Source organism: Pelophylax lessonae (genome assembly GCF_965119305.1).
Source record: "Pelophylax lessonae genome assembly, chromosome: 7".
Lineage (NCBI taxonomy): Eukaryota > Metazoa > Chordata > Amphibia > Anura > Ranidae > Pelophylax > Pelophylax lessonae.
In genome coordinates, this window is record NC_138774.1 from 91,809,134 (window position 1) to 91,881,222 (window position 72,089).

Sequence of the window (72,089 nt, forward strand, 5' to 3'; positions counted from 1 at the left end):
CTTACCTTCTGATCACAGAGGCAACACACTTCTGTGCTCTCTCTCCTGGCCCGTTGGCCCAAGCTTCCCTGAAACGTATCTCTTGAATTGTTCCAGTAGTTGAGCCTGGCCGTTGGCTGAAAGGATCTTGTTAGAACATTTAGTAAAGAAAACTTCCGATAGCAACTGAAACATAACACCAAGTGACTACTGAAGTCCTCTGAACAGAAAGTCTGTTATGTGTTATAGGGTCAGCCCTCTTTGGATGATACTACACAGTGGTAGCAGTTCTGCTGGTTTCCCGATCCATTTGCAAGGATAGAAGGGAAAGGGGAATATGGGAATAGGGCTTTAGCCCTAGCAACAACTAGCTGAACTTGTGCTACAACTTGCACTTGAACTTCGGGCTCACCAGCCCCTTTGCTTCTCAAAGAGCTCTTAGGCTAGTGAGCCTTATAGCAACAGTACCTCTGCAAGGGTGGTATCCTACATCCTTAGTAGTAATGGTCAGGATGAGGGATCCAGACAGACTTCCCCTCAGAGTCCTGGACACAGACAGACCAAGCCTGGCCAGTTCCGTTTGGGCGGCAACCCCCATATGGTCTATGTAGATGGCCCTCCCTAGGTTCCAGTTTGTCTTTGTAGAGCAGAAGGTGTCCCATAGCTTAGGCCTTTCTTTGTTCCGATACATCTTGGGGATGTAAAGGAACTCCCAAATTGCATCATTGCACCACTCTTCTCTTCTGGCCTCAATCTCCAACATAGTCTCCCAAAGAGTGTAGGGGTAGTTGTACTCATACTCCAGGGTCACCTTCCTCTGTATGAGACGTTGACATCTGGAGAACCTGGGAAGGGTCTGTTGATTTACTCTTCCAGGTGGGGGATATAGGGTCTCTGTTCTCCTGATGAGCTTAGAGTAGGCCTCCTCCTGATCCCGAGCCCAGATGTAGGTATGAGGTGGGGACAAATCTGGGACCCTCGTATCAAAGGACTAAAAGAACCCCAGAATCGTAGCACACTGAATGCGTACCGCAGAATCCCTTGTCTCCTCATCAGGCAAACTGGGGCTTGCAGAGCTGCTCCTTTCATCAGCTCCCCAGTCCCACTCTGTCTCTTCCTCTGACTTCCACACATCTATTCCTTCTTCCAAGGCCCCGAACCGATGCCCGAAGCTGGGTGACCCTACATCAATGGTTCCAACCTCCTCTCCACCAGACACACTGGAGGCCTCTCACCCGGGAGGCCATTGATTCCCCTCTGCCCTGATTGAAGCCGTGGATTCTTCCTGTGCAGGTATAGCTGGCCCTCTTCCTGGCCTCGACTCGGCCTGTATCACCTGGGTACATTTCACATCCGAGGTGTGAGTCTCCCTGGACTGGCATATGGCAGTGAAAGTCTGCCCTACTGGCCCCGGCTCTCAGCACTCCCCTTCCTCTGCTTAAAGGGATCCTCATGGGCACCAGCTCACACACAGCTTCCTGAATCCGGTATCCCAGCTCACACACAGCTTCCTGGGCCGACAATCACTCTGCAACGCCTGCACAAGTAGTTCACCGCAGTGTCCACACTGACTCCAGGCCTGCAGCCGCAAGGACACATTCAAGCACCGGCCACATACCAGCCCGAGATGTTCCTTGCCTCCTCCACTTCACAGCGCCAGTCTTCCGTTGGGCACCAACCAAACTCTGGAGTCCCACAAGACCAACTCTGGTGATTCCATCAGCTTCTAAGGTACACCACCAACATGTGGGATAGCCCATGTGCTCCTTTTCAATCCAGCATCTGCCATCTTGCTCCTCCACACACGTGCCTGTTCCTCAGCTACACCCATAGGTGGAACTGATGTCTTGGCTCTCTTCCTCCTTTTGGATTTGCAGTCTGTGGGCGCCAACCTTGCCCACAACTCCAGACTAGCTAACTGTCTGGCGGTGGCTCCTCCTGTTAGGCAGATCTCTTCAGCGCACACTTTCCTGTGCGGTACATTAACCTCTTTGCTGCTGCTGCAACTCTGCCTAGCCAGCACGAATGTGACTGAGTGGCAGATTGTGTTCACGGACACACACACACATGTGCCCTTTCTGTCTGTACCTGGGCCTCAGCTGCACTTCTTTCTTCCCAAGCAAGCTGACCTCCCATACTGTCTAGGAGAACTGTCCCACTGTCACGAATTGCATGGTCAACACTTTTCTTCTCAGTACTTGTACAGATATGACCCCCGACACGCCAATCCCTGTGCCCCGGGTCACCACTCTCGTCATCCAAACTTGCACTAATTACTGTAAAGCAGACACAGGCCTTTTGTACAATACAGTGCATTCCTTCTCCTTCAACTCTGTTGCATTTTACTTGAAAACATGCTGTTTCTTGGGTAAATGTCCGTTTGTTGCCCAGGGCAACCCCCGTTACTAGCTTGACTTGTCAGCACACTTTCACTGATCACTGTAAAGCAGACATGATCCTCTCCACCGACACTCCAGCACATTACTTGGGACAGCATAACGTTACTTGGCGAGACTGCTCTGCCGTTGCCGCTAGCAACCGTTGCGGTAACCCAGGGGTGCATCCTGGATGACGCCCCCAAATGTAGCACTGCCCCCTTGAGGACTGCTGGATAACACACTTTCAGGTCCCCCTGGGTTACCATCTTTGGTATCCACAATTTAAAACTTTACTTCTTGGCTCAGTCAATGATCAATCCAGGAGTTTGTAGTTGTTTTTGGTGTTTTACTTTAAATTGGGATGGCAGAAGGGAATAGTAGGATACTCCAGATTAACTATTCACATGATATGAGGACTCCTGTCTGATGATGCTGCCAGGCTGCTGATTTCACCCTGCCACTAGGTGAATTTGGGTTAAGTCTCTATCCAGAAGACTTAAATAATTCTCTTCAGGATCCTCTCCTAGTATCCCCTTTCACTTGACACACTGACACCTGTCCTCTGACTATCCTACTCCGGGGTGGCCCCTCTCAGGTCAGGCCCCTAGACACGATCCCCTGTACTCACAATACTGTTTTTCAAGGGTCTCCAGTGTCTCTCCCCCTTTAGTCAACTCTCCTGGACCTCTGGGTTTCAGTTCCGTTCCTTTGATCCCCAGGCCGACTGACTGTGACCACGTGCCACCACTACAGAGGAGGAGGCAGCCGCCTCCCTCCGGGACTCTGCTCACCAACCAAAGACCCCACAGCACATGTGCTCTTGCCTTTTATACAGTATCCCATAATGCACCAAGACAGCCAGTCTTTGCCAATCACTGGGACTGTGCACCCATTGGTCAGGTTTACTCCCACTGTCCAACATGCCTCCCTATTGGACCAGTGTGAAACACTATCTAGACCCAATGAATCACACACTGAGTAAACTGAGCAGACCTAACTCACAGATCCTGCTCTCTGGTATGCAGAAAGCTATATAGATTTGCCTGCTGCTCCTCTGATAGGCAGACAGAGCCAAAAACTATACTCTCTCACTAGCACCTACCTAGGAGGGTGCTACACTTGCCTCTAGTTCCTAGTTGTTTTACGGGAGCTGTACTGTCCTAGCTTCCATCTGATGTCATATATTTTTTTGGTTAAGCCTGGACTAGCGCTTGCTTTAGGGAGGCTGGCTCCAGCTCCATTCGCAGTTTTCCTCTCATGTTTTCAGGTTTTTAACTTTGGTATTGCCTTTAACACCGTTTTAATACAGTTCTATCATTCACAGTTCCAAAGAAGCGCAAAGGAAAAGAAAATATCATCAACTGTGGGATTGGCGAAAAGATGGGTGTTCAGCATCGAGGGAAACACAAAGACTCACCCTCTTACTGACAGGATACTGCTTCCTTAACCACTTGCCACCCACCTACCGTCAAATGACGGTGAGGCAGTGTGGCTCTCGTTCTGGGACGAATTCATATGACGGTGCCCCAGAGCGGCCGCTCTCACTGTAGGAGAATTGAGCCTTCTATCGAAAGGCTTAAACTTCTGCCCCCATATGCACTTCGATCCTTTTTCTATGGTTTTGGATATCAATAAATTTATTCGTAATTTGACACTACGGAAACACTTTCTGGGTGATGACACGATCGCACATACACCGCAGGAGACGGATGCAGGATCGGATCAATTCATGCATGAACTTAGAGACACCGCACCAGAGTCTCCCAGATCCTTTAGAGAACATTGTGCTGTCATCGCCTTGGAGGATTTAATGGAAGAAAGTGAGGATCGTGCACATGAAGGAGAAGATAGTGTTAATAAAGTCTCTTTCAAGGTACCCTCCTATTTTTATCCTGTGCACTCACGAGTCCCACAGATGGACACCTTCCAGAAACAGATTGAAGAGGACATTTTTGAGCTCAAACGAAATATTCCCAATAAGGTACAGGTGAAAAATGATAATTTAAGTGTTCAAGAAAGAAAGGCTTTGGCTTCCCTTATGGAGGATGATTCCATTGTAATTAAAAATGCAGATAAGGGAGGAGCAGTGGTGATATTGGATAAAAATGATTATAAAGTGGAGGCACTTAGACAGTTATCGGATACACGCACATATACAAGATTAAGCTGTGATCCTTTGAAAAAATTCAGATATACTCTCCAGACACTTGTTGATAAGGGAGCCTCTTTGGGCATTCTGACTCCCAGTGAATCGGGCAAACTCATGCCGGAATTTCCCATTACCCCGATTTTCCACCACCTTCCCAAGGTGCACAAGGGGGTTCACCCAGTTCAGGGGAGACCCATTGTCTCTGGCATTGGGTCTCTCAATGAACGTATGGGTGAATGGTTGGACGGCCAACTTCAACCCATTGTACAAAATCTGCCCAGCTATCTCAAAGACACTATGCATTTATTACGTGTTACAGATGAGATTCATTGGGAGTCAGACTATCAGTGGTTAACGTGTGATGTGGCGAGTCTTTACTCCTCAATCCCTCATAATTTGGCCCTAATAGCGGTTCATTTTTCATTAACCCAATATACCAATCTAACTGGAACGATTAAATTGTACATCTTGGAGGTTTTGGAATATCTTCTAAAACACAATTATTTCATGTTTGATGGGGTTTTCTATCTCCAGAGGTGTGGGGCAGCCATGGGGGCTATTTTTTCACCCTCCCTAGCCAACCTGTATATGGGTTGGTGGGAGAGGACCCACATCTTTGGAGATGGAAACCCCTATAGGAACCATATCATTATGTTTTTTCGGTATATAGATGACCTGATTTTCATCTGTAGACAAGGTCTCCCGTTTGATTTATTTTTGAACTATCTCAACAACAATGAATACAATTTGACATTCACGGGTCAATTCAGTGCCGATAGAATTGACTTTCTGGATGTCACCTTGGAACATCGACAGGGTCAAATAGTTACCAGCCTCTATAGGAAGCCCACAGCGGGCAACAGCCTGTTACATGCTGACTCCAGCCACCCTTTCCATACCCGTAAAGGTATTCCAGTAGGCCAATTCCTCCGTATTAGGAGGATATGCAGTGATTTGGCTGTCTTTAACAAAGAGTCGGTACAATTATACAAACGTTTTTTGGCTAGGGGGTACCCTAGATGGACTCTGGACAGGGCATATTTCATTGCCCTCAATAGAGATAGAAAAAGTTTGCTTTTGCCAAAGAAATCCCTTAAAAAATCTAAAAAATTCAAAGAATCTAAAGCGTTTATAACCGATGGCAAGAGTGATTCCATCAATCTTACCATCCCATACAGTCTAGAATTTAATAGGATTAAACACATTATCAACAAACATATTCCTATCCTGTATGGAGATAAGGATTGTGCTAAAATTCTAGAGGGGGGAGTGAACATTGTAGCTAAAAGGGCAAAAACACTAGGTAATTATCTTTCTCCTAGTCTTTTTACTAGCAGCAATAAAAAGACGTCTGAAACGTGGTTGCATTTAAAGGGCAACTTTAAATGTGGTGTGAGGGACTGCATTACTTGCCCCCATATTTTGGGTGGAGATACTTTCAGATCCTCCATTGCAAATAGAGTATACAAAATCGATAAGTTTTTCAATTGTAACAGCTCATTTTTAATCTATCTTATCACCTGTAGGGAATGTCTTGTCCAGTATGTAGGTCTCACGACACGTAAACTTAAAGATAGGTTCAGAGAACATCTTAGTGATGTCAGACTGCAGAAATCTACAAATGTGGCTCGACACTTTAATTTGGAACATAATGGTGACCTATCCTTAATATCGGTACAAATCATCGAACGTGTCACAGCCCCTACAAGAGGGGGGGATGTGTTCCGCCTCCTATGTAAGAGGGAAGTTTTCTGGATCCATAGACTCCAGACCCGCTTACCTGGGGGCTTAAATTTTGAATGGGATGTTACACATTTTTATACACAAGAATAATCTAGATTTTGCGGTATACACATTCCATTCCATTTTTTGGCATACATGTATCTCTTTTTCTTTCTTTTTTATTATTGATCGGTCATTTTGTGTCTTCTCACTTTTCCTAGCGCTTATTTTCTTTCTATCTATTTTCTACTTCCCCCACTTTCATCCCTTCCCCCTTTTTCTATTTCCTTTTTCTTGTGCGCATCCTTTTGCCTTAAATCTTCGGGATTTAGTCTATTTAGCCCAGCCAAGATATTCTTTACATATAGACAACACGTGTAATGGACCATTCAGTTGGTCTCTTTTTATAGTTATATACATGTTTTATAATATCAAGAATATTCTGTTTATCATATACAGATGTTTTACGGATGGGTTAATACATATATATGTGATGTGATATTTGTAAAGGAATGTACTTGTCCACATGTATATATATACATTTTATGTTTTTTACTTTAGTCAAAATTGAGGATATAAATAGCCTGCAATTATAGGCCAATCCTATGTGCTCAAAGACCATTTACATTTGCTATTCTTCTTTTTAGGTTTTTTCTTTGTCTCCTTTGTTTAGATATATATATATACCCACATCGGGCATGTTCTAGGCATAATTTGTTTTGTTTTCTTTTTCCATATATGCTTGAATATGTGTGCGGTCCGTACCAGTATTCTGCATATATATATTCATCATTCGTTTGATGGTTATCGGGCGACATTATAAATTTAAAAGTGATGTCCCGCACATACACGCATATATGCATTTATATACATGTCTTTGTTCATATATCTACACAGCTGCGTGAATACCCCTTTTTCATTATCATTATTATTATTTTTTCAATATATTTCTTTCATTATTTTTTCAATACATTGTGTTTTTTTTTTTTTTTTTTACATGTGGACAGTATATTCCATATTTATGCATCTGTTTTATTGAGAATTCTATACATGTACACTCCTTTATGTCGGACTAAATATGTGGGGCTCTTCTCAGGTCAACTCTTGCCTACACATACAGCTGTGGTCATGTCTCTCAATGTATGGAGCTATACGACATAGATATATTCTTTTATACATATGTATATATATTCTCGATATATATGTGGATATAATTCATTATATTCTTTTAGGCTTCACCCACTGCTTGCTTCTTTTATTATCTTTATTTCATCTTCATATTTTCAGTCTACTCTATTTCTTTTGTTTTGGGTCTCATCCCTACACCAGATATGTATACATATTTTTTCCTTTTTTATATATTCATTTCAGTCAATATATATGTTATTTTTTATATATTTTTTATGTATACATTCGGTGTAGTTTTTGTCCTTTTTTCTCTTCTTTTTTTCCTTTTTCCTTCTTTTATTTCTTTTTCTTTTTCTCTTTTTCCCTTTTCTTTCTGTGTTCAAAACATACAAACAATTTCTGCTGCTCTGTGAGCCCTCAATTGGGGATTACTATCTACAGCTGTGTGTGCCTAATCAAGTGAGATCTGGGAGGTGCACTTGAGATGATTTTTTTTTCCTATTTAAAGTATTGTTTTGTATTGTTTAAGCATGGTTACGACTAAGCGGTTAAGTCCGTGAAACGCGTCAACCGCCGTGCTTTTTTCCATGTCTCCGACTGCTGTGGTCACACTTTGAATGTGTTTTTAACTTTGGAATTCAATAAAACTTGGACTTTTACAATTTACATCTTCTCCCAGTTGTGCGGCTCCTTGCTTCCTCCCATTGTTGCTGTTCTGGATTGCGGATCCTTGCCTGCACCTGTGCTGGATGTGCTTTGGATCATCCCCTCACCTGAGCGGTTCGCTCTCTCCCTACACGTTGGCCGCTCTCACCCACCCGCGGGGGCGCGCAGCGTGGCGATTGCGGCCGCGTTGTGTTCCTAGGACATGGCGCGACCCCGATCTTGGTAAAGAGCCAATGACATGGCTCTTTACCCATGTGATCGGCTGTGACCATTTACAGTCGGTTACATGTAAATGAGGAAGTGCGGTTATTCGGCTCTCCTCACCTCACACTGCCAGAGTGTGTGGCGAGGAGGGCCGATCAGCGGCTCCTCCTCGAAGGGGAGTACAAGACAACTAATCAGGGCACTGATGATCAGTGCCCTGATTACAAAACAGTAAAATAAATGCACCAGAATTCCATAAAAACATGGCACATGAGCTAAACCAAATAGTGCACCTAATCAGTGCCAATCAGTGCCCATTAGTAATGCCAGTCAGTGCCTGTCAGTACCTGCTCATCTGTGCTGCCCATCAGTGCTGCCCGGCAGTGCCCACCAGTGCTGCCCATCAGTGCCTATCAGTGCCACCAGTTAGTGCCCATCAGTCCTGCCTATCAGTGCCCATCAGTGCTGTATATTAGTGCCCATCAGTGCTGCATATCAGTGCCACCTATCAGAGCCCTTCAGTGCGTCATTTTAGTGCCACCTCTTCAGTGCCACCTCATCAGTGCCCATAAGTGCCACCTCATCAGTGCCCATCAGTGCAGCCCATTAGTGCCCATAAGTGCCGCCTCATCAGCACCCATCAGTGAGGGTGAAACATTACTTAATTACAAAATGAATGACAGAAACTAAGAAACTTTTTTTTTTCAAAATTTTCTGTCTATATATTTTTTTTTTTAGTAAAAAATTAAAAACCCAGCTATGATTAAATACCACCAAAAGAAAGCTCTATTTGTGTGGAAAAAAATGATAAAATGTTCTTTTGGATACAGCATTGCATGGCCGCACAATTGTCATTCAAAGTGTGACAGCACTGAAAATTAGCCTGGGCAGGAAGGGGGTGAAAGTGCCCTGTATTAAAGTGGTAACGTACATCTGTCTGGGTTGTGTCTTCTTTAATTGGGTTATGTAGCCTTTTCATGGAGTCATACAGCCAGGGTCTGTGTCCTGTAGTACTTTCATAAATGTCTTTATGTCCCTTTTTTTTTATTTAACTCTTACTCCTGGGGCTGTGATGTGGCTTTACTCCAGTATTCTCCAGATTCTGCTTCGGTGGGGGTCCTTTGTGGCTCTGTCCATTTTAGGCGAGCTCGGGCTGACTACCGGAGGTCCCTGAGCAGAAGCAAGGCACTCCTCCTCCGCTGATTCAAGCGGATTCCAGCCGAGTCACCGCCGCACCATCAAACAATATGTTCACTCCCAGCAAATGCTCCTCAGTTTGGTGGACCTGCTGTACTCATCCTCCTTTCCCCAGCTCTCTTCCATTGCTCACCGGATCACCTTCCTCCTCTGACTCAATGCGTCTGGCCCCTTCTGGACCCTGACCCGTGGTCCTGCTGTGTCGGACGGCCGATGGCAGATCCTAGTCTGTCTCTGGTAGGTGAATGCTAGGGTTGGGGTAGGGGCGGCTGAGTTACTAATGGGGATGCAGACTTTCCTGCAGCTGCATCTACAGCTGCAAGAAAAAGTATGTGAACCCTTTGGAATGATATGGATTTCTACACAAATTGGTCATAAAATGTGATCTGATCATCATCATCTAAGTCACAACAATAGACAACCACAGTCTGCTTAAACTAATAACACACAAAGAATGAAATGTTGCCATGTTTTTATTGAACATGCCATGTAAACATTCACAGTTCAGGTGGAAAAAGTATGTGAACCCTTGGATTTAATAACTGGTTGAACCTCTTTTGGCAGCAAAAACTTCAACCAAATGTTTCCTGTAGTTGCAGATCAGACGTGCACAACGGTCAGGAGTAATTCTTGACCATTCCTTTTTAGAGAACTGTTTCAGTTCAGCAATATTCTTGGGATGTCTGGTGTGAATCGCTTTCTTGAGGTCATGCCACAGCATCTCAATCGGGTTGAGGTCAGGACTCTGACTGGGCCACTTCAGAAGGCGTATTTTCTTCTGTTTAAGCCATTCTGTTGTTGATTTACTTCTATGCTTTGGGTCATGGTCCTGTTGCAACACCCATCTACTGTTGAGCTTCATCTGGTAGACAGATGGCCTTAAGTTCTCCTGCAAAATGTCTTGATAAACTTGGGAATTCATTTTTCCTTTGATGATGGCAATCCGTCCAGGCCCTGACGCAGCAAAGCAGCCCCAAACCATGATGCCCCCACCACCATACTTCACAGTTGGGATGAGGTTTTGATGTTGGTGTGCTGTGCCTCTTTTTCGCCACACATAGTGTTGTGTGTTTCTTCCAAACAACTCAACTTTGGTTTCATCTGTCCACAGAATATTTTGCCAGTACTGCTGTGGAACATCCAGGTGCTCTTGTGCAAACTGTAAAAGTGCAGCAATGTTTTGTTTGGACAGCAGTGGCTTCCTCTGTGGTATCCTCCCATGAAATCCATTCTTGTTTAGTGTTTTACGTATTGTAGATTCGCTAACAGGGATGTTAGCATTTGCCAGTGACTTTTGCAAGTCTTTAGCTGACACTCTAGGATTCTTCTTCACCTCATTGAGCAGTCTGTGCTGTGCTCTTGCAGTCATCTTTACAGGACGGCCACTCCTAGGGAGAGTAGCAGCAGTGCTGAACTTTCTCCATTTATAGACACTTTGTCTTACCGTGGACTGATGAACAGAAAGGCTTTTGGAGATACTTTTATAACCCTTTCCAGCTTTATGCAAGTCAACAATTTCTAATCGTAGGTCTTCTGAGAGCTCTTTTGTGCGAGGCATCATTCACATCAGGCAATGCTTCTTGTGAAAAGCAAACCCAGAAATGGTGTGTGTTTTTTATAGGGCAGGGCAGCTGTAACCAACACCTGCAATCTCATTTCATTGATTGGACTCCAGTTGGCTGACATCTCACTCCAATTAGCTCTTGGGGTTCACATACTTTTTTCCACCTGCACTGTGAATGTTTACACAGTGTGTTCAATAAATAAATGGCAACATTTCATTCTTTGTGTGTTATTAGTTTAAGCAGACTGTGATTGTCTATTGTTGTGACTTAGATGATGATGATCAGATCACATTTTATGACCAATTTGTGCAGAAATCCATATCATTCCAAAGGGTTCACATACTTTTTCTTGCAATGGGGGATTTTACCAGCCTAACGCCAGCTGCTTGCTGGCGCCATCTTCAGGGTCCCGTGATATGCAGTCTTGACCACAGCACTGTATTCACTATGTTGTGTATTTTATTCTCCTAACCACTACACTTTCTATTGGACATCAATTGCCAGTTGCTAAGTACTCACTGACTATATTTATGAAGTTTTTTTTCTTCAAGTAGAATGTGTGCAGAAAAGCATAGGTAATGGAAAAGTTTTTACATACGATTGTGCTGAGCTTTTATGTGTCTTTGAGAGTTTCTGTTGTGACACAGTCAGTGCTGTAATTTGGCCTAGGGCGACAAGCCCCAGGCCTAGGGCAGCACTTTGCAGGGGGGCAGCAATAAATCCATCCCCCCTCCACCTGAGATTCTATTGGCCTCTGGTTCCTAGAGCCGCCACCCCCCTCTCTCTCTCTCACTCACCCCCCCCCCCCCTCTCTCTTTCACTGTCACCCCCCCTCCTCTCTCCCTCACTACTCCCCCCTCTCTCTCTCTCTCTCTCTCTCATCCCCCTCTCTGTCCCTCTCACCCCCCTCTCTCTCTCTCTCTCTCTCTCACCCCCTCTCTCTTTCTGCTTCCCTCACCCACCCCCCCCCCTCTCTCTCTCCCCACCCCTCTCATGAGATCTCAGGGGTTCATGCTGGGACTTGTAGTCCTTCAATTTGGAGGGAGTCACATCCGTTAAAAAGAAAGGAGTGGGGCAAATTTACTTAGGAGGGGGGGTGCCCATTTTTAGCCTTGCCTAGGGCAGCACAAAACCAAAATACACCACTGGACACAGTAACTATTCACACAATAATGAGTGCAAATTCTCAAATCCTTTAGTAAATCAGCCCCACCGTCTTATACTGTTTTACACAATACACACTGATGTAAGTTACATATTCTGGTTCTGCTGCTAAAGGTAGTTTACACAAAGTGGGTCAGGACACGCTGACCTAACTCAAGGACTGGCCCAAGTTAATAGATACCCAATTTTGGAGCTAATTTTTATTTGATCAATATAAGTGCAAATAAGAGCAAATATTGTCTAATGCTAAAATCTATTATAAATATCTCATCAAAACACACGAAACACACATCATTCTTAGAAGAGCTACAGCGGTGAATCATGTAAGTTTTAAATTTATTTTTATGGTGGAGAGATATTGCAGTAGAATTTCTACATACTACACAAGGATCGGCCGTGTTCATTGAATACTGCCAGCCAGCATTGGGTTAGTGTATATGTATAGGCAAAACATTGAATTTTTATTTATTTTTTTGGATAGAGGAGGGAAGGGTTAGAACTCCTGTCAAGTCTGTATTGCTGTCTATGCAGATTCACCTTCACTGTTTGTCCTAATGACCGTTATCACAGATGCAGAAAATGATGGGAAATCTAAAATTGTTCAGTTGTCACCAAGACAAGAGCTGAAAAGTTCCAATGGGAAACTCTGTTATGGTGATGACTGTCTAATAGAAGATTTCTCCTTACTTTGTAAAGATTTCCTCTCACATCCTCTTGCATCAACGTGACAGGAAGTAAAGGGAAATTTCCTCAAGTAGACAAAGATAGCAAAAAACAAAATTGACAAGGATCCTTATCATTTCCTATTTATCCAAAACTAAACAAAAGTTTGTGTCTATAGAGTTTAACATAATTCTTATAAATTTTGGAGAGCCATGCATACCCTAGAAGGGTGGACATAACATTTTCGAATGCAGCTGCACAAAGGCCCTCTGGGATTTAAGGGACCATTTATACTAAATATGGGTCAAGCAGGTGTGTTATGGAAATAGTTCACTTCTAGGTCAAGCAGGAGCCATTCTTCATGATGATAACTGTTTCATTAAGGCTCCGTTCACATGTAGGCGTTGGGGCGTTTTTGGGGTGTTTTTCTGCTCTAGGATCAGCTCTCAAAACGCCCAACAAGACAAATCCTATTCATTTCAATGGCCCCTGTTCACATCTGAGCTTTTTGACGCTGTGAGCAAAACGCCCAACGCTCAAAAAAGTACATGAGCTTCTTTTTGGGCAGATTACAGGCGTTTTCCATTGGTCTCTATTCAATCTAAAAACGCCTGCACAAAAAAAACGCCTGTAAAAACGCCTGTAAATCACTGTAAAAATCGCGGTAAAATTGGGGTAAAAAACGCACGAAAATGCTACGCTCAGGTGTGAATGTAGCCTTATTTCTAATATCCATGTGCTGTTAGGATCACTAGAAAATACAGAAAAAACACTTTTAATGTATCTCTCTGTCATGGTTGGAAAAGCAAGGTGTCACTTCCTCGCTGATGAAATCGCCCCACTCACCCAGTCGGCTAGGAAGTTAGGCCCCTTTCTCACGGGGTGGATCTGCTCCGCGGACCCTGCTAGCTCAGCAGGGATCGCTCCATTGATCCCCGCTGAGCAGGCGGGTGACAGGTCCGTCTCCGCTCACTGTGCAGAGACGGACCTCTCAGAGTCCCGCTCTCCTCTATGGGGAGATCGGATGAAAATGGACAGCATGTCCGTTTTCATCAAATCCCATCCGATCCGACCCGCTGGCCGAATAGCGAACGCTTTGCCATCCATCTGTTTTCAGCGGATCTTGTCAGATCAGATGTCAGACAGGTGTCAGCAGACACATCTCCGCTGACATCCACCTCTCCATAGAGTACAATGGGTAGCCCTATCAGGTCCGCCTGAAAAACGGTCCAATCGTGTGAAAGGGGTCTAAAGCTGGCCATCCTGCTCAATGAAAACAATGAACAGATTTGTCCATCCACACTACATAATGTGGATGGACTAATCTCCCGCTGCAGCTATTGTATTTTTACAGTACAATAGCCACAGTGGCTGCATTTGATTGGATGCAGTTGCTATTGAGCCAACAAGTTTTCTCATGGCACCTTCAAATTTTTTGACCACTTCCATGCTGGGCACTTTCACCCCCTTCCTGCCTAGGCCAATTTTCAGCTTTCAGTGCTGTCACACTTTGAATCACAATTACTCAGGAATGCAAAATTGTAACCAAATGAAATCAATTTTGAGAGAGTTAGAGCTTTCTTTGGTGATATTTAACCACTTTAAGACCGGAAGGGTTTACCCCCTTCCTGATCAGGCCTGCACTTTGTTAATTTAATGGACAATTGCGCAGTCGTGCGACGCTGCACCCAAATAAAATAAATATACTTTTTTCCAACAAATAGAGCTTTCTTTTGGTGGTATTTGATCACCTGTCCGATTTTTTATTTTTTGCGCTATAAACAAAAAAAGGGCGACAATTTAAAAAAAAAAAAAAAAACAATATTTTTCACATTCTGCTACATGAAATTCTCAAAAAATGTTTTAACATTTTAGGCCAATTTGTTTTCTGCTACATATTTTTGGTAAAAAAAATCGCAATAAGCATATTTTTGATTGGTTTGCGCAAAAGTTATTGCGTTTACTAACTACGGGAAAGATTTATGTCATTTTCATTGTTTTTTTTTTTTTTTGTTTTTTTTTACTAGTAATGGCGGCAATCTGCAATTTTTTGCGGGACTGCGACATTGCAGCGAACAGATTGGACCCCTAACTGACATTTTTGACACTTTTGGGGGGACCAGTGACATTACTACAGTAATCAGTGCTAAAAATAGCTGTTAATCACCAATGTTTTTCTTTCAATTTTTTTTTTTTTTTTTTTTTTTTTTCACGTGTTTTCCTTCATTTCTGTTATAAAATTTTGCAAATAAATAATATTTCTTCGTAAATTAAGACCAAAATGTATTATGTTACATTTCTTTGGTGAAAAATACCCAAATCTGTGTTTTTTAATTAATCTGTGTGAAAGTTATAGAGTCTACAAACTATGGTATATATTTTTGAAAATTGTTTAATCTTGGTGTATTGACCTCTCATTTCTTAAGTCCCTAAAATGCCAAAACAGTACAAATACCTGCCAAATGACCCCTTTTTGTAAAGTAGACAATCTGAGGTATTTAGTGAGAGGCATGGTGAGATTTTGAAAGTTGTAATTTTTTGTCACAAATTTTTTGATAAATCGACGAAATTAAATAACATTTGTTTTTTCCACTTTTGTTTTTACATCCGGTTATCAGAGCAGTACAGTGTCATTATATGACTGGTGTTATGGCGATCAGGGACACTGACTGGTAACAGTATATAAAAATTCTTAAAAAAAATTTTTCCCCATTTATTTTTATTTTTTTACCAGAACAGTTACCATAGTTATAGGTAAGTTATTTTTATGAATGGAATCAATTATTTCATTTATTGGTGGGGATTTACTAAAACTGGTGCACACAGAATCTGGTGCAGCTGTGCATAGTAACCAATCAGCACCTAACTTCAACTTGTTCAATTAGGCCCCTTTCACACAGGCGGACCGTTCAGATCCGCCTGTCCGTTTTTCAGGCGGATCTGAACGGATTCCCCCTGCATCTCTATGGGGCATCAGATGTCAGTGGAGACATGTCCGCTGACATCCGATCTGATCCGTCAAATCCAGACCGATTGAACCACTATTTTCCATCCGTCTGGCGGATCAGATCGCATGAGGATGGACAGACAGTCCTTTCTCATCCGATTCCCTCATAGAGAAGAATGGGGACCTGACAGCTCTGTCTCCGCACACAGTGTGGAGACAGAGCTGCCATCCACCTGCTCAGCGAGGGATAGGCAGATCGATCCCCCGCTGAGAAAAACGGAGTCCGCCGACAGAGCGGACAGTGTGAAAGGGGCCTTAGGCTTTGATAATACAACCTAGAAGCTGATTGGTTACTATGGTTACTATGCACAGCTGCCCCATATTCTGCGCGCACCAGTTTTAGTAATTCTCCCCTATTGGGTACTATTGTAAAAGCGGTGATTGGCCACAGCTATCACAAGGTACAGATGACCTATGATTGGCACTGTCTGTACCATGTGATCATTGTGACCAATCAGAGATCATCACAATAGTAAGCAATGAATGGCTATGAATAAAAGCCATTCATTGCGTACAACTGTTACGTAATGCTGTGATTGGACACAGTGATCACATGGTACCCAGGCCAGCCCAGCAGGAAAAAGCGGATGACAGATCGAGCTGCAGTGTGGCCCCAAGGGAGTGCATGAGGCACATGACTCAGTGGACATCATATGACATCCACCCAGGATGTGAAAGCTCCTGGTCGGCCGTCATTTGTCTGTAGGCTTGATTGGAATCAGTTAGTCAAAGGATATTGGGCAGCAGATTTTAGGAGGTGTCTTGGGAATTGTCTGAAATTTTGCACAATATATGTTTAACACATGGAAGTATGTATTTTACTTCCTTGGTTAGAGCTGCATAGCATTAATGTCACTAACCAGTTACTACCAGTAACAGGATCGCTAGTGTGACATGGCGCTTAGACAGCAACACATCCTGGAGAGTATCAGTTGCAAGGGGGAAACATTACACAAACATGGTCACTTTTCTCTAATTGAGCACATTAACAATGTCTCTTTAATTCCCTGCCTTATCCTCACTGAGATATGCAGAATAATTCTCCCATTTGGGGTAGGTTGAGCTCAGAAAGCACAGACACTGGTTGATTTACTAAAACTGGAGAGTGGTTTCTATGCAGAGCTGCACCAGATTTTGCAATCGGTTTCCAGGGGTTTTTTTTTTTGTCAAAGCTTAATTGAACAAGCTGAAGTTAGAAGCTGATTGGCTACCATGCACTCAATTTTGCACTCAGTTTTAGTAAATAAACCCCACTGTCACCTGCCTGGCTGTTCAGTATGGCAGATGTGCTAAAACAATAAACATGTGTGTGGTGTTAAACCCTAAAGGCCCGTACACACGTGCCGATTGTCGGCCGAAAATAGTCGGCCTCCGAACGATCGGCCGATTTTCGGCTTGTTGGTATGATGCTTCCGACAGCCGACAGCGCACTTTCGGCCGAAAAGAATCTGTCGTGCAAGCATTAAAATTTTTGTTGGCCAACACCAGAACGGCCGATTGTTCGCCAGTCAGTACAGAATTCGGCCGACAGACAGCAGATTTGCAAAACTGGGCATGCTCAGAAAAGAAAAAAGACCAGGAAAGTTAACCATCACATGACATCACTTCTGCAGTCGGCTGTTGTTGGCCGACAAAATTCATGTGCAGTCTTTTGCAGTTTTCAACAGACAAGACAGCCCTCGGACAAAAGACGGCCGATCGTTCGGCCGACGATCGGTACGTGTGTACGGGGCTTAACACAAAGAAATGTTTTAAACTGCAAGCTCACAAATTGTTTTATGTAGTGGCTGCATTCATTTTCTTTTTTCTGCTTTTTCCTTTATTTTCACCTGCCATTAAGTCTGTTATTTTTCCACTTCCTTTAACAGACCAAGCTGATCAGACAAAGGAGCAGTTAGAGGATTGAGACAAACCATTTACCACTGAGAGGGGTGCTTAGCTTACAATGGTAAGTTTTTATTCATTTATGTTCAACCTTTATACAAAAAGGAAAAAAAAACTGTTGCTGTAGCGGTTTTAAAGTGTTAGCTGGAGTTCAGCTTAAATTTTAGCCAACTTGATCTAAATCTTCTAGTCTAACACTTCTTCCACTCCAGGCTGACAAAGCTGCAGTCCAAAGGTGTATACTTTATTATTTCATCCAGAATGCAGATACCCTTGCACAGACAGGAAGTGTGCTACTGGGAAAGGGAAAAGGGAAAGGGACAGGAGAAGAGAGGAGAGGGGGGAGAGAGGGAGAGGAGAGGAGAAAGAGAGAGAAGAAAGAGGGAGAGGAGGACAGGAGAGGGTGAGAGATGGAGAGGTGGAAAGAGAGAGGAGGGGGGGAGAGGAGAAAGGGAGAGGAGAGGGGGAGAGAGAGCGGAGAGGGGGAGAGGGCGGAGAGGGGGAGAGAGGAGAGGGGAGAGAGGAGAGGGGGGAGGAGAGGGGGAGAGAGAGCGGAGAGGGAGAGAGAGCGGAGAGGGGGAGAGGGCGGAGAGGGGGAGAGAGGAGAGGGGAGAGAGGAGAGGGGGGAGGAGAGGGGGAGAGAGAGCGGAGAGGGAGAGAGAGCGGAGAGGGGGAGAGAGGAGAGGGTGGAGGAGAGGGGGGGGAGAGAGAGGAGAGGGGGAGAGGAGGGGGGAGGGAGGAGAGGGGGGAGAGAGAGAGAGGAGAGGGGGGAGGAGAGGGGGAAAGGAGGGGGAAGAGAGAGAGGAGAGGGGGAGAGAGAGAGAGAAGAGGGGGAGAGAGAGAGGAGAGGGGGAAGGAAGAGAGAGAGAAGAAGAGAGAGGGCGAGGAGGAGAGAGGGCGAGGAGGAGAGAGAGAGAGGCCGAGGAGGAGAGAGAGGGCGAGGAAGAGAGAGAGAGAGGGCGAGGAGGAGAGAGGGGGGAGAGAGAGAGAGGAGAGAGAGGACGAGGAGGAGAGAGAGAGAGGTCGAGGATGAGAGAGAGAGAGGGCGAGGAGGAGAGAGGGGGGGAGAGGGAGAGAGAGGGGGAGGGGGAGGAGGAGAGAGAGAGGGGAGGGGGAGGAGGAGAGGGGGGAGAGATGGAGAGGAGGGAGCAAAAGAAGGGAAAGAAGGGAAAGAAGGAGATGAGAGGGAGGAAGAGGGAAGAGAAAGAGGGAAGGAGGAAAAGATGAGAGAAAAATGAAGAGTTTTCAGTCATCTATCAATAACTGTGGAAGATGAGCTGTGCCTGTGCCACTAAATAAACATTACTGATATGTCAGTCCTGAGCAGTGACAGCAGTGACAAGGTCCGTTTATGCTGCACATTGCACACCTACCTACCTTTATATAAGAGCCCCTGACACCTACATACCTACTAGCACAAACATTACCTGTGCACCTACCAACCTCTATATAGGACCTCCTGACACCTACCAATGTCTATATAATACACTGTCTCCAACACAATTACCTCTATATAAGACTCTAGACACCTACTGACCTCTAAACAAGACCCTTAACACCTAACTACGTGTCTATAGAACCTACCAACTTCGATATAAGACCACCTGACCTCTATATAAGACCCCCCAACATCTACCTATCTCAAAATAAGACCCCCGGACACAGGGCCGCTCTTAGGGGGGGACCACCAGCCCTCTTGTAGGGGGCCCTAGCACACAGGGGGGCCCACACAACGAGGGGGATTAGTGATGGACAACAAATACAGAAATCTTCCTCCAGCACCTGAATCTGATCTGTCCCTCTCCCTGTGGGGTGGGTGAGGTGAGATGGCGCTGCCTGATTGTGTACAAATGGTGTGAGAGAGTATAACTTGATTGACAAAAATATAAAGTGCTAATGTGCTGGTTTGAATGATAACGGGCAGTCCACGATATAGGGCATAAATACAGTATGTAAAAAAGATATGTGAAGAGGGTACAAAGCAATATTTGAAAACACTCTCCCCAGAGTAGTGTTCAAAGTGATAGGTGCAATAAATAGTTGTACTATTCTTTTTTGGCACATACCTCTTTTGCATATTAATTTATTTTTTCATTATATATATTTTTTAGGAGCACTTTTAATTAGATTATTTAAAACTGCATTCTCACAATTGTGATATTTCACTATTATTTTTCACTGGTACACAGATTTTGCTTATAAACTTATTTAACTATTTATTGCACCCCCCCTCACCCCAAAGCACCTTGTCCCCATCAACAAGGGCCTCTTCCCGACAACCCTGGGCAGTGGTTGTGGGGATCTGCGGCCAGGGGACTTATCGGAATCTGGACGCCCCCTGTAACAAGGGGGCCCCTCCAGATCCCGACCCCCGTGTGAATGAGTATGAGGTACATTGTACCCCTACCCATTCACCCCAAAAAAGGCAGTGTAGTGTAAATAATGACAAGAGACGGTTTTGAGAAGTCCTTAGTTAAAAATCTTCCTCCAATCTTCTGCCTCCGATCTCCTCCCTCTGGTCTTCTTCCTCCGATCTTCTCCCTCTTGACTTCTTCCTCAGGTCTTCTTCCTCTGATCTTCTCCTTCTTGCCTTCTCCTCTGCCAACCCGGTCCTCCTCCGACGAGGTCTCCCGTGATTATGCCGGCTCCACTCTTTGCGAGTTTTTATATAGCCGGGGGTTGTGGCCACCTGTTGATGTCACTCGGAGACCCCGCCCCCTTGTGTCGTCACGCATCGTCAGGTGACGGCGTTAAGCAACGTTTAGCAGCCTTTAGCAGCGTCAGACGTATTTACAGCTGTAATGCCGGTCCTCAGAACGAGCTGGCCCTGGGTTTTTTTGCAACTTGAAAACGTCTATGCCACTTACAGCTTCAAAACGTCTGTGTATGCATGAGGCCTTAAAATAAAATGGGGTGGGGGGGGGGGGGGGCGTTTTTAAGCTGCAAAAAAAAAAAAATCTGATGCTACTAAAAGCAGCTGCAAAAACGCCCTGTGTGCATGAGGCCTAAGACTCAGGACACCTACTGACTTATATATACGACTCCAGAAACCTACTGATTTTTATATATAGGACCTCCTAACCTCTATATAAGACCCCCTGACTTCTATATAAGGCCCCCTCAACACCTACCTATCTCTATATAAGATCCCCTGACACCTACCAACCTCTCTATATAGAGGTAACCTCCAACATACTGACCTCTTTATAAGACACTCCAGCACAACTACTGCGATATAAGACTCCAGACACCTACTGATCTCTATATAGGACTACAGACACATACCAACCACTATATAAGACCCCCAATACCTACCAACCTCTATATAAGACACGCCCCCGATGCACTGACATCTATATGAGACTCCCCGACGCCTACCAGCCTCTATATAAGACCCCCTCAACACCTACTGACCTCTATATAAGACTCCAGACATCTACTGACCTCTATATAGGACACCAAAGACCTACTGGCCTCTATATAAGACCTCCAAATACCTACCAATCTATAAGACCCCTTGAAACCCACTTACCTCTATATAAGACCCCCAGACACCTACATAACTCTATATAAGACCCCCTGTCACACACTTACCTCCTTATAAGACCCCCCGACCCCCACTTACCTGTATATAATACCCCTGCACACCTACCTACCTTTATATAAGACCCCCTGACACCTACATACCTCCATATAAGACACCCTGACACCCACTTACCTCTATAAAAGAAACCTGGACACCTCCTTCCTCTATATAAAACCCCCTAATACCTGCATACCTCTATATAAGACTCCAGACACCTACCTACTTCTATATTTGATCCCTTGACACCCACTTGCCTCTATATAAGACCCCCTGACACTGACTTACCTCTATATAAGATCCCTGGACACCTCCTACCTCTATATAAGATCCCCTAATTCCTACATATCTCTATATAAGACTCCAGACACCTACCTACTTCTATATTTGACCCCCTCACACCCACTTATCTCTGTATAAGACCCCTGGACACATATCTACCTCTATATAGGACCCCCTGACACCTACTTACCTCTTTATAAGACTCCCTGACACTCACTTGCCTCTATATAAGATCACTGGACACCTATCTACCTCTATATAAGACTCCTGATACCTACGTACCTCTATATAAGACTCTAGGCACTTATCTACTTCTATAGCAGACCCACTGACACCCACCTACCTCTATATAAGACCCCATGGACACCTACCTACCTCTATATAAGACCCCCTGACACCCATTTACCAATATATAAGACCCTCCAACACAATTACCTCCATATTAGACTCTAGACATCTACTGACTTTTATATAGGACCCCCTAACCTCTATATAAGACCCCCTCAACACCTACCTATCTCTATATAAGACCCCCAGACACCTACCAACCTCTATATAAGACCCTCCCTGACCTTTATATATGATTCCGGACATCTACTGACCTCTATATAAGTCTCCAGACACCTACTGACCTCAATATATAGATTCCAGACACCTACTGACCTCTATGTAAAACCTCCAAATACCTACCAACCTCTATATAAGACCCATGGACACCTCCTACCTCTATATAAGACCCCCTGGTGCCCACTTACCTTTAAATAAGACCCCTGGACACCTCCCACCTCTATATAAGACCCCTGATGCCTACATACCTTTACATAAGACACCAGACACCTACCTACTTCTATATTAGATCCCCTTGACAACCACTTACCTCTATATAAGACTCCCTGACACCTACCAACCTCTATATAAGACCCCCTTAACATCTACTGACCTCTATATAAGACTCCAGACATCAACTGACCTCTATATTAGAGGCCAGACATCCACTTACCTTCATAGAAGACCCACTGACACCCACTTACCTCTATATAAGACCCCTAGATACCTTACCTACCTACCTCTATATAGGACCCCCTGATACATATGTACCTCTATTTAAGACTCCAGACACCTACCTACTTCAATATCAGACCCACACTTATCTCTATATTAGACCCCTGGACATCTGCCTACCTCTATATTAGACCCCCTGACACCCACTTACCTCTATATAAGACCCCTGGACACCTACCCACCTCTATATAAGACCCCCTGATCTCTACATACAGTATCTCACAAAAGTGAGTACACCCCTTTGTAAATATTTTATTCTATCTTTTCATGTGAAAACACTGAAGAAATGACACTTTGCTACAATGTAAAGTAGTGAGTGTACAGCTTGTATAATAGTGTAAATTTGCTGTACACTTAAAATAACTCAACACACAGCCATTAATGTCTAAACCACTGGCAACAAAAGTGAGTACATCCCTAAGTCAAAATGTCCAAATTGGGCCCAATTAGCCATTTTCCCTTCCCGGTGTCATGTGACTTGTTAGTGTTACAAGGTCTCAGGTGTGAATGGGGAGCAAGTGTGTTAAATTTGGTGTTATCGCTCTCACTCTCTCTCATACTGGTCACTGGAAGTTCAACATGGCACCTCATGGCAAAGAACTCTCTGAGGATCTGAAAAAAAGAATTGTTGCTCTACATAAAGGTGGCCTAGGCCAGTGATGGCAAACCTTGGCATCCCAGATGTTTTGGAATTACATTTCCCATGATGCTCATGCCCTCTGCAGTGTAGTTGAGCATAATGGGAAATGTGGTTCCAAAACATCTGGGGTGCCAAGGTTCGCCATCACTGGCCTAGGCTATAAGAAGATTGCCAAGACTCTGAAACTGAGCTGCAGCACGGTGGCCAGAACCATACAGCGGTTGAACAGGACAGGTTCCACTCAGAACAGGCCTCACCATGGTCTACCAAAAAAGTTGATTGCAGGTCCTCAGCATCATATCCAGAGGTTGTTTTTGGGAAATAGACATATGAGTGCTGCCAGCATCACTGCAGAGGTTGAAGGGGTGGGAGTTCAGCCTGTCAGTGCTCAGACCATACACCGCCCACTGCATCAAATTGATCTGCATGGCTGTCATCCCAGAAGGAAGTCTCTTCTAAAGATGATGCACAAGAAAGCCCGCAAACAGCTTGCTGAAGACAAGCAGACTAAGGACATGGATTTCTGGAACCATGTCCTGTGATCTGATGAGACCATGATAAACTTATTTGGTTCAGATGGTGTCAAGTGCATGTGGGGGCAACCAGGCGAGGAGTACAAAGACAAGTGTGTCTTGCCTACAGTCAAGCATGGTGGTGGGAGTGTCATGGTCTGGGGCTGCATGAGTGCTGCTGGCAACTGGGGAGCTACAATTCATTGAGGAAACCATGAATGACAATATGTACTGTGACATACTGAAGCAGAGCATGATCCCCTCCCTTCGGAGACTGGACCGCAGGGCAGTATTCCAACATAATGACCCAAAACACACCTCCAAGATGACCACTGCCTTGCTAAAGAAGCTGAGGATAAAGGTGATGGACTGACCAAGCATGTCTCCGGACCTAAACCCTATTTAGCATCTGTGGAGCATCCTCAAATGGAAGGTGGAGGAGTGCAAGGTCTCTAACATCCACCAGCTCCTTGATGTTGTTATGGAGGAGTGGAAGAGGACTCCAATGGCAACCTGTGAAGCTCTGGTGAACTCCATGCCCAAGAGGGTTAGGGCAGTGCTGGAAAATAATGGTGGCCATACAAAATATTGACACTTTGCGCCCAATTTGGACATTTTCACTTAAGGGTGGACTTACTTTTGTTGCCAGCGGTTTAGACATTAATGGCTGTATGTTGAGTTATTTTGAGGGGACAGCAAATTGTTATACAATCTGTACACTCACTACTTTACATTGCAGGAAAGTATCATTTCTTCAGTGTTGTCACATGAAAAGATAGAATAAAATATTTACAAAAATGTAAGGGCTGTACTCACTTTTGTGAGATACTGTACCTCTATTTAAGACTCCAGACACCTACCTACTTCTATATCAGATGTCTATATAGGACCCCATCACACTCCCCGTCGCTCTCATGAGGTGATGATATGAGGTCTCTCTGTATCACTTTCTCTTTCTCCAGCTGAATTTCCTGGTCCAGTCCGGGACCTCCCTCCCCACCCCCACGGAGGGTGACAGACTTCCTGAGATGAATTCCCCCTCACCACCCCTGGTCCCCCGTTGCCTAGGTCACCTGTGTTTGGGTCAGTGTGACAGCCATGCTGCTTCTGGCCTGCATTGCCCATCATTCACTCAACCAGGGACAGGTGGGCCTTGGGCCGGACTGAGTGGTGTCAGCCGAGACAGCGGGCAGGGTGTAAGAGGATGCCTGTAGGGAAGCAGAGTGTAAGCCGTCCTGTCATCAGCAGCTGTCACAATACCCCATTATCTTTATCCACCGGGCGGCACCCAACAGCCACGACCACCGGTGACCAAGTAAAGGTACCAGTCAAGACCCTCTAATGGGGACTTCTACTGGCCCCCGAACCCTCAGGCAATGCCTGGGTGCAGCCTTTTTATGAGACATCAGAGCAGCCTGGGGGGCAGTTGCCTCCCTGGTCAGTCCAACCCTGCCCTGCACTGAGGCTTAACAGATTGAGTACAAGAAGTACTCAATCTGCTCCTCTCCTGGCCCTAGCTGTCCAGGATTTGTCACCTCTGAGCAGAACAGGCTCACTGAACAGAGGAGGGATCAGGCATCTGATCCCCCCTCTGTCATACCCAATGGCCATCCTGTGGTAAAGCCCACAGCCTGCTAATAAAATGTAACCACTTAAGGACCAGGCCATTTCTGACACTTCTCTCCTACATGTAAAAATCAGTGAAAATTACTGAAAACCCCCAAACATTGAAAATAAAATGGCGGTAATTACAGTTTTTATTTGTCACATGGTATTTACGCAGTGGTTTTTCAAACTTTACTGAATTAAGAAAAAAAAAAAAACAATATATAACTCAACTTTTTTTGGAAATATGAAAGATGATGTTACACCAAATAAATAGATACTTAACTTGTAATGCTTTAAAATTGTGCACGTTTATTGAATGATGCCAAACAATGGTAATTGAAAATCTCCATAGACAACGCTTTAAAAATATTTACAGGTTACCAGTTTAAAGTTACAGAGGAGTTCTAATTCTAGAATTATTGCTCTCACTCACAGCAATACTTCACATGTGTGGTGCAGACACCGTTTACATATGTGGGCATAACCTATGTATGACTTCACCACTGTGCATGAGCACGGGGAGATAGGAGCACTTTAAAAAATAACTGTATTTAGTTTGTTTTTCTTACTTTTTTTACGCTGTCCCTTTATTTTATTTTTTTATCACTTTTATTGCTATCGCAATAAATGTAAACATCCCTTGCGATAACAAAAAAATAAGGTCCTAAACCATTAATCTCATGCTTTCCAAAAAAAAAAAATTGTATTGTTAATTTCCGGCCAGAACCAGAAGTGACGTCATGATGTTGCTGCATTCTTCTTAGACCATAAAGATTAGCGGAGGCCATCTTTCCTCAGCTAATGTCTGTGGTCAGCACAGCAACCATTGGATCCTTCCCAGGGCTATCGATCATCAAGATAAGTCTGAGAACCACCAGAAAGCAGCAGGAGGGGGTCGATCTCTCCCTCCGCTTCTAAAAGTGAACCAGCAGCTAATCAGCAACTCTGATCCCTTTTAGTGGTTAGAGAATCGCCGGCTGAAAAAAAACAATACTGAGGTTATGGCATAATGCTACAGCCATAACCCTGTTATTCCACTATAAAACTATGACGTAAATTCTCAGTTAGGCAGACTTCAAGCGGGTTTATTAAATCAAGCTCACAGCTACTCTTTATCCCACTGACACCAACAAAGGAGGCACTCTTCATCTCACTGTCACCAAAAAAGGGGAGCACTCTTTACCCCATTAACACCAGTAATGGAGGAAGTCTTCATTCCACAACAAGATGGACACTCCTCATCTCATTGACCCAAATGAGGTGGCACTCCTCATCCCACTGACACCAATGAGGGGGGCACTCACTGACCCAAATGAGGTGGTACACCTACTCCCACTGATAACAATTAGGGGGTCACTTACTGACCCAAATGAGGTGGCACTCCTTATCCCACTGACACCAATGAGGGGGGCAATCTTAATCCCAAATACACCAATGAGGGGGGATATCTTCATCCCAAATACACCAATGAGAGGGGCACTCTTCATCCCACTCACACCAACATGGGAGGCACTCCTAATCCTACTGACACCAGCAAGGGGTCACTCTTCATCCCATCCATACTAACAATGGGGCACTTTTTATCTTATTCACACCAACAAGGGAAGCACTCATTTTCCCACTGATACCAGTGAGGGTGGCGCTCCTAGCACTCACACCAATGAGGGGGGCACACTTCTTACCACTCACAACAATCAGGGGGCAACCTTTTTCCAGCTAACACCAACACGGAGGGCACGCTTCATCCCACTAATACCAATGAGGGGGACACTTTAATCACACTGACACCACTGAGGGCAGTGCCCTTCCTCCGACTCCCACCAATGAAGCACCCCACTGATACCAACATTGGGGCTCTATATTACATAATTCTGTGCTGCAAAGTACATACTCCTGCCAAAAAAGCAACACTCCTCAGTCAAAAAGTGCACCTACAGCATGTTATAAGCATCACTGCAATATCTCCCAAAAAAGTTTGGTTTTCGTTGGCATCTCTTCTTGCTGACAGTAGATGCATTAGGATCTTATTGTGAAGGGATGGCTAAAAAAATGAATTGCACAAGATTGTGGAAATTAAGTAGATCACATTGTGGTAACTGTGTAGTTGAGGTTACAGGAGTTACAGAGGACCCTAGCTATTATACACTAGTCATAGAGCAGGGGAGTCTCCAGACCACATTTTTGGGAGGTGCAGTGCAGGTAGATTTTATTTTTTTTATATACAGTGCTAAGCATACATGAGTACACCCAAACAGATTTTTCAGAAAACCTTTACTTTATTCTCAGAATCAACATTTTCTATGGGACAATATACAAACCCAATTCCAAAAAAGTTGGGACACTGTACAAATTGTGAGTAAAAAAGGAATGGACTAATTTACAAATCTCATAAACTTATATTTTATTCACAATATAATATAGTTAACATATCACATGTTGAAAGTGAGACATTTTGAAATGTCATGCTAAATGTTGGCTCATTTTGGATTTCATGAGAGCTACACATTCCAAGAAAGTTGGGAAAGGTAGCAATAAGAGGCCGGAAAAGTTAAATGTACATATAAAGAACAGCTGGCGGACCAATTTGCAACTAATTAGGTCAATTGGCAACATGATTGGGTACAAAAAGAGTGGCAGTGTCTCTCAGAAGTCATAATGGGCAGAGGATTACCAATTCCCCCAATGCTGCGGGGAAAAATAGTGTAGCAATATCAGATCAGAAAGGAGTTTCTCAGAGAAACATTTAAAAGAGTTTGGAGTTATCATCATCTTCAGTGCATAATATCATCCAAAGATTCAGAGAATCTGGAACAATCTCTGTGCGTAAGGGTCAAGGCCGGAAAACCATACTGGATGGCCGTGATCTTCCGGCCCTCAGATGGCACTGCATCACATACAGGAATGCTAATGTAATGGAAATCACAACATGGGTTCAGGAATCCTTCCAGAAAACATTGTCGGTGAACACAATCCACCGTGCCATTCGTCGTTGCCGGATAAAACTCTATAGGCCAAAAAAGAAGCCATATCTAAACATGATCCAGAAGCGCAGGTGTTTTCTCTGGGCCAAGGCTCATTTAAAATGGACTGAGGCAAAGTGGAAAACTGTTCTTTTTGGAAAACTGGGACGCCATGTCATCCGGACTAAAGAGGACAAGGACAACCCAAGTTGTTATTAGCACTCAGTTCAGAAGCCTGCATCTCTGAAGGTATGGGGTTGCATGAGTGCATGTGGCATGGGGAGCTTGCACATCTGGAAAGGCACCATCAATGCTGAAAGGTATATCCAAGTTATAGAACAACATATGCTCCCATCCAAATGTCATCTCTTTCAGGGAAGACCTTGCATTTTCCAACATGACAATGCCAGACCACATACTGCATCAATTACAACATCATGGCTGCGTAGAAGAAGGATCCGGATACTGAAATGGCCAGCCTGCAGTCCAGATCTTTCACCCATAGAAAACATTTGGCACGTCATAAAAAGGAAGATGCGACAAAGAAGACCAAGACAGTTGAGCAACTAGAAGCCTGTATTAGACAAGAATGTAACAACATTCCTATTCCTAAACTTGAGCAACTTGTCTCCTCAGTCCCCAGACGTTTGCAGGCTGTTGTAAAAAGAAGAGGGGATGCCACAGAGTGGTAAACATAGCCTTGTCCCAACTTTTTTGAGACGTGTTGATGCCATGAAATTTAAAATCAACTTATTTTTCCCTTAAAATTATACATTTTCTCAGTTTAAACATTTGATATGTCATCTATGATGTATTCTGAATAAAAAATTGAAATTTGAAACATCCACATTATTGCATTCTGTTTTTATTCACAATTTGTACAGTGTCCCAACTTTTTTGGAATCGGGTTTGTACTACAAAATCCTCCCACAAATGCGGGCCATTGATTGCAACCAATATTTATTAATTTGAACACACAAAAAGTATTTTTCAAACAAATTCATTCAAGACCATGTTGCAAAAATGAATACACCCCAATGAAAGTTAGAAGCAAAGCTAAATTTTAGAAAACAAAATCCTAATTAACAAGAATTCAACTACAGGTGAGTCTAATTTTTCATTAAACAGGTGTCCAGCAGACAGTTGATTATAAAAGGGCGTTACCTAACAAAGAAAACCCCTTCCCATTTCATGCTGTCAGCAATGGCACCATATTGAGGAAAGAGAAAGGCCTGAGAAGGAAAATAAATTTCTTACACAAGAAATGTGAACGCTACAAGAAGATCAGCAAAGCTTTACTTATCAGTCAGAATACTGTAGTAAAAGTAATACAAAAAGTTAATAAAAATGGAACTGCAACCATCTATCAGAGACATCCAAGCCATTCAGGGAAGTTAACACCTCGACATGAATGTCTTCTGATGAGAAGGGTTGAAGAAAATAACTAGTTCACTGCAGTTAGCTAAAGAAGTAGAAATCCAAAACTGGGGTGATTGTTTCCGTTGACACAATACCCCGTACACTGCATAGGAATGGCATGCATGGGTGTCGTCCACGAAGGAAGCCTCTCCAAAAAGTCCATACACAAAAAAGTCCACCTAGAATTTGCCAGGGCCCATGCTGAAAATGAAGACTTCTGGAGTGATAAGAAGATAAATGTTTTTGGAACTGATTGCTTCAAAACTGTATGGCGTAGCAAAGGTGAGGAGTACAAAAAAAAATGTATGGTGCCTACAGTGAAATATGGTGGTGGCAGTGTCCTTCTGTGGGGCTTCATGAGTGCTGCTGGTGTCATGATTGATTGTTTCATGAATTCAAAGATGTACTGCTCTATATTGAAAGAGAAGATGCTACCATCACTCCGTGCCCTTGGTCGTCATGCACTTTTCCAACATGACAATGATCCAAAACACACATCTAAGGCCACTGTTGCATTTCTGAAGAAGAACAGAGTGAAAGTGATTCAGTGGCCAAGTATGTCTCCTGATCTGAACCCAATCGAACACCTATGCGGAATTCTGAAGTGACAAGTTGAGTATCACTCTACATCCAGCATCCAGGCTCTAAAAGAGGTCGTTCTTGAAGAATGAAAAAAAGATAGATGTTGCAATATGGCGCCAACTTGTTCAATCATGCCTAGAAGACTTGGTGCTGTCCTTACAAATCATGCAGGGCATACAAAATACTAGACGTAGTAGTTTTTGTTGCGGGGTATATTCATTTTTGCATCAACTAATTTGAGTAAAACTGAAGATTTTGTAATCTAAGTTGTATTATTAACCTTACTTTCATGTAATGAGCTAAACAAATGTTCTATAAAACTCAGCTTTGTCAAATTTTTGAAATTGTTCTTGTGTTTATTGATTATACTGTAATTGTGAAGTGGAAGAAAAATGATAAACAGTTTTCACATTTTTTTACATATAAATATCTGAAAACTGTGGCATGCATCTATATTCAGACCCCCTGAGTCAATACTTTGTAGAAACACCTTTCGCTGCAATTACAGTCTTTTTGGGTATGTCTCTATCATCTTTGTACATCTAGAGCTCTGTCAGATTGGATGGAGAGCGTCTGTGAACAGCAATTTTCAAGTCTTGCCACAGATTCTCAATTGGATTTAGGTCTGGACTCTGATTGGGCCATTCTAACACAGGAATATGCTTTGATATAAACCATTCCATTGTAGCTCTGGTTGTATGTTTAGGGTTATTGTCCTGCTGGAAGGTAAATCTCTGCCCCAGTCTCAAGTCTTTTGCAGACTCTAACAGATTTTCTTCTAAGATTGCCTTGTATCTTGCTCCATCCATCTTCCTGATGTGCAGTAGTTTTCCACCACACATAGCTTTTTGCTTTTAGACCAAAAAGTTCATTTTTGGTCTCATCTGACCAGAGAACCTTCTTCCACATGTTTGCTGTGTCCCCCACATGGCTTCTCACAAACTGCAAATGGGACTTCTTATGTCTTTCTTTCAACAAGGGCTTTCTTCTTGCCACTCTTCCATAAAGGTCAGATTTTTGGAGTGCACGACTAATAGTTGTCCTTCCACTTCACAATTATGTGCCACTTTGTGTTAGTCTATCACATAAAAGCCCAATGAAATATGTTTACGTTTTTGGTTGGCAAAAATGTGGAAATTTTAAGTTGTGTAATTACTTTTTCAAGGCACTGTATTGCAAGTGTGCACTACAGTTTTTCCCCTGAGAAGGAATCACCATCATTAATATACTACAAATGTATATGGTCAAAAAAGTTTTTTCTTTGAAGGTCGGTCTAATTTTATTTTGGTTAAGTACACATTATTTGTATTTTAATACATGGGAGGATTTCACTATTGCACCATTTGGTTGAATAACTAATTGCCAACCGCCTGCCGCATATATGCTGCGGCAGGCGGGCTTGGCTGCATGAATCGCCGTACCTGTACAGCGACTTGCGAGCACCCCCATTCGCCAGCGGGGCGATTCGCCCGCGATCACTCTCCGTGAAGAGAGAATGGCGGCCTTTGTTCTCTCTGTAATCAATACAGAGTGCCTGCGTTCCTCCTATTTAGAATCACAGGTCTCTGTGTTGATTCCACAAGCCCATCCCTCTCACAGTTAGAAAACACCCTCTAGGCATACATTTAACCCTTTGATCGCCTCTGGGTTAACCCCTTCCCCTTCCCTGCCAGTGTCATTATTACAGTAACAGTGCAAATTTTTTAGCAGTGATTACTGTAGTAATGTTACTGGTCCCCCTAAAAATGTCAGTTAGGGGTCCGATCTGTCTGCCGCAATGTCGCAGTCTCGCTAAAAATCGCTGATCACCGCCATTAAAAAATAAATACTGTACATACTCGAGTATAAGCCGACCCGAAAATAAGCCGAGGCCCCTAATTTTACCACAAAAAAGTGGGAAAACTTATTGATTCGAGTTGAGGCCTAGGGTGGGAAATGCAGCAGCTACCGGACCCAACTGGACCACCACGAGACACAAAACAGGGGCTGCGGGCATGGTATAGGAGATGGTTCAGGCATGGTACAGGAGATGGTACAGGTCATGGTACAGGCATGGCACAGGTCATGGTACAGGAGATGGTACAGGCATGGCACAGGTCATGGTACAGGCATGGCACAGGTCATGGTACAGGCATGGCATAGGTCATGGTATAGGCATGGCACAGGTCATGGTACAGGCATGGCACAGGTCATGGTACAGGCATGGTACAGGCATGGCACAGGTCATGGTACAGGCATGGCACAGGTCATGGTACAGGCATAGCACAGGTCATGGTATAGGCATGGCACAGGTGATGGTATAGGCATGGCACAGTAGGTACAGGCATGGCACAGGAGATGCAGTGCTGCGGGCATGGGACAGGAGAATGTCCTGTACTATGCCCGCAGCACTGCATGAGGAAATGCAAGGGCTGCGGAGGTGTCTCATTTACCTGTCGGTGAGGCGCCTTAGATTTAAAAATGGCGCCGCCCGGCACCAACATGTCACCGACGCCTGCGCCGCCGATGCTCGGGAAAGCTCGTACACGTTCGGCTATTCCCAGCATTGCAGCGCATGCGTGGTGACATGTCGACGCCGGGCGGCGCCATTTTTAAAAAGTAAGTGAGCCAGTGCAGTGACTCGAGTATAAGCCGAGGGGGGCTTTTTCAGCATGAAAAAAACATGCTGAAAAACTCGGCTTATACTCGAATATATATGGTAAATAAAAATGACATAAATCTTTTCCCTAGTTTGTAGACGCAATAACTTTTGTGCAAATCAATAAAAATACGCTTATTGGGATTTTTTTTTTTACCAAAAATATGTAGCAGAATACAAAATGGCCTAAAATAATAAAAAATTTGATTTTTAATTTTTTTTTTATTGGGAATGTTATATAGCAGAAAGTGAAAAATATCTTTTTTTTTTTCAGAATTGTCGCTCTTTTTTTGTTTATAGCGCAAAAAAAAAAAAAAAGAAATCGCAGAGGTGATCAAATACCACCAAAAGAAAGCTATTTTTGTGGCAAAAAAAAAAGACATCAATTTTATTTGGGTATAGCATCACACGACGCGCAATTGTCTGTTAAAATAACGCAGTGCCAAATTGCAAAAAATGGCCTGGTCATTAAGGGGGGAAATCTTCCTGTCCAGAAGTGGTTAATTCCCAGTACACACGATCCCAAAATCGGGCGACGTTCCGTCCGGTTTTTTTTTGTTTGCTAGGAACTCTCAATAATATTCGCAAACGGGAGAGGTTACTTACGATACGAATTTTCTCGGACGATGATTCAAAAGCTTCCGGTAACCACGCTGTAACGTGCGAGGGGAAATTATGTCATGTGCGTGTGACCCTCTAGCCACGCCTTGAGCGCCTTCGTGACGAGCTGTTCGGAATTTTCGTGTCTGGCCACGTTTATTCTCCCGTTTCCTCGCACGTTCTGTCTGATAACTGCAAATATGGAGGATTCCAGCCTTCCAGTTGCTATGCTCGGTGTTCTGGCTATCCAGAATGTTCATTAAGGGGGAAAATCTTCTGGTCCAGAAGGAGTTAAAGTAGCGCAGCCTTAACCATTGGATTGTATAATTTTGAAGTATGGTAACACAGGTCAATGTGAGCAGCAACCTACACTTCAAAGTGTTAGAAAAAAACATTTTTTGTACACGGTGGTTGCGCTGTAGTCATTTTAGCTTTCTTATCCACCTACTGTAGGTGCGTATGAATGTTTATTTTTTTGAAAACCTGCACTTCTCTTTTAAGCCCTTAAAAGCCCATAGCACTGCACTGCAACTGCATGCATTACACATGGCATCAGGGTGGCCATGGGCTCATTCACACTAATCGTTGAGGGGCAGTAAAACTCCACAGCTTAGCTGCATTTTTACTGCCCCCCAACTACTACCTCTAGCTGCAAAAGCAGTGGCTGGAGGCGTATACATGCTGCCTGTGCCCATGATGAATTATACCAGATTTGAACCATGTAAGGCTAGGCTGAATGTACCCAAGTTAACATGCATTACACATGGCAGCAGGGTGGTCTCGGGGGGTCAGGAGGCAGTAAAACCACAGCTCAAATTCTTGTTTTTATTGCCCCCTTACTGTAAATGTAAACAAGCCCTTACATTTATTGCTGGCGTATATTTTTATCAGGTTAGAAAAAAAAAAAATCACAATAACTTGAGGAGGGAAATCTCACGTTTCTTTTAGTGAGATTTATTGTGACACCACACCAGCCCGGTTAGGGATTATTCGCACTAGAGGTTGAGGAGCAGTAAAACTTCACAACTTAGCTGCGTTTTTTACTGCCCCCCCAACTGCTACCTCTTTAGCTGCAAAGGCAGTGGCTGGGGTCGTACACATGCTGCCTGTGACAATGATGCTTTTTGTCACAGAAGGAATCATACCAGATTCGAACCATGTAAGGAGAGGCTGAATGTACCCAAGTTAATTGATCAATCAACTTGGGTACAACCAGTCTGTTGGATGTGATTATTTCCAATTACTTTAACCACTAGCAATAATCGCTTTGTGTTCTCCCCACTGGAATGCCCCCCCCCCCCCCCGCCAGGAGAATACAATAGCTTTCCCATCAATACTGACTGTTAATAGGGGAATCAAGCAATATTCTTTCCTGCAACCCACAGAACATCGCTCCGTCTATCTTGTGTCGGATTAAATACAACACAAATAGATTGTAACAGCATGATTTCTTCCTGTCCTGATCCCCTCGTATTCCTTTGCCTGCATTAAAACAATAAATCTATCACTGTCCAGGCTGCTGCAGAACCCGCTTCTCCCCACTCCCTGAAGCAAAAATAAAAAACTCCCAGTGGAGTTAGAAGAGCTGGGAAGTTATTTTGGTTTCTTCCTTCTCTGGAACTGGCGGAAGTCAAAGGCCTCATTCACACAGGACATTCTGAAAACTCTCCTAGAAGCCTTTTCTCCTGGCAGCAGCGTTTTTGCAGAAAAAAGCATCTAACGCTTTAGAAGTGTTTACAGGCGTCAAGCACTTGGGCATTAAATAATTTCAGTGGCCAAAATAATCATTTATTTTGGCCATTGAAATTAATTAATGCTCAAATGCTAAACGTGCCTAGTGCTAACAGGCATTAAGAAGTGTCAAGCATTTTTATTTTTTTTTTGCCAAAACTTTGTTGCTCTTGGATGCACTGGCAGTGGGTTGTTTTTCCTGCCTCTAAACTCTCCTGCAGTAAATGCTGCTAAATGTCTATGTGTGAATGGATACCTAGGCTAACATGCAGGGAGGTTTAGTGGAAGGAAAAAAAGAAATCCAGACCCCCCGAGGAGCAGCTGTAAAATCTTCCAGTGTGCATGAGGCTAAAATGTGGCTGGCGGGGAAGGGGGAGGAGTTGAAGAATGGACACAGCCTGATTGGCTAAGCAGCAAGTGATTGCACTAGTCCTATCCTCCCTATGCTGACTAAGGCACTGGAATAACATTGTCCATCCCTGCACCTGTCTGCTGTGTTTGTCTCCCAACATTGATAGGTTAGAGAAAACCTGCAAGGTGTACACACAGGGACGGGCTTGGGGGGCGGGAGTGCCGCCGATATCAGTCATCATGACAAGCAGGAGACGTGGGCTCCAAACTGTGAATCTCTTCCCCTGAGGCACCCGCAGCAAACTGTTGAAGGGGGTGCTATGAGAATTGCTTGGGGTGCTATAGCACCCACCTGGCACCACCCTGTCACAGAAGTACTGACGTATTTTACTACAAAAGGGGGGGATTAAAACCTTTTTTTGTTAAATAAATGTGAACTTAACCTATAGATGTTTAATACTTTGCTTGTATTTTTTATTTTGCAGAACATGGTTGACAAGATGTTTTCAGTACCCACACTTCTGTTTATCTGTGGAATTCTCGTTGGCCTACCCCAATGCCAAGGAGATACCTGGGAAAAGTTTAAAGAAAAGCATCTCAGCAATCCAAATGCCACTGATTTCAACTGCAACAGAGCCATGAACAATCCTATATTTATTGTAAATGGGCAGTGCAAGGACTTTAATACCTTCATCCATTCAACCACTGACCCAGTCAAGGCGATCTGCAGAGGTGTCACCGGTGAAGCAAATAAAAGCAGTAGCGGAAAATTTGAGTTAAGCACTTGCAGAAAAGCAGTCAGGTGTGAATATAATAAACGTAGTGAAGAAAATAACATATGTGTCTTGTGTAGAAAAAACGCTCCTGTTCATTTTGTTAGAATAGGAAAGTGCTAATAATGAAAAGATTACATTTGTTCCTTCCGCTTTACTGCATTCTATGCTTTTATAAATGACAGAGTCATTTTACTAACGCCGGCCCCCTAAATCCTATATGTAAGCGCTTCAAAGGATTCATAAGCTCAGAAAGTCAGGGGATTCGATTTGACTGCCATTTCCTCTTATGTACCAAATGTGTCTCATTACATGACAATCTGTACAATAAAGCAGCTTTACTCTCTTTCACATTGTTTTTTTTCTTTATTTCAGTTGTGTAATCTGCCTTTTAAACCCCAAGCACACTGATTACATAGACACAAATATATATTCTTTATTCAAAAAAGAGCTCTTATGCTTAACTGTTGTAACCCATGGCAACCAATCAGAAATTATGTACTGGTCTGACTCCATCAGAATTGATTCTGATAGGCTGCCTGGTTACTGCACTTAAAGGGGAGCTAAATACACCAATGTATCTGTTTATGAAAACAGTTATATACTGCTAGTGTGCTAATGTTATATTTTAAATGAACTGTGAAGTCATCAAATGGCTGGTGTCATAACTCATCACATATGCAGTATCCTGGTGACTGCAGATTAAACAGAGGCTAAGATGGCAGCTTCCTTGACTGTAAAAGATAGGAGGTTTTCATTTTGTTTTAACCACTTCATCTCCGGAAAATTTTACCCATATAATAACTAGGCCATTTTTTGCTATTCAGCACTGCATTACTTTAACTGGCAATTGCGCAGTCATGCAACGCTGTACCCAAATGGAATTCTTCCCTACAAATATAGCTTTATTTCTCTTTTACTACTGGGTTTTTTTATTATATAAACAAAAAAAAAGACAGAACACTTTGAAGATAAAACAATATTTTATACTTGCTATAAAACATCCAATAAATATTCTAATGTCTTCATAAGTTTAGGTCAAAATGTAATTTGTTACATGTCTTTGTTAAAGAAAACCTCAATAGGTGTATATTGATTGGTTTGCATGAAAGGTATAGCATCTACAAACGATGGTATACTGTATATACTGAAATTTTTATTTATTTTTATAATAGTAATGGTGGTGATCAGTGACTTAAATTGGGACTGCAATTGTGCGGCGGACAATCTGACACTAACTGACGCTGGGGGGGACTGAAACTGACATCGCCAGTAACACTAATACAGTGATCAGTGCTAATTATATACACTGTCACTGTACTAATGACACTGGCTAGGAAGTGGTTTAGGGGCAATCAAGGGATTATCTGTGTGCCTACCAATGTTTAGTGTGTGTACTGTTTTACTAAGCGATGTGCCAGTTTTTACTTTGCAGGGAGAAAATGAAACAGCACATCGCTGGTGTCTGTGACTGCTCCCCTGTAGCACCCTACCATACAGGGTTTATGCCCCTGTGATAATGTTGAGGCTAGGCCTCGGCTCTATAAAGCACTATACTTAGGTGGAATGGGTAAGTGAAAGAGGCTTTAACCACTTAAGCCCCGGAAGATTTTACCCCCTTCCTGACCAGGGCCTATTTTGCGATTCGGCACTGCGTGACTTTAACGGACAATTGCGCGGTCGTGCGACGCTGTACCCAAATGAAATTGACGTCCTTTTTTTCCCACAAATAAAAAAGGAGAAATACATGAATACAGCAATACATGAAATCTCTCATACCCACATTAAATGATGTAGAACTGTGTATAGATAGAACACATCGAATTCCTAAACCAAAGTTTTTGCCGGACACAGTACCAAGAGATGTCCTTACTAGAGTACACTATTACCATGTGAAGGAGAAAGTGATGCTGGCTGCAAGGAGAAATCCTGTTCTCCCGGAACAATTCAAAGGGATATCATTGTATTCTGATATATCTCAGCAAACAGTGATGAATCGAAAAAAATTAACCCCTATCACTAAGATATTACAAACACATAAGGTTATTTACAGATGGGGTTTCCCTACAAAATTACTAATCACTTGGAAGGGAAAAAATTTTCCTGTTTATAGTGTAGAGAAGGGACTGTTACTCCTTAAACAATGGCAGCTGTTACCCACTGATGCTCTCCCGAAGGAATCATAATTAATGTAATAAGGGGGAACTGGCGGCCTTTTATCCTCTCCCTCCCCCCCTTTTTTTTTTTTTTTTTTTTTTTGGGGGGGATGGGGAGGGGGGGATGGTATAGAAGAGGATTGGGGGCTTTGAAGTTTCACATAAATGATTAGAGAAAATCTGTACTATTTGTAAAGGGTTGCAAGGGGAGGCATGAAGGGATAGGGAGGACGCCTTACTTAGAAAATATGTGTCTCTCATGTGAGAGAGTAGGTCGGTGTTATAATACACCAATAAATTCTGCCTCTCATAGAAGCAGTATTAACTGCCCATTTGCCTGCAATGGTTCAGGTATTTTTTTTTTATTATCATGTACTGTGTATATTTTTCTCGTGTTTTTTTTTTACCTTATTGATTTATTGTTCATACCCCCTCCCTTCCTTCCAGAAAATCTAATAACAAAAACACTAAAGATGAATTTGGATAATATTTTCAATAAGGATATAAATAACTGCATAAACCAAATACAGATACAAAATTATTCTAAATTAAAAAAGAATATCGGCAAAATAATAAAAAAGATACATATTAAATGCCACTGACCATTTTTTCAATAAATGCCAAAGGCCTTAATAGCCCATATAAGAGAAATACATTATTGAAAGAAGCTAAATTAAACAATACCGATATAATATTTGCTCAGGAGACACACTTCTCTATTTCAAAGTGTCCACTTTTTCAGTTCGAACACTTTCCACACATATTCTTGGCCAACAGCCCAAAAAAAAACGAGCGGGACCTTAATTGCGATTAGAAGTACAGTTAAGTTTGAACACATACGTACTATTCGGGACCCTACGGGACGCTATATAATATTAATATGTAAGCTTAATAATTCAGTCTTTACGTTGGTAAATTTGTATGCTCCTAATACTGGTCAACGTCGATTTTTATCACCCCTTTTACAAAAAATTAAGGAGGAGAGGAAAGGGGCCTTAATAATAGGAGGGGATTTTAATACAATTCTCGATATAAAATTGGATACCTCAAACCCCACTAGAAGAACAACACAGTCTATACTACCTCTATTGGCAAAATACAAATTATTTGATATCTGGCGGGCCATGCATGGTACAGAGAGAGATTACACCTTTCTCTCTCCGGTCCATATGGTCTACTCTCGTATAGATTTTTTTCTTACAGATAAAATCATGTTACAAAACATTCAAAAATCAAAAATTGGCACAGCTGGATGGTCTGACCATGCACCGATTATTCTGACCCTAGATGATAGATTGTCGAGTACTCCACCCCGACGATGGAGGTTGAATACATCATTATTACAGAACACCGAACTGTGCCAAAAAATATTGAGTGAGCATAAACAATACTTTGAATTTAATGATAACTTGGAAGTTAATAGGTTTGTATTATGGAATGCATATAAAGCATATATGAGGGGCATTTTGATCAAAATGTCATCGTACATTAATCGACAGAGGGGAAAAAAGATTGGAGATATCATGGATAGTATAGCAATAAATGAAATAACAAATAAAAAAAACCCTACGCCACAAGGTACACAAACCATAATAAAACTTAGACAAGAATTAAGGTTATTATTATTAAATAACCAAGAATATCATTTAAAGGTCCTTAAAGCAAAAGAATATAGCATGAGTAATAAAGTGGGGCGCTGGTTAGCTAGGAAAGTAAAGGCAAAACAAGTTACCAAAAGAATTGATGAGCTCATACACCCTATTACACATAAGAGACTTATAAACCCTAAAGATATTGCAAATGCCTTCGCAGATTATTATCAATCACTGTATGACCTAAAAAAAAAAAACTATACACCAGCCAACAATAGAGATAATCTCAAATTATTTAGCACAGATTTCCCTACCTAAGCTTACGGAAGACCAATTAAATTCAATTTCTGAACCATTTTCCATTCAGGAGATTAGATTGGTTATTAACAAGCTACCTAATCAGAAAGCACCAGGAGAAGATGGCTTCTCTAATGAATATTATAAGAGTTTGTCCTCAGAAGTAGCCCCCCAGCTAAAATCACTATTTGAATTGGTAGCCACTACTGGTTCATTCCCGTCGGAAATGCTGAAGGGGTTAATAGTTACTATCCCTAAACAGAAAAAAGATCCTAAAGATCCCTCATCTTATAGGCCCATTGCCTTACTAAATACAGACATAAAGATTTTTGCAAAATTGGTCGCGAATAGACTACAGGAGTTTTTACCTCACTTGGTACACCCGGACCAAGTGGGGTTTGTGCCAGGGAGACAGGCCCCCGATGGAACTAGAAGAATTGTAAATCTGCTGGCGCGGATGGGATCCTGTCGGACGCCTTCACTGCTCCTATCTTTGGATGCGGAGAAGGCGTTCGACAGGATCCATTGGGGCTACTTAGAAGCAGTTTTGGGTAAGTTTGGGATAGAGGGATGGCTGAAAAAGAATATAATGGCTCTTTATTCTGCGCCAACAGCGAATGTATCATTATCTGGATTGTTATCTAAAACCATTGGGATAACCAATGGGACGAGGCAGGGATGTCCCCTCTCACCAGTTGTCTTCGCTTTGTTTATGGAGCCTTTTGCTCAGAGCGTTAGGGACAACGCGGGGATAACTGGCTGGAGGGTCGCTGAAATAGAACATAAGATCAGCTTGTTTGCTGATGACGTTATGTTAATCATCACAAACCCACTCTCTTCCTTGATAGAGGTTGAGAGAATGATAAATGAATTTAGCGCAGTGTCATTTTATAAATTAAATATTACAAAATCACAAATTATGGGCATTAATATCACCACTTTGACACAAAAACGGATAAAAGCGAAATTTTAATTTGCATGGTCTCCATGTATACCTTTCTTGGGGATTATCCTAACCCCACATACTTCCCAGCTTTACGATCATAATTATAAACCGTTTTTGGATAACCTATCATTACAAGCTAGGGATTTAAAAATACAAGACTTGACCACAGCAGGAAGAGTGGCTACGTTAAAAATGATTATTTTGCCTAAATTACTTTACTTGTTCCGTACATTACCAATTACCCTTCCATCTCAATATTGCACTTCGGTTCAAAAGCAATTTAACCAAATTATATGGCAAGGGAAACCACCTCGATGCTCATCCCTTATTATGAGGAGACATAGGAGGCACGGAGGGATGGGGGTCCCTTCGGTTCTCGCACATTATAGAGCATCTGTCCTTGACCAACTGAAGTATTGGTGGTCTCCTGAGCAGCATAAAAGATGGCTGAGAATAGAGATGAACGACTGTAAACAGGAGAACCTTAGAATCACAATGTTGGCTGTAATATTAGGAGCCGAGGTCCCTGTTATACAATCTATAGTGGTTAAAACAGAATTCTTCTGATATCAAGCAATACGTTTCCAAGAATTATATGACTATCAATGATCTTGTACTTTGAACTGTATGTAAATTTACTTTTATAAGTTCTATGCACTGAGATATTGTACAACATAGACCATTGTTGTGTGGTCTCACTGTGTCCTTAATACACAATTATCTGCCTGTATTTTTCTATGATTTTAAAATATCTAGTTTTTTGTTGAATAAAAGAAATCTTTTTTAAAAAAACTCTTGTGCCCGAAATCCCTGTTTCCCAATCCTTCCAAATGTAAGTGGTTAAAACAGCCCTAACAGTCTGGGCAGAAATTGTAGGAAAGCTACTAGAACATGGGATGATGTGCGAATTCCCCACTCCACTGGCAGTTCTTTCGTGCTTTATCCCTAACCTTGATATAAACCTATGGTTAAGAAGTGGTGTTGCTAGTTTGAAAGATTTGTATAGCGACACAGGTATCTATTAATTTGAGAGTTTGACAGATCGGTACAAAATACCACCATCAGCATTAATGAGTTATTATCAAATACGTTCGTTTTTACAGAAGAACAATCTCACTTTATATCTTAAATTACCAACTACTATGTATAAATTGTATCAAGAACCAATGACTACCTCTAATGGTATTTCAATTATCTACGATATATTGAATAAACATAATATTTACTCTAAATCCACTACTGTTTTGAAATGGGAGAGAATATTGGGGAAAGTTTTTCCCGAAATAAGCTGGTTGAAAGCCTTTGATATTACATATATCTCATCCAAATGTATCAACCATTGGGAGTTATACCAAAAAATCCTGAATTTTTGGTATTTAACTCCCATGAAATTGTCGAGATTCTATTCCTCAACATCAGCATTATGTTGGAGAGAATGCGGTGAGCAAGGATCATTATTTCATATAATTTGGGACTGCAGATCGATTAGAGCATTTTGGTACAGAATATTCTCCCTGGTATCAGAACTGGTGGGAAAAAATATAGTCCCAAACTCTGAAATGACGATCCTTCACTTAAATATATACGAGATTCCCCTGGAGTTCCGAGTAGTAGTTATGCATCTCTTATTAGTGGCAAAGCTTTTAATCACTAGAAGATGGAACTCTCAGGAGGTACCAACTCCATCCGACGTGGTTGAATTATTAAATCAACAATGTCAGATGGAAAAAATTGTGGCTACCTTAACCACTTAAGGACCGAGCCTATTTTTGACACATTTTGTTCACAAGTTAAAATCAGTATTTTTTCCTAGAAAACAACTTAGAACCCCCAAACATTATATATATTATTTTAGCAAAGACTCTGGAGAATAAAATGTCGGTCATTGCAATAATTTTTGTCACGCGGTATTTGCGCAGCGGTCTATAAAGCGCCATTTTTTTGGAAAAATTTTGAAAAATCACATTTCACTGCATTTAAAAAATACTAAACAGTAAAGTTAGCCCATTTTTTTTGTATATTGTGAAAGAACATGTCACGCCGAGTAAATAGATACCCAACATGTTACGGTTTAAAATTGCGCCCCCCCGTGGGATGTCGACAAACTACGGTCAATAGAGATCTCAATCTGCGACGCTTTAAATTTATTTAACGGTTACCAGTTTAGAGGTAGAGTGTAGCTCTTTTTTTTAAATTATTGCGCACACTCTGGCGATCGCGGCGATACCTCACATGTGTGGTTTGAACAGTGATTTCATTTGCGGCTCGACTTGCGTATACTTTTTTTTTTTGTGCGCGAGCTAACGGTGACGGGGGCGGCTAAATTTTTTATTTTTTTTTTTTCCCATTTATTTTATTTATTTTTTTAACTTTATTACAGTTTTAAAAAAAAAAAAAAAAATCTGATCACTTTTATTGCTGTCACAAGCAATGTAAACATCCCTTGTGACAGCAATATGTCGTGACAGGTACACTTTATGGAGGGATCGAGGGTCTAAAAGACCCTAGACCCCTCCACTACACTTCCCTGTATGCAAAACGCCAAAAACTGCGTTTTTGCATACAGCCGATTTTCAAATTTGCCGCCTTTTGCGGCACAGTAACCCGGAAGTGACGTCATGGAGGCCGCCTCCGGGTTACGTCAACGGAGCCCCGATCTATGCCGTTTCCGGCATTCATCGGGACTCCATCCAGCCGGCGGACGTGCCGGTGGGACGGGAGCCCCCGGGCAAAGCCACGGAAGGCGGCGGGAGGGGGGGGACGTCCCCTCCCGCCCCCCCGGGTACCGATCGAGCAGCTCCCGAGCCGCATCGGTCGGTACCGACGGAAAGCCAACCGTCGGCTTCAAACCACGGTACCGGAATGATGCCTCTAGCTAGAGGCATCATCCCGGTACACTACCGCAAAGTTTACTGACGTAGACCTACGTTAGTATGCGGTAAGTGGTTAAGTGCAACAAAGAAAATGTTTGAAGTTAGTTGGAAATCATGGTTAAATAATAGAAGATGCATAGTAACATTGGAATAGGATTAAAGCAGCTGGGATAATATAAATATCGTTAGGCAGTTTTAGACTTGCTTTACCACCCTCCATAAAAATTAATGTTAAATGAGAGAGATGTGAAATAACGGTATTCTAAATATGGTAACCCCCTTAGTGGGGGTTAAAACTATACTGGAAGGAAGGGGAGGAGTGGTTGTTTCTTTTTTTTTTTTTTTTTTCTTTCTTTTCCTCTGGTAGTATAATGTTATAACTGACAAATTTACTGCAACAATGTTGTTCTTGTTTTTGCTACTGGATTTTGTACTATTTTTTTGTGGTTTGTATATTATTTTGTTATGTGAAAAATTAAAATAAAGAGATATTGAAATTAAAAAAGGAGAAAATTGCCCGGCGGGACTTTAGATGAGGTGGACCCAATAGTCATGAAACTCAAGTTGAAATGTATCTGGTTTATTGTATAGAACCAATATACAAAAGTAAAACAACATGAATGTTTCGCACTTTGAATGACAATTACTCAGGCATGCAATACTGTACCCAAATTAAATCAATTTTGAGAGAGTTAGAGCTTTCTTTGGTGATATTTAACCACTTTAAGACCAGAAGGGTTTACCCCCTTCCTGATCAGGCCTGCACTTTGTTAATTTAACGGACAATTGCGCGGTCGTGCGACGCTGTACCCAAATAAAATGAATGTCCTTTTTTTTTTCCCACAAACAGAGCTTTCTTTTGGTGGTATTTGATCACATGTTTTTGATCATGTGCTATAAACAAAAAAAGAGCGACAATTTTGCAAAAATAACAATATTTTTCACATTTTTTTTTATATGAAATTCCCAAAAATAAATGTAAAAATCAAATTTTTTTAACATTTTAGGCCAATTTGTTTTCTGTTAGATATGTTTGGTAAAAAAAAAAAATCGCAATAAGCGTATTTTGATTGGTTTGCGCAAAAGTTATTGCGTTTACTAACTAAGGGAAAGATTTTTGTCATTTTTATTTATTTATTTATTTTTTAGCGAGTAATGGCGGCGATCTGCGATTTTTTTTGCGGGACTGCGACATTGCGGCTGACAGATCGGACCCTTGACTGACATTTTTGACACTTTTGGGGGTACCAGTGACATTACTACAGTAATCAGTGCTATACATATGCACTGTTACTGTAAAAATGACAGTGGCAGGGAAGGGGTTAACTTTATTAGAGATGCAATGACTATGTGTGTCCCTAGGGGCGTGCTTCTTACTGTACAGGGATGTGGCTTTTCATGTAACAGCAGAGATCTACACTACAGTCCTACATAGCAGGACCGTATGATCTCTGCTGTTACACAGGGGAGAATGACAGACGGCTGTGTTTACATTAGCCGCTTGCCTTTCTCCCGGGGTAACCGACGATCGCGAGTGAGCGGCGGACATCCCGCCGCTCACACGCGTGGGGGGGTCCGTGAGCAAGCGGGAGCGCGCCTCCGGCAGAGCGCGCTCGCTTCCTAGAGCCTCACAGGCTAGTGACGTACCCCTTTGCCTGTGAGGGGCTGACTGCCGCCGTATATAGTCGTGCGGCAGTCGGCAAGTGGTTAACCACCTCCTCTCGCACTGCAAGGGTGGATTTTTTTTTTGTACTTTCTTTGAGTTGGGCTGTTAATCCATCACATCCTTTGTTGTTCACACTCTAATTTTTAATAGGTTAAGAATATACTGGAACTTCTCATGTGCTACATAAATGTATTTCACATACACACTATATCTTATTAAAAATAATTATTTTTTGGGGTGGATTTACTGAAGCTGGAGAGTTCAAAATCTGGTGCAGCTCTGCATGGTAGCAAGTCCGCTTCTAACTTCAGCTTGTTCAATTAAGCCAATTGGTTTCTATGCAGAGCTACACCAGATTTTGCACCCTCCAGTTTAACCACTTGCTGACCGCCTGCCGCAGATATATTGCAATGGGAGGGGAGAAGCCGCTCAGGTGTGTGTTCCAAACCTCGTGCTGGTCAGATCCGTAATCCAAGAACTGTAGAAATCCAAAATTTGAGACTGCACTCAAGGTATATATTGAAATCAAAAAATATCCTTTATTCTTCATAAGTAAAATAGGCAGACAGTGTGCAGACAGACGTGCCAGGTTGACGCGTTTCACGACGCTGTAGGTCGCTTACTCATAACCACACTATATGTATATTGCGGCAGGCTGGCTCAGCTGTGTGAACTGCTGTACCTATACACACTTCTGGGGGCGTGTGCTCCTCTGGGGGCACGCTCGTGCCTCCCATTAGTCAGCGGGGAAGCTGATTCACGGGGCCGGCAGCCGCGACAGCCGCCGGACACCAGCAATCACTCCCCATGGAGAGAGAACAGGGGTCTTCTGTTGTAAACAGCTGACCATTGTTCTCTTAAAGCGGAGTTCCGGGCACAAAATCGACCTAATCGATTTTGTGTCCATCCGCTTGCTCTTCTTCACCTGAAAAGGAATTGGATAGTTAGGGTTATTTTTTTTTTTTTTACTTACCTTGTAATTGTAATAGAAAGAAATACTCACCTATTTTCCACTTCCTCCCTCTGTGGCCGCGGCCCGCGCTGTCACTTCCGGTTTGCAATGATTCCTGGGAGCTGAACGTCATCGCTCCCAGGAATCAATGCGACGGCACCGGCCCCGCTCGTCACTTCTGGTGCGACGCCGCATTCCCTGCTAAACAGCTTCTGGGCATGCCCAGAAGCTGTGGAGGAATGCGGCGCCGCACCGGAAGTGACAAGAGGGGCCGGTGAAGCCGCATTCTGGGAAAAGAAGACGCGGAAGAGGACGCAGAAGAGGATCGCACTGGCTTCAGCTGCCCACAACAGAGATGGCAACGCTGGAGAAGAAATTTTAAAAGTGAGTATTTTTTCTTGCAGGTAAGTGCGAACCGGGACAGATCAGAAGCTAGCCATTGTGGAATGTACTAGCCCTGACTGTCCCGGGGTATGTTCATTGAAAAAACGATTCTGTGCCTGGAACTCCGCTTTAAGGAATCAACACAGTGCGCCTGTGTTCCTCCTATTTAGGATCACAGGTCTCTGTGATTCCACAAGCCCATCCCCCTCACAGTTTGAAAACACCTCCTAGGCATACACTTAACCCTTTGATCGCCCCTGAGTTAACCCCTTCCCTGCCAGTGCCATTATTACAGTAGCAGTGCATATTTTTAGCACTGATTACTGTATTAATGTCACTGGTCCCCCCAAAAATGTCAAATGTCAATTAGGGGTCCAATCTGTCTGTTGCAGTCCTGCTAAATGTCGCAGTCCTGCTAAAAATTGCTGATCACCGCCACTGCTCGTGAAAAAAAAAAAAATGAATAAAAAATGAAATAAATCTTTCCCCTAGTTTGTAGACGCAAAAACGTTTGCGTAAACCAATCAAAATACGCCTAATGATGAAATGTTTTAATTTTTTTTATTTTTATTGGGAATGTTATATAGCAGAATGTGAAAAAATATATATTTTTTTCAGAATTGTCGCTCTTTTTTTGTTTATAGCGCAAAAAATAAAAATCGCAGACATGATCAAATACCACCAAAAGAAAACTCTATATGTGGGAAAAAAAGGACATCAATTTTATTTGGGTACAGTGTCACTTGACTGGGCAATTGTCCATTAAAGTAACCAAATCACAGTGCCAAATCACAAAAAATGGCCTGTTTATTAAGGGGGTAAAACTTCCGGCCCAGAAGTGGTTAAGTAAATCCAGTGTGTATGTGAAATATATCTCTGAAGCACGGAAGTCGTCCCAGTAAATTCCTAACCTATTTAGGAACTTTACTTTCTCTTTCAGTAAACCTTCCCTGCAAGATGCAGAACAGGTTTACAGTACAGCATGGTACAGTGCAGTGTGTAAGGCAGAGCAGTCACAGACATCCCAAGTCTCCCACAAGGTGTGGGAGTCTCACGCATTTGGGCTGCGACTCCCTGACAAACTCAAGGGTCAGGCGATATCCCGGCTGTCAGATGTGGGACTCTTTTTTGAAGAGGAGGGATACAGCCACATTAGCCACTGATGTTTAGTTAGATGCAGCTGACGGGGAGGGGGCGGATTGATCCAGAGTGTTGTGCAGCGGTGCTACCCATAAATAGATTGTCCCTTCTTCTTATTACTTTGCCTGCATTAAAACAACAAATCGATCACTGTCCAGGCTGCTTCAGAACCCGCTTCTCCCCCTCCCTGAAGCAAAAATAAAAAACTCACAGTGGAGTTAGAAGAGCTGGGGAGTTATTTTGGTTTCTTCCTTCTCCTCTGGAACTCCCCGAATTCAAAGGCCTCATGCACACAGACAGGACATGGGCCTGCAAGCAGATAATTTCCAGACAGCTAAATTAAATAAAAAACACTCCACAATAAACTTGGAATAATAATTTGGCTGCGGCCTTTATTTATTGGTTTAAATACTTCAATACAGGGCCCTTTCACCCCCTTCCTGCCAAGGCCAATTTTCAGCTTTCAGAGCCAGTGGCGTAGCGTGGGGGGTGCTGCCGGTGCGGGCCGCCCCGGGCGCAATGTTCAGGGGGGCGCAGTCACGGCGGCTGTGCTGTCCCTGAAATCTCTGTTACGGACATCCTTTCATGGAGAAGATTCAGAGTCTATAGCTGCTCCGCCCCTTCACTGCCTTCTCAGCCTATGGGATCACAGTGTACACGCCCCCTTCCCCAGCGCGCCTTGTTTGATAACGGAGCAGGAGATGTGGACAGCTGGAGAAGAGAGGAGAGGACGGGCTGCAGCCTTATAGAAGAAGGTGAGCTGGGGAAGATAAACCAAATGTATTCTTGTCAGTACTTACCCTGCTGAGGAGGGGGGAGGGGAGAGGCTGTGTTTCCTCTTGCAGGGCTCCTCCTGTCTCTGAGGCTGATCGATAGATTTCATGTGAGGAGCAGTGCATTGCTTCTGGAGGAAGGACATGCCCTAATCTTCTCCCCCAATCTCTGCTACATCTCCCTACTCATTACCTGCCCACCCCCTCCTGTTCTACATTACCACATCCAATGTCTGTGAGCTGCTGGAGCACTACAAGTACCAGCATGCCAGGAAATGGGGGCAGCAGCAGTGTGTTCAATCAGGCTGATATTTAGATGGTGTGTGTATACTTTATATATACTGTGTATATACTGTGTGTATGTGTATGCTGTATATATACTGTGTGTATGTGTATACTGTGTGTATACTTTGTGTATAGTGTATGTATACTGTGTGTATAGTGTATGTGTATAGTGTGTGTATACTGTGTGTATAGTGTATGTATACTGTGTGTATAGTGTATGTATACTGTGTGTATAGTGTATGTGTATAGTGTGTGTATAGTGTATGTATACTGTGTGTATAGTGTATGTATACTGTGTGTATAGTGTATGTATACTGTGTGTATAGTGTATGTATACTGTGTGTATAGTGTATGTATACTGTGTGTATAGTGTATGTGTATACTGTGTGTATAGTGTATGTGTATAGTGTGTGTATACTGTGTGTATAGTGTATGTATACTGTGTGTATAGTGTATGTGTATAGTGTGTGTATACTGTGTGTATAGTGTATGTATACTGTGTGTATAGTGTATGTGTATACTGGTGTATATACTGTGTGTATAGTGTGTATATAGTGTGTATATACTGTGTGTATAGTGTGTGTGTATAGTGTGTGTATAGTGTATGTGTATACTGTATGTATAGTGTGTGTATAGTGTGTGTATAGTGTATGTGTATACTGTGTGTATAGTGTATGTGTATACTGTATGTATACTGTGTGTATAGTGTATGTGTATACTGTATGTATACTGTGTGTATAGTGTGTGTATAGTGTATGTGTATACTGTATGTATACTGTGTGTATAGTGTATGTGTATACTGTATGTATACTGTGTGTATAGTGTATGTGTATACTGGTGTGTATAGTGTGTATATAGTGTGTATATACTGTGTGTATAGTGTATGTGTATACTGTATGTATACTGTGTGTATACTGTATGTATACTGTGTGTATAGTGTGTGTATAGTGTATGTGTATACTGTATGTATACTGTATGTATACTGTGTGTATAGTGTATGTGTATACTGTGTGTATAGTGTATGTATACTGTGTGTATAGTGTATGTGTATAGTGTGTGTATAGTGTATGTGTATACTGTATGTATACTGTGTGTATAGTGTGTGTATAGTGTGTGTGTATAGTGTATGTGTATACTGTATGTATACTGTGTGTATAGTGTATGTATACTGTGTGTATAGTGTATGTGTATACTGTGTGTATAGTGTATGTGTATACTGTGTGTATAGTGTATGTGTATACTGTGTGTATAGTGTATGTATACTGTGTGTATAGTGTATGTGTATACTGTGTGTATAGTGTATGTGTATACTGTATGTTTACTGTATGTATACTGTGTGTATAGTGTATGTGTATACTGGTGTATATACTGTGTGTATATAGTGTGTATATACTGTGTGTATAGTGTATATGTATACTGTATGTATAGTGTGTGTATACTGTATGTATACTGTATGTATACTGTGTGTATAGTGTATGTGTATACTGTATGTATACTGTATGTATACTGTGTGTATAGTGTGTGTATACTGTATGTATACTGTATGTATACTGTGTGTATAGTGTATGTGTATACTGTATGTATACTTTATGTATACTGTGTGTATAGTGTGTGTATAGTGTGTGTATAGTGTATGTGTATACTGTATGTATAGTGTGTGTATAGTGTATGTGTATACTGTGTGTATAGTGTGTGTGTATAATGTGTGTATACTGTATGTATACTGTGTGTATAGTGTGTGTATAGTGTATGTGTATAGTATGTGTATACTGTATGTATAGTGTGTGTATAGTGTATGTGTATACTGTATGTATACTGTGTGTATAGTGTGTGTATACTGTATGTATACTGTGTGTATAGTGTATGTATAGTGTGTGTATAGTGTAAGTGTATGTGTATACTGTATGTATACTGTATGTATACTGTGTGTATACTGTGTGTATACTGTGTGTATAGTGTATGTGTATACTGTATGTATACTGTGTGTATACTGTGTGTATAGTGTATGTGTATACTGTATGTATACTGTGTGTATACTGTGTGTATAGTGTATGTGTATACTGTATGTATACTGTGTGTATAGTGTGTGTATACTGTGTGTATAGTGTATGTGTATACTGTGTTTATACTGTGTGTATAGTGTATGTGTATACTGTATGTATACTGTGTGTATAGTGTATGTGTATACTGTGTGTATACTGTGTGTATAGTGTATGTGTATACTGTATGTATACTGTGTGTATAGTGTATTGACTGCGGGTGACGTCAGACTCTCCTCCCTCCCTTCCGCATGCGTTACGTCCCTCGGGGCGGGACTTCCACAGGTGGGGGGGGGGCGCAAATTACATGCCTTGCCCCGGGCGCTGACAACCCACGCTACGCCACTGTTCAGAGCTGTCACACTTTGAATGCCAATTGTGTGGTCATGCTACACTGTACCCATATGAAATGTTATCTTTTTTTCCCACACAAATAGAGCTTTCTTTTGGTGGTATTTAATCACCGCTGGGTTTTTTATTTCTTACTAAAAAAAAGAAAAAATACAGAAAATTTTGAAAAAAAAAAGTTTTTCTTATTTTCTGTCAGTGAATTTTGAAAATAAGTAATTTTACTCCTTCACTGATGTGCGCTGATGAGGCGGCACTGATAGACTGCACTGATGAGGGGGCACTTACGAGCACTGATGAGGTGGCACTTATGGGCACTGATGAGGTGGCACTGATGAGGAGGTACTAATATGCCGCACTGATGGGCACTGATAGGTGGTACTGATAGGTGGCACTAATGAGTACTGATAGGCAGCACTGATGGGCACTGAGAGGCGGCACTGAGAGGTGGCACTGACAGGCGACACTGATGGGCACTGAGAGGTGACACTGACGGGCGGCACTGATGGGTGGCACTGATGGGCACTGACGGAAGGCACTGATGAGCACTTGACGGGCAACACAGATGAGCAGGCACTGATGGGCACTAAACCCAAAAATTTGGTGCAAAGCACCTATCTCCTGCGCTCTGAGAGGTAATCTTCTAACCACATCCTGCGGCTACCGAAGACCTTCTACTTGGCTGCTCTTGAATGCTTCGGCCTTGCAGCCCCTTACAAGACCAGGGTAGTCTGAGACCACTACAATTAAAAAACAAACACAAGGGCGCACCGGCCTAGTGCATTATCCTCCACAAAGATTTTATGGGATAGCAGACAGGACTTTTTATTATATTCTTAAACTTATCAAAAAGATGACACAACACTCTAAAGTTGGATTTAAAAAGGCCGCGGCCGTTTAATACTTGTTTAAATAATAAATAACTTGGAAACAACAATTCATCAACATTGAAACCTAACCCGACCACTACGGTCCAGGTTAAATAAATAAATAAAACATTAAAGAATTATCCAGACTCATCAAATATTATAATTAACTTGTAAACGTATAATATCGTCCCCCTTTGAAATATCAAAGGTGACCCTACAAGTAAAAACTGGCCGCGACAAAAAAAAGGGGAGGGGGGGAGGGGAACAGCATGGCGGGAGAGAAACAGGTATAAACTGGTTATCCTACCTAACCTTCCTAGCTACAAGGAGGAGCTTATCTGATTGGGGCTTATTCTAGCCTAACACTAAACTGCTTATACTTTCTGACCCAGCAACAGCATTTACCTCACACTAGCTACCCTAAAACTGCCTTCTTGTTACTAAGCTGCGCCTGTCACTATCCCATCGATAAAAAGGGGGCTTATTCAAACCCCTTTTTATTTCCATTTGTTAAAAGGTCATTGTCAAGCATATTAAGTAAGGGCTTAGACATGGTCTATAGGCTCTGAGGAAGAGGTGAAGCCTCAAAAAGAGTAAGCCTTCAAGCTCCAGAGGACGATACACCGTTTGGTTCGGATGCTGATGGCAATACATCCCTTTGATATGCTTGTACCAAGAACTTGTTTGCGAGTATTTTTATACCTTTTAACAAATAAAATCTTTGTGGAGGATAATGCGCTAGGCCGGTGTGCCTTTGTGTTTGTTTTTTGATATTACTGATGGGCACTGGCTGGCAGCACCATGGGCACTGATTGTGGGCACTGATGGGCACTGTTTTTTTACTTTTCTGTAATCAGGGCACTGATGATACCTGTCCTAGACTCCCCTTTGAGGAGGAGCCGCTGATCGGCTCTCCTCGCCACACACTCTGACAGTGTGAGGCGAGGAGAGCCGATAAACGGCACTTCCTCATTTACATGTGACCGGCTGTGATTGGACACAGCCGATCACATGGGTAAAGAGCCACGTCATTGGCTCTTTACCTAGATCGGGGTCATGCCGTGTCCTGGCAACACGGCGCGGCCCTGGGGGGGCGTGAGAGAGGCTGTTCTGGGGTGCCGTCATATGACGTCATCCCAGAACAAGAGCCGCACCGTTCCACCGTCATTTGACGGTGGGCGGGCGGTAAGTGGTTAAACATATTAATATCAAATATCATTAAACAGCACCATAATACATTTCCAACAGAATTCATTAATAACTTTTTCTCCACGCATGAATACAAATAATGAAATAAACAACTCAGCTATTGTAGCTCGAGTTGTATTAAACCAGCCATAAACTTAATAAAAACTTGTCCCCCTTTTACAGAGAAAAGGTGACCCAACCACATAAATAGGTTGTGACAATACAGGGAGGGAGGGGAGCTTTGCCGCTGAAGACTGGCAGATAAGCCCTGTCAGCACCCTTCTTTTATAGGACTCCCCAAGCCTTCTAGAATTTTCCAGCCCATATGAAAATGGGTTTTGAAGCTCCCCCACATAGCAGTCACAAGGCACCCCGTCACCTCTGTGTGACCTTATTCCTAGGGGAGCCTTGAAACCCTCTATCCAGGGCTGGCCCAAGACATTGTGCTGCATGGTTCAAAAGAAGAATCACTGCCCCCCCCCCCCCCCCAAAAGAAAAAAATTACGCCCACCCAAAGGCCCCCACATCCATCATTTATTATAAAATTTAGAAAATATTATATAAACTGTTATCTTCCTTCATAACTCACCACCGGACTGGTCCAACAAACACCCGCTGTCCTCAGTCCTCCTGTCACTCCAGTGTCTGCCGCAGCCACCGCCCTAGAAGATCCAGCCTGCCCTGCGTGAGATGGAGTGCGCTGATGTCTGACGTCATTGTGCACACCACCATTACACCACGACCCAGCGGGACCCATGGTAGAGCCGGCCCTGCCTTTATCCCTTTTTCTTTTACATTCTGCAAACTCTCCTAGAAGCCTTTTCTCCTGGCAGCAGCATTTTTGCAGAAAAAAGAGTTGAACGCTTTAAAAGTGTTTACAGGCATCAAGTGCTTGGGCAACAATTGATTTCAGTGGGCAAAATAATAATTTATTTTGACCATTGAAATGAATTAACGCTCAAATGCTAAACGTGCCTAGTGTTAACTAGTGTCAAGCTTTTTTTTTCTGCCAAAACTTTGCTGCTCCTGGATGCACTGGCAGTGGGGTTTTTTTTCTGCTTCTAAACTCTCCTGCAGTAAATGCTGCTAAAAGTCTATGTGTGAATGGACACCTAGGCTAACATGCAGGGAGGTTTAGAGGCAGAAAAAAAACTCCAGACTCCCCTAGAAGCAGCTGTAAAATCTTCCAGTGTGCATGAGGCCAAAATGTGGCTGGGGGGGGAAGAGGGTGGAGTTGCAGAATGGACACAGCCTGAATGGCTAAGCAGCAAGTGATTGCATTGATCCCTCCCCCCCCCCCCATGCTGACTAATGGCGCTTTTCCACTGCATGGAACCGAACGGTTCGGCTCGCTTTTGTGCTTTTCCACTGCATGGTACCACATGGTACTGTGTTGGAACGGTTCGGTACGGTTCGGTACAGTACGGCGCCGCTTTTCCACTACATGGAACCAAACGGTACAGCTCGCTCAAACAGTACCACCTCAGTTGTGGTTCCAAGAGGGCCGTACCGGTACCATATCCCACAATCCTTTGCATGCAGCCTTGACTGTTTGTCACTACTAGCCACTGATTGGTCAGAGAATCATTGTTATCCCACCCACTTTACTTTAGTGGAAAAGCAAACTTTACCAAACCGTACCGAACCATTCCAACACCGTACCATGCGGTACCATGCAGTGGAAAACCAAACAGAGCCAAGCAGGGCTGAGTGGAGCCGAGCCGGTACTTGCAGTGGAAAAGTGCCATAAGACACTGGAATAACATTGTCCATCCCTGCACCTGTCTGCTGTGTTTGTTTCCCAACATTGATAGGTTAGAGAAAACCTGCATGGTGCACACACAGGAACGGGCTTGGGGGGCAAGAGTGCCGCCGGTTTCAGTTCTGCCTGCAGTCATCATGACAAGCAGGAGACATGGGCTCCAAATTGTGAAATTGTTAATCTCTTTCCCCGAAGGAAAGGTGCAATGAGAATTGCTGGGGGTACTATAGCACTATAGCACCCAAAGCACCCACCTGGCACCGCCCCTGTCACAGAGGTACTACAAAAGGGGGGATTAAAACCTTTTTTTGTTAAATAAATGTGAACTTAACCTATAGATGTTTATTACTTTGCTTGTATTTTTTATTTTGCAGAACATGGTTGACAAGATGTTTTCAGTACCCACACTTCTGTTTATCTGTGGAATTCTCTTTGGCCTACCCCAATGCCAAGGAAGTACCTGGGAAAGGTTTAGAGAAAGGCATGTCACCTCTTCAACTACCTCTGCTTTCAACTGCACCAGAACCATGAGCAGTCGTATATTTATTTCAGATGGGCAGTGCAGGACGCAAAATGACTTCATCCATTCGACCACCACTTATGCAGTCAAGCAGATCTGCAAAAGTGTCCCCGGTGAAGCAAATAAAAGCATGACTAGGGTATTAAAGATGATTTGTCTATATAATGCTCTGACCATCATTCCCTTTACCCCTTATAAATAACCACATGACCATAAGCTGGAGTTAAATGGCCAAAGCAGCCTTTTATTAACAAACTGTTTACATAACAGATAAATAACACGTTAAAACCAAACAGATAAATAACATGTTAAAACCAGTTTAACTGGGGCCTCAAGGTCCTAGTAGGCATCAAAGAAGAAGTACCTGTGTCCAACTTAATTAGGCCTCCAGCCGCCACAGCACCGACTCGGAGACAACCAGTCGCAGATACCAACATACCATTTACTGGGAGCCGTACCTCAGATGGGTCCCTACCTTTAACTGGGGCCTCAAGGTCCCATCAAAGAATAAAGTACTTGCGTCCAACTTAATTAGGCCTCCAGCCGCCACAGCACCGACTCGGAGACAACTTGTTGCAGATACCAACATACCAATTACTGGGAGCCGTACCTCAGACGGGTCCCTACCAAGTATATGTTTGCCCCGTATTAGCCTACCAGGACCTTGTACCCCGCCACGACAGCACAAACATGACACCTTATGTTTTGTGTGGTCCCCCACACCCACAGGGCCCTCTGAAGACCCAGCCCACACACCGAAACACTACGGTCCTCACCCCTAACATTTTAGCAAATCCCATCAGTATCCCCCACACTTCAATGCCAAATGGAGCACCACCCCAAAAACCCCCATTCCTGACTGCAAACTAGAACACCTTCCCGTTGACTAACCCCCGAGCTCAGTTCAGGCTCTATGCTAATCGCCGAACTGCCATGGAGTACAAACTGTGGCATCGCAAATATCCACCAGTGCATATCTTAATATGTAGTAGGATTTTTTATCATATTTTCTTTTTGTCTTTTTGTCTTTTTGTGCTTATCATGATTTGTACATCTCAAATTTCGCATTGAAATATATGCATCCTCATTGTAGATTTTAATCCAAATATTCTTCAATAAAATGTATTTTATGAAAATCGTGCTTGTAAAGTCCCTGCCTGGTTCACACACAATTTCTTCATGTTAATCGGGATGTGGCACGTCTGGTCTACAACCTATAGTAGCGTTCAGAGTACTGCTATCTGAAGTCGCTCTAACTGTTCAATACAAACTGTGGCAGGCGCAGCACTACAAAGTGCCTTATGCGCTGTGGCATTAGAAGAATTGGATCTCTCTGACTTCAGTCTAACCAGACTGTCTGTTACTCTATAAATTCCTCTAATACCGTTTTATGGAAAGCAGTAGGTTTAAAGAGCACACCAAACGCTTTAGATATCTTCTTTATTAACTTCAACTTTTCTTCATAGATAACAGTGACACTTTTGCAGCAGACAGTCCATGTACAACATGTGCTGAATACAGTATAAGGCTCCTTTCAGACGGCCGCTTGGCTCCGCTGCGGGACTTTTTTTTTTTTTTTTCCACGGAGCGGATGACATTTCTGTCATCCGCTCCGTGTGCCCGCATATCATCCCATCCGTTTGCGGATGATATGCGGAAATAATGTAAGTATATGGCACTGCGGATGTCAGCGGATGACACCGCTGACATCCGATTTTTCTTCCTTTCCGTGTTTTACACGGAAGAAAAAATGGGGTTCTGTTCCATTTGTAAAAAAACGGAACAGAACTGAATGGAGGAAAATCGGGTGTCAGCGGGTGGTATTCCGCTGACACCCGCAGTGCCATTCACTTACATTATGTCCGCAAATCATCCGCAAACGGATTGGATGATTTGCGGACACACGGAGCGGCCGTGTGAAAGGAGCCTAACAAATGGTGGATATATTTCTCTCTCTATTGCTGTTTGCTGTTTGAGTTTGTTTGCTTGGGTTTGGTTTTGAGTTGTTAGAGTTTGATATAACTTCTGAAGTTTGATAGTTTGTTTGTTTGTGTTTCGTGTTCGAGTTTGGTGGAACTACAAGTGAACACATAACTAGTTCAGTATACAGCTCTAATCACATTACTAATAATAGGAACATAACTGTTAATTACCTATTTTTGGCCACTTGCTTCCATAAAACTGGTCTGTGGATCTGTGTGTCTATTCGGTTCTCTTCTGTAGTGGAAAATGAGAAGGCTGGCTGAAGCATGAGGCTTCAGAGAAAAAAAATGAGTGTAAGGCTGGCTGTGATTGGCCAAGACTGTTGCTGAGTGTGAGATTGGCTGGGTAATAAAGTTTAACCCTGTGCTTTCTGGTTTCAACTCTGCTGTGTCTGAGCTTACCTTACATGCATACAAATAAATCTTACAGGCATATTTTTCCTTTGCTTCTGTGAACACAATATACAATTGTTATATGACATCCAAACATGAAATCACAGTAAATAACTCTGCTTTTGTCTCTCACATATAAACATATGCACTGTATTGAGGTTATTAACAGGTCTAGCTGTATATGCATGTAGGTCATATTAGCAACCTAGGACAGGTTCTAGCTGGCCAGCTACACTCCCACCAAAATTACCTATAATTCTATGTTCTCTATAGTAGGATTTGAACATGAATTTGGGGAATTTTCTATCAGGTTCTCAACTTCCAAGTGTCTTTTATCACTTTCAAGTAGAACAACTAACTGCTGTATAGGACGTTCCAACTTGAGTGGAGTAGTGAGACGTTTTCCCTTTTGAACAACTGGATAGTCTTTCAAGTATGTCATCTTGACACTTGGCAGCAGTGCTCAATGTTTGTACAACTTTTACTTCTGGATCACCCATAGACAATTCTGTGTAACCTTCACTGGGTATGATCTCCTTTTCCCAAAGGAACTCTGGACCGGTGAACCAATTTGAATTTCTCAATTCTGTTACATTCAGGCCTCTTGAAGCATGATCTGCTGGGTTATGCTTTGTATCAATGTGATGCCAATGTTCCGGATTTGTTATTTCCCGAATTTTCTGAACTCTGTTGGCGACAAAGACATGGAATCTTCGAGCTTCGTTATTTATGTATCCTAGGACAACTCGTGTGTCTGTCCAAAAGTATTCTTCATCTATTTTTAACTCTAATTCTTCTCTCAGAAACTTGCTTACTGATGCTGAAACAACAGCTGCTGTCAGTTCAAGTCTTGGTATTGTCTGAATACTGGTAGGTGCGACTCTGGTCTTTCCCATAACCAGGGCACAGTGTATTTTTCCTATCACTCTGATGTAGGAGCACTGACCATAACCATAACTACTGGCGTCTGAAAAGTGATGAAGTTCTATTTTCTTGTACTCTCCGAAATCATGAGGTACAAAACATCTGGGTATCCGGACTTCTCTTAAATTCTGCAAGTCTCTTATCCAAGCCTCCCACCTTGGCCTCAAATCTTCAGGTATGGGTTCATCCCATCCCAACTTCCGTCTGCATAATTCTTGTAGTATTTCTTTTGCTTTGAGGATCACTGGGGCCAAGAATCCCAATGGATCATATATAGAAGCCACTGCGGAAAGAATGGTACGTCTAGTTGCAACTTTCTCTTCAAAGGATACTTCAAAGAAGAACTCATCATTCTCTACATTCCATCCCAATCCAAGTACATTTTGAACTGGAAGATGATCATAATTGAGATCTACATCCTTCATTGTTGATGCACGTTCAGAGTCACTGATGGATTCCAGTACCTCTCTGTTGTTTGAGATGAATTTATGAAGGCGCAGATTTCCTCTTGCGCATAACTCTTGGCTTTCTTTTACTAGTTTGATTGCAGATTCTGTGGACTCTAGACTTATAAGACCATCATCTACATAGAAGTTTTTCTTAAGAAAATTTGCTGCTGATGGGCAATCCTCTTCATTTTTGTTGGCCAGGTACTTCATACCATAATTGGCGCAACCTGGAGACGATGCTGCTCCAAACAAGTGTACTTTCATTCTGTATTCTGCTGGCTCTGTATCTGTATCTCCGTCCTCCCACCATAGAAACCTCAGGAAGTCTCTATCTTCATTCTTCACATGAAACTGGTAGAACATTTTTTCAACGTCACACATGACCGCTACGGGATACTTTCTGAATCTACAGAGTACTCCAGGCAGAGTGTTTGTAAGGTCTGGTCCTTTTAGTAGATGATCGTTCAATGCAACACCATCATACTTTGCTGAGCAATCAAATACTACTCTAATCTTATCTGGTTTCTTTGGGTGGTAAACACCTTGATGTGGGATGTACCACACTTCTCCTTCTTTAGGTTGGTTATTCACCTTCTCTGCATGTCCTTCTTCAAGGATGCCTTCCATGAATTTAAAATAATCTTGCTTGAATTTGGGATCTCTTCCCATCCTTTTCTTCAGGCATTTTAATCTTGCTAGGGCAAGATTTCTGTTATTTGGCAGACAAGGTCGTTCTCTAAAGGGTAAGGGCATTTCAAGATAACCTTGTTGATTCTGCTGAATACTTTCTTCAAGAGTGTGTACGAACTTTATGTCTTCTTGAGATACACTCTTTTCTTCAGAACTTATGTCTGCAAAGTCAGACTCAAGGATCTTGATTACTTTTGCTGAACTTACAGTTGGTAACTCTTGGACGGATATTAGATGACACAATCCTGTCACCTGTCTTGAGTTTGCAATCTGATGTTTTCCTCCAACAACACCCCATCCTAGATCAGTTCGAACAGCGTAGGGTTCACCCTTTCCTCCTGTGATTACCTCTCGTGGTACCAAAGCTTCGGGACAATTGTAGCCTATCAACAGTCCAACACCAAACTCCTTCAGCGGAGACATTTCATGTGATATGACAGATAGGTGTTCCCATTTATTGGCTGTTTCACAGGTAGGTATGCAATCTCAATCTAGAGGTATATCGTCTTTCGTATAGGCTGGAGGTAGATTTAATGTGAGGTTTGAATGAAGTCCTCTAACTCTCAATCCTTTGACTCTTTGACTGTTCACTAATGTATCTCTCCCCGTCATTGTGGTGAGTTTGAGCTTCACTGGTTCTGTAGCCACTTGTAATTTCTTGCAGATTTCTTGATCAATGAAGGTAACATCGCTTTGGGCATCCAATAGTGCATAGGCATATACCTTCTTATTCCTCCTTTTAGGATTTGAAATGCACACTGGTACGACCATTGATGTGCCGTTGCTTTCTCCTTCCCTTACTCTGCAAGAGAATACTGATACTTTCTTTTCTTCCTCAGCATCTTTAGGTATTGAGGATTCATCCTTCTTTGGACGTTCTTCATGTAGTGGTGTAGGATGGCGTCCTTTGCAAACACTACATGTGGCCCTTTTCTTACACTCCTTAGTAATATGTCCTTTCCTTAGGCATCCAAAACACAGTTGATTATCAAGTACAAATTTTTTCTTTTCATTTGAGGACTTCTCTTTCTCTTTGGAGTGGTTCTCTCCACAGAACATACACTTAAAGGTAGTCTGAGGATTTGTCAGTTCTATCTCTCTACTGATCCCAGTAGTGACTTTGAACTTGCTCTCGTAGGTATCTAGACCTTTAGCTGCTGTGTTGGTTGCAAAGCAAGCTGCTCTTGAACGTCTTATATCTCTCGCAGGCCTTTCTTTTAAGGATTTTAAGGCATAAGATGCTGTTACTGGGTTACATGCTATTCGTGCTTCCTTATTGACAAACTCAGAGAACTTTTCAAAACTTGGGAAGTCCTTATTTAGATCTAACTGTTCAGTCACATAGCGATTCCACCTAGAAGCCACTCCTTCAGGTAGTTTAGCTAGCATCCTGTGGTTTTCCAGATAGTCGTTCAGTACTTCTAGTCCTCGTACATGTGGGATGGCATTGCTGCATGCTTGCAGGATGTCACCATACTCTTGGAGTTTGAAATGTTCTTTAGGACCTATCTTAGGCCAGTTATTCAATTTCTCCCTAAAGGCTCTTTGTACTAAGAAAGGGATGACCATATCTTGCATTTAACTTTTCCCAAGCTTGCTTGTAGGCTTCTTCGTCTGTTCTATAGAAGTTACCTTCAAGAGCTTTCTTTGGTTCTCCACCAACATATTTCTGAAGGTAGAATAACTTGTCAACTGGCCTGGAACAATAGTGCTCAATGATCATTTCAAAACTCGTCTTCCACTCTATGAACTTCATTATGTCTCCTGAAAATACAGCAGGTTCTGGAACGGGCAGTCTTGCTGGGACTGTTCTCTGTCGTCTTGCTGGAACAATAGTTGCAACATTTTCCTGATCATTGCAGTGACATCTAGGAATAGGATCATCTAGTTTTATTTTCTCACCTAGTTCTGAATTAGGTAAGTCTCTCTCTTTGTCTTTCTGAGCAGGGATAGAAGGGCACTGACTTTTTTCTTCACTACGTACTGGTGATTTCCTTTCATTCTCCTGGGCGTATGAAAGGAAGTAGGAGTCTGCATCTTCACTTAGTACAGATTTGGACTTATGATTACTATTTATGTCCTCTTCGTGTACTCTTAGTCTGGCTTCTATAATCTTGACTTCTTTCAGCCTCTCCAGACTTTCCATTTGATGGCGCTGTGCCTCCATTTCAGCTTCCATTTGATGGCGCTGTGCCTCCATTTTAGCTTCCATTTCAGCTTTTCGTAGGCGCTGCGTCTCAATGGCAGATTCCATCTCAATTTCTGCTTTCTTGACAGCAAGTTTTTCGACCAGTTCCTTTCTTTTGGCTATTAAGGTACTTGAGGACTCCGATATGTTACTGGCACTTCTGCTAGTGAAGGAAGTCCCACTTGAAATTGTGGTTCCCCCTAAGGACCTAGCATAGTCTCTCATAAAGAGCTTGTTCATTCTCTTTCGTGCCTTAACTTCATCATAGTTAGCTTCAGATGATAGTTCTCTCATGAGCTTTACTAAATCTTTAGTGACTGCAGTACATGTGTCCATGTTCCTTACAATATCCTGGGAAGGGGTCGTGGATGACCGCAGGTTGACATATGCTGCCATGAGCTCTGATTCAGATTCTTCTATCATCTCTATAATATCACTCAAGTTTCCTTTTATACTTTCTTGCTTTCGCTTTCTACGAACACCTATAATGTATAATTTCCACTTATCATACATTCTGGTGAACTTTTTTCCTTTTAATGCTGCTTCTTGCTCCAAATTTTCCAGCATCTTTGCGGTCGGTTTTCTGATACGTTCTGAACGTCTTAGTTCGTCTGGTTGGGATATATCAGTTTGGGGCAAGACTAATGCTGCATCTGACTCTTTTACCTCAGACAGTTTCCCTTGCTCTTCACTTTCTAACTTATCTATCCTTGTATCCTCTAACAGTGGCATAGCAATACTAGACGTAGACATTTTTACTCTAAATGCTATAACACTCAATAAGAATATTAAGAAGACTTTCACTTTAAATGCAATAGCAATAGGTACAGGCAATAAAAATGACTTTCACTTTAAGTGCAATAGCAATAGGTGCAGGCAGTAAAAAATGACATTCACTTTAAATACTTTAGAGTACTACAACTGCCCCTTGTTTTTTAATTACAGTCCTTTTATTCCTGAACACGAAAATGTCTCTTTCTTGTCAAGCCTATTGCAATGATAAGTAATAAAGGAAAGTTCTGACCTTATTCTGAAGAGCAGGATACTGCGATCTGTAAGTTGCTGGAACAAATATCAGTCTTAAAGGAGACTTGTCTTTTCTTGATATGATGCTCTATTCTGACTTGCGATGCTTTGCGCTGACTTGCGATGCTTTGCTCTGACTTGCGATGCTCTGCGCTGACTTGCGATGCTCTGCTCTGACTTGCGATGCTCTGGGCCTAGTGGCGGGAAACTAGCTGGCTGCAGTACGTGGTCTCTCCGTGGGTAGCGGTGCAGGCACTCTAGCTCTGGACTTTGGCCTCCCACCATGCGTCTCTTTCTCTCTCTAGGAATCGCAGGAGGGTTGGCGCTCTGTAACTATCTTGCCTTAGCTGTTCTGCCACTTTAAGAGTCGGCTGCAGTTTGACTAAACCCACACGTTATGGCCTCTATGTAGCTCCGCTGCTCAAATGCGCTCTTTACTGTGCAAGTTGAGGAGCACTATCACTTCACCCTCAAAGGGCAAAATAGTTCCACTGTGGCAGGCGCAGCACTACAAAGTGCCTTATGCGCTGTGGCATTAGAAGAATTGGATCTCTCTGACTTCAGTCTAACCAGACTGTCTGTTACTCTATAAATTCCTCTAATACCATTCTATGGAAAGCAGTAGGTTTAAAGAGCACACCAAACGCTTAAGATATCTTCTTTATTAACTTCAACTTTTCTTCATAGATAACAGTGACACTTTTGCAGCAGACAGTCCATGTACAACATGTGCTGAATACAGTATAACAAATGGTGGATATATTTCTCTCTCTACTGCTGTTTGCTGTTTGAGTTTGTTTGCTTGGGTTTGGTTTTGAGTTGTTAGAGTTTGATATAACTTCTGAAGTTTGATAGTTTGTTTGTTTGTTTGATTTCGTGTTCGAGTTTGGTGGAACTACAAGTGAACACATAACTAGTTCAGTATACAGCTCTAATCACATTACTAACAATAGGAACATGTATAACTGTTAATTACCTATTTTTGGCCACTTGCTTCCATAAAACTGCTCTGTGGATCTGTGTGTCTATTCAGTTCTCTTCTGTAGTGGAAAATGAGAAGGCTGGCTGAAGCATGAGGCTTCAGAGAAAAAAAATGAGTGTAAGGCTGGCTGTGATTGGCCAAGACTGTTGCTGAGTGTGAGATTGGCTGTGATTGGCCACAAACTCCTTATGGGTAATAAAGTTTAACCCTGTTCTTTCTGGTTTCAACTCTGCTGTGTCTGAGCTTACCTTACATGCATACAAATGAATCTTACAGGCATATTTTTCCTTTGCTTCTGTGAACACAATATACAATTGTTATATGACATCCAAACATGAAATCACAGTAAATAACTCTGCTTTTGTCTCTCACATATAAACATATGCACTGTATTGAGGTTATTAACAGGTCTAGCTGTATATGCATGTAGGTCATATTAGCAACCTAGGACAGGTTCTAGCTGGCCAGCTACACAAACCACCACATCAGGCCAAACGAGCGCCAACCCCGGACAGAAAGTATAAAGGTGCAAAGCCAATTTAATAGTTTGGATAAGCCTGTGTATGGATCTATGACCCAAATCAGGACCCAGGGCGTGTACCAGCAGCACATATGGGGCCAAATACAGTTGAGCAAAACCAGAAACCTCAGACACAACCCCACTACACATGACCAGGAACCCCAAGCCATCATGTTGTATCCCCCACCCGACAACGCCCAGGCGCCATCCATTAGGCGGAACGAGCAATAACCCTGGAGACACACAAAGAGGTGACCAAACCAGTAAAACAAAACATAAAACCCAAACATGGCAAAGACAGAATTCGCACCAAGGGGGTGGGGAATATAACCACAACAACGCCGAAACACCCAGCAACCAATGCCCCCAAAAAAAAAACCTCACGCAAAAACTGCTATTGTACCACATACATGGCTGACCCAATGCGAAACGAATAGGCAGCAACACCAGGTGCGCAAAGGTACAAAGTCCACAAAAATCCACCAAAACCAGAAACAAAGCGATAATGTGACCCAAACCTGCCCACTTAATAAGGCAAGAGCCATAGCCCGATAAAATATTGTGAACCGCCTGAACTAGACAGCCAAGAGAACCACACACACTGACCAACTACACACCAACTACGCAACCCCCTAGGTAATTCTGGAAAGCCTAAGCTAGGAAACCCCAACAGGGTGACACTGGACGGAAACCGCCCGTCTCAACCCTTCCGCCATCCTGAAGAAGAAACCAGCTTGCCAACACCACAAGGTTTAAGGAAGGTAAACACCAAGGCAGTCACAAACAACCCAAGGTACAGAGAAGAATAACAAACCCGGGAAAAAAGCCAGACAAGGAACATAACAAAAGCACACCGACCTACGACTATGATCAGATGTAGAAAGCCGCCATGAGCCCTTTCCCGGTTTACCAAACCAAGTACCGTGAATATTTCAGTTGAAAAAAGGTAAAAAAACCTGCCACCATGATGCCCAATTACACAAAGCACCACGTGTCCCTAATGCTGGTACAAAAAACACACTGCCCAACCAATAAACCAAACCCAAACCTTCTTGCGTTGCCCGGCAATGTAACACTCAGCAGGCGTACTCCGGAACATAAAATTGGATATCACCGGCATCACAACGCCCCAGCCAGAATGGACAAGGATCTCCCAAATATGCAACGCACGCAGCCAGCGTGCAAAAATTGTCCCTACTGAAACCGAGAATAGAGCAGCGACCGAAATGGGCTGTCACAGGAGCAAGAACACACATCAACAAAGGAATGCTAGTGAACACAAGCTAAACCACACGCATAAGAGACCAAACCGCCAGATGCGCCACCTGTTCGTACCCAACACCGCCCCCCAAATGGTCATAGTGAAACAACCGCATATCACCAACGGACAACCCCACAGCCAAACAAAGAGAATCAGAGCAAACAAATTAAATGAAACCAATTCCACGTCAACCCCCACCTCCTGCTTGCCGATGGCCAAGGGGCCGCAGTCCAAAGCCGCCAAATACACACCACACCCGCCGATCCCGTGGCGGCCTGAAAGCTCCATGATAAAGCTAAACGTTGCACCCAGCATACTACCGGGAAAGCCAACTACCCCGACCGCATGTCCCGAACGACAGCCCTAGCTGCTGTCAAAGGAGGACTGAAAAAAAAACCCCATCAATAGGCATGACCCGCCAGGGGAAGAGTTCATTCAAGAGCAACTGCAGCTGATGCAAAAGCACTGTCCCTATACAGTCCCGCCGACACCATCTCAGAAGACAAATACGCCAGTCTTTCCACCATAATCTAACCCTTCATGGTCAAATAATCAGCCAGAAACCCCAAAAAGCTAAGCACAGAGGAAGGGCCCGTTGCTTGTGGAGCACCTGGGGAACCAGTTGACGCACAGTAAACAACCGGAACCTGCAATAATTAGAAGCAGCCAGGCCTATATCAAAGAAATATCCAAGCAGTGTCTGCAAAAAACAAAGCCAGATACCCCTGTGCCAGGAAAACAACCAAACTGAGTTTGAACAAGGAACGAGAAAAAACAAAAAAAAAAGGACACGCATTGAGCAGGCAGCGATGGAAAAATTAAGAACCCTGTCACCGACCTCCAAATAAATGGCGCCTGTCAGGATGCACATGCAGTAACCACAAAGCAAAGACAACAGTAGATTTCTATGTCTTTTTTTTTTTTTTATCAAACAGGCCCCCACCGGTCAGCATGTCGGACCCCAAGCCCTGCCTTATCAAATGACAGAAATTACACTCAACACCATGACACGCAATTCGGCAAAACGTCCATTGACTGACCCACCACTGGGAAAAAGACAGGAAATGTATTAACCGGAAGTTGTCAGGGTCATACGCGGGGGTGACCCACCTGACCCACAAAGGAAAAAGAAGCAACACACCTCCCCGAGGGGAGGAAGAAAAAAGGAGCCCCCATGCGCCCGAAAGCAACCACCCAAGACCGTTTACCCCAAACCACAATTGGGGCACAACACCGACCTCAATCCATCGATCACTCCATTAGCTCCATGAATGCACCGAGCAAGAGTGGGAACCAACCGCCAGGGCGCTCACGCGTAAATCGACACCCTAGACACACAGGGAGCCAAACTGCCAGTTTCTTGTTAAAGAACTACCTCCCGGTCACGAAGCAGTGGATCCTGGCTTCAGACTGAAAAAAAAAATAAATAAACAATAAATATCCCATGCAGAAGCCTTTAAAACCGACGGACACGTGATCCCAACGAAAAGACAACCGACTGCTAGTGCCGACCTAATGTCTCAACATACCACAACCAAGCAAGTCCCCCGCAATTGCAAAAAGCCACGTCAATCTCATCCAGGTAGAAGAACAGAGCAGAAACCCCCCCACCATACATGGAAAATATCTCCAGCAGCAACCAAACAAATCATGCAACATCCTTACTGTTCCAAAACATGTTGGTTTCTTTCTTTTTTTTTTTTTAATGTAAAAAACCACCAGGTTTTGAGGTGCCCCTAATGGGCCCACAAAAACATCAGTACACCCCGCACAAAATTCTCTGTATTCTAACCACCGCTACGGCGCCAGCTGAAACGTTGGCAGCTGCAACGCCTCTGCGTTACCAGCAAAAATCCCAGCCAGAGCTGAAATCAGAGTAGGGTTTACCCAATGACATCAACACACACACGTACTGCTGCTGTCCCCCTGAGAAATACCACACTGCAATGAGCCACCTACACCCCTGCAAATGACTAAGCCACGAAACAACATCCCCAGGGGCCTGCCAATAACCAAAACCCCCAGTGCTCTAAAAAATCCTTCCAGAAAACGCCACCCCCCACAATGTCCATCAATCCGCGACCCTCAGGCAACCTCTGTCCACCCAGACTCCATTGCCACAGGCATAGCTACAGCAGGATAGAAAGAAAGAAAAGAAACCTATACTCACCAGGCTGACCAGGATGCACAGATCCCCCCAGCAGACACCTCCATCACCGCAGACACTTGTCCAGCTGCCTCCATTCTTGCCTCGCTGAGCTCACCCTCTGCTACAGATAGGAGCGCTCACAACCGCTGGACAGTCGAGGTCCCGGCCCACCACTCCACACAGGCTGGGACACACATCCCGGCCGCTGCCGACGTCACCCCTGCATTCCGGAGCCCAGACCCGATGCAGCCATTGACACGCCGGGCTCTCCGCCGGCCAGAAGTTGCCCGGAAGCCGCTCCCACCGGACAGTCATCCCTCGAGCTGCAGTCTTCCACCCGCAGCCCACCAAGAAGTCCACTCCCATGGATGGCTGACACCCGCTGGACAGGGGTCACCAGCCGCACCAGGGCCCAAAGTAACTCCCACGCCGAGCTGCCCCAAAGCAGAAACCCCCGCTCAGAGGCACTGATGCAGTGGCAGATGATTCCTCCTGGGCTGCACCAGAGCCTTAGCAGAGTGGCAAGCCTGGTGCAGAACCCAGAGGGGCCCCCAAGACACTGCTAGAAAGGATCCTAAACTGATGCTGGCCCGGGAGCCATGTGGGGGATCTGAAGCACTCCAGAGGCCTCAGCCTCTGAGCACGTGCCGGAGCAGGGGAGTATGAGCAAGGTTACCCTGCCTGACTCCCACCAAACAGTCAGCTAACACAGACTGTAAACCAGCATTACCGCACACAAAAGCTGCAGTGAGGCCAGAAGGCTCTTCAAATCACCAAAGCAGAAAATCAGAGAGCAGCAGACCTGCTGGAAAGTTTTCCCTTATGTAGCTTCCCTCCGACTGAAGACCTTCTCAGACACCCCTAGTTTGACCACTCCCTGTGGCTCCACCCACTCCAGGCCTAGCCCCCAACCAAGTGAGTCCCACAATCCATTGTTTCTTATCAGATTAACCACTTTACCACTAGAGCATTTTTTTTTTTAAAGGTAGTTTTATTAATAAAACATAAAACACAGACAACAGTCCGATATAAATCAAGGAGTACAATCAAGAAGGAAATAATGCATATCCAAGAATCATACAGACAGTAGTACAGGGCAGTAAGGCAAATAACACCAACCACAGTAGCGCAAACATATCGACCCTAGTTGACTGCCCCCACCCCGCCTCTCCCGATCCAACCAGAAACTTCATAGGATGTTATTTTAAATTTTTTTTTTTTTTTAAGTTATTTCCCCCCCCCCCCCCAACAACTTAGAACATATAACCTCCCAGATAATGTGAGGAGAAAGTACAAACCTTACAAAACCCTTCACAGAATGCATTCCTATCACATCAGCAAGTATGCAACCCACCGTAGGGAAGAAGCACCACCCCCCTCCCAGCCCCGGGCACCCAAAAAAGTAAAAAAGGCAAGAACGTCCCCAAAGAGGAGCGATAAGTTTGACAAATAATCACACACCGTTGCGTCATCTCAGGAGTTTAGACCTCTCTGGACCCTAGAACCGAGTCCATCCATGAGGACCATACCTTAGCAAATTTTTTCTTGGAACCCCTAGCCAGATAGGTCAATTTATACATAGGAAGAGCATTGTTGACCAGTTCCACTCAGGCTGCTACCGTAGGTGGAGCGTCCTGTTTCCATCTCAGGGCAATCAGTTTCTTAGCATAGAAAAAAAGTATACATAACAGAGTCCTCTGGGACTGCCGAATACCCTCCCCCCCCAGATTGCCAAGTAGGCATCTGTCCGGTGCGAGAATATTCGGCAGTGCCAATTTATCCGCAATAAAGGACCACTAGAGCATTTTGCTGTCTTACGTCTGGGCCACTTTTTGCGATTCGGCACTGTGCAACTTTAACTGACAATTGCGCGGTCATGCGACGCCGTACCCAAACGAAATTTACGTCCTTTTGTTTCCCACAAACAGAACTTTCTTTTGGTGGTGTTTGATCACCTGTGCGATTTTTACTTTTTGCGCTATAAACAAAAAAAGAGCGTTTATTTTGAAAAAATAACAATATTTTTAACATTTTTTTATATGAAATTCCCCCCAAAAAAGATGTAAAAACCAATTTTTTTTTACATTTTTGGCCAATTTGTTTTCTGCTACCCATGTTTGGTAAAAAAAATCGCAATAAGCGTATTTTGATTGGTTTGCGCAAAAGTTATTGCGTTTACTAACTAAGGGAAAGATTTATGTCATTTTTGGTGTTTTTTTTTTTAACGCGTAATGGCGGCGATCTGCGATTTTTTTTGCGGGACTGCGACATTGCGGCTGACAGATCGGACCCTTGACTGACATTTTTGACACTTTTGGGGGTACCAGTGACATTACTGCAGTAATCAGTGCTATAAATATGCACTGTTACTGTAAAAATGACACTGGCAGGGAAGGGGTTAATTTTATTGGAGAGGGAGGGGTGAATGTATGCCTGGTGCTTACTAACGTGTGGGGGGGGAGGTGACTGAGTGAGCCAGGGACAGATCGGATGTTCAGCTATGCTGAACACTCCGATCTGTCACTCCCTGTCACTTAGGAGATCCGCCCGCTCTGTTTACACAGGCGGGCGGATCTCCAAACTGGATTCCCCGACGATCGGGGCAGAGCAGCGGCGATCGCCGCCGCTCCTCCCCTAGGCCCAACTCCCGCTGTGAATGAAAACAGCGGGAGCGCGCCTCCGGCGGCGCGCGAGCGCCGCCTACAGGGGAGGAGTCTAGCGACATAGGTCTACGTCGCTAGACGATAACGAGCCACTGTGCCGCAGTAGCAGCACAGTGGTTAGTGCTAAAGTGGTTAAGCTGACACCCCCTGCTAGCCCAAACCCCTTTAAACCTTGTCATGCTGGCCCTCCGTCCATGTCTTTTCTCTCCTTTCCTCCGGTCCTCTCTGTAGCGGAACATTTTCAACTTGCAAAAGACAGGTCAGGTGCAAATATTCTCAAAGTACTGAAGTACAGTGGCTTCCATATGTGTCTTGTGTAGAAAATCAGTTCCTGTTCATTTCGTTAACATAGGAAAGTGCTAATAATGGAAAGATTTTTTTTTTCATTCTGCTTTACTGCATCCTACGCTTTTATAATCTTAAAACACAGTCATTCTGCCTACTAACGCCAGCCCCCTAAATCCTATATCTAAGCGCTTCAGAGGATTCATAACTAGGGTTGAGCGAACACGGACTGTATTATTCGTGTTCGTACCGATTAATTGGATTTTTGTTACCCAAACACGGACCCGAAAACTTTACTGTATGTTCGGGTAAAAATCCGTGTTCGGTCATTTTATTTCCG